Source organism: Antechinus flavipes, chromosome 6 (assembly GCF_016432865.1).
Source record: "Antechinus flavipes isolate AdamAnt ecotype Samford, QLD, Australia chromosome 6, AdamAnt_v2, whole genome shotgun sequence".
NCBI lineage: Eukaryota > Metazoa > Chordata > Mammalia > Dasyuromorphia > Dasyuridae > Antechinus > Antechinus flavipes.
This window is the reverse complement of record NC_067403.1, coordinates 75,629,627-75,701,715: the sequence shown is the minus strand read 5'-3', so window position 1 is coordinate 75,701,715 and position 72,089 is coordinate 75,629,627.

Below are 72,089 nucleotides of genomic sequence, written 5' to 3'. Positions count from 1 at the left end.
ACTTTGTTGATAACATAAAAATGATGATGATTTATGTGGATTTATTTTGTATCCCACAACTTTGCTAAAGTTGTGAATTATTTCTAGTAGTTTTAAAGTTAATTCTGTGGGATCTTTCAGGATTCCATGATATCATCTGCAAAAAGTGATAATTTGGTTTCCTACTCTAATTCCTTTAATATCTTTTTTCTTATTTTATTGCTAAAGCTAACATTTCCAATACAATATTGAATATGAATGGTGATAGTAGGCAACTTTGTTTCTCCTTTGATAAATTCTTATAGTTTAACTCCATTGCATAAGATGCTTGTTGATGGTTTTAAATAAATGCTATTGATATTTTTAAGGAAAACTCCATTTATTCCAATACTCTTCAGTGTTTTCAATAGGAATGAGTGTAGGACTTTGTCAAATTTCTTTTCTGCATCTATTAAGATAGATATGTGATTTTTGTTAGTTTGATTATTGATACAGCCAATTATGCTAATAGTTTTCTTAATATCGAACCAGCTCAGCATTCCTGCATATAAGGTATAAATCCTACTTGGTCATGGTGTGTTATATTAGGGAAAACTTGATGTAATCTCTGCTAATATTTTATTTAAGATTTTTGCGTAAATATTCATGAGGGAACTTGGTCTATAATTTTCTGTTTTGGTTTTGACCCTACCTGATTTAGGTATCAGCACCATATCTGTGTCATATTAGGAATTTGGTGGGACTCCTTCTTTACCTATTTTTCCAAATTGTTTGCATAGTATTAGAATTAATTGTTCTTTAAATGTTTGGTAGAATTCATGTGTAAATGCATCTAAGTTGGAGATTTTTTCTTAGGAAATTGATTAATAGCTTGTTCAATTTCTTTTTTCCAAAATGGGATTACTTAACTAATTTGTTTTCTCCTCTGTTAATTTGGGTAATCTATATTTTTGTAAATATTCATCCATTTCACTTAGATTATCAGATTTATTGGCATAATTACTCTTGGTAAAATTACTCTTAATTATTGCTCTAATTCCCTCTTCATTGTTGTAGTTTTTCCTTTTTTATTTTTGATGATAACAATTTGATTTTCTTCTTTCCTTAATCAAATTAACTAAAGGTTTATCTATTTTATTCGTTTTTTAATAATTTCCTTTGCTTTTTAATTCAATAGTTCAATAGTTTTAATTCAATAATTTAAATGCTCAATTCATTAATCTTCTCTTTTCTATTTTATACAAGTAAGCATCTATGTCCTCTTAGAACGCTTTTGTTGTTTTTATTATGTTATCTTGTATAGTAGTCTTGTATCTTTATTGTCTTTCTCTAGGATGAAATTATCAATTGTTTCTATGATTTGTTGTTTCACCCACTCATTCTTTAGGATTAGATTATTTACTCTTCAATTAATTATTGTATATTTTCCCTGGCCCTTTATTACAATGTAATTTTTATTGCATCATGATGTTAAAATGATGCATTTACTCTTTCTGCCTTTCTGCATTTGATTTTAAGGGTTTTATGCCCTAATACATGCTCAGTTTTTGTATAGGTTTCATGTACCGCCAATAAATATATTGTTTTCTGTCTCTATTCAATTTCTCTAATCTATCAAATCTAACTTATCTAAAAATCGATTTACTTTCTTAACTTCTTTCTTATTTATTTGGTGGCTTAATTTATCTAGATCTGAGAGAGCAAGTTTGAGATCCCCCTCTAGTATAGTTTTGCTGTCTAATTCTTCTTGCAGCTCTCTTAACTTCTCCTCTAGGAATGTGGATGCTATGCCACTTGATGTATATATGTTTTGTATTGATATTTCTTCATTATGTATGGTACTCTTTACCATAGAAAATGTAGTTTTTTTTTTCCTTTTTCTTTTAATTAGATCTATTTTGGTTTTTGTGTGCTCTAAAATCAGGATTGCTACCCCTGCTTTTTTTTTTTTTTTTACTTCAGCTGAAGCATACTAGATTCTGCTCCAGCTTTTTACCTTTACTCTGTATGTATCACTCTGCTTTAAATGGTTTCTTGTAAACATTTTGTAGGATTCTAGCTTTTAATCCAGTCTTCAATCTGCTTCCTTTTTATGGGAGAGTTTATCCCATTCACATTCACAGATAAAATTACTAATTCTGTATTTCCTGCCATCTGGTTTTTCTACCAGTTATACTTTGCTCCTCCCTTTCCTTTTGTCTCTCCTCCCCAGTATTTTGTTACTGCCAACCCCTTCCTCAAACAACCCTCCCCTTTTGCAGTCCTTCCCTCTTTCTTTTACCTTTTCCTTTCTACTTTTGTTCTCCCTGTTATTAGCTTCCCCTTTTCCTTTCCCCTTTCCTCTCCTACTTTCCTTTAGGATGAGACAAGTTTTTTGTGAGCTAAATAAGTCTGATATTCTGTTTTCGAACCAAATTCAATGAGGGTCAGGTTCACACAATGCTCAGGCCTCTCTCTACTTTCCCTCAATTATAATAATTTTTTTTTTGTCTCTTCATGATATGTAATTTACCCCCATTTTATCTCTTCTTTCCTCTTCTTCCATTACAATCCCCTTTCTACCTCTAATTTCTTTTTTATATCATCACAACAAAATCAAATTATACCTATACTTTCTAAATATACCCATATCAGAAATACATTTCTCAAGAATTAAACATATTTTCCCCATACGGTAAACATTTTAACTTTTAAAACAAATAGTTATTCTTTTCTTTCCTTTTTATCTTTTTATTCTTCTATTGAATTCTGTTTCTGAAGATACAATATTCACTTCAGCTCTGGTCTTTTCATCAGAAACACATGAAATTTATCTTCTTCATTGAATGCTCCTTTTTTCTCCTGAAAGATAATGCTTAATTTTGCTGGAGAGTTGATTCATGACTGCAATTCAAGTTCCTTTGCCCTTAGAAGTATGAGATTACAGACCCTTCAGTCCTTTAAAGTAAAAGCTGCGACTTCCGGCCAAGATGGCGGAGAGGAGGCACACTGCTGTGTAACCTCCACATTTTTCTCTCACTATCCATTTCATTTCATGCCTCTGAATTAATGCTCGACTGAAAAAAAACCAAACAATTAGTTACCAAGAGAAACCCGTCAAGAAAGGTCTGATTTTGCGCGAGGGCGGGGACGGTTATTAGATCGGAAGCAAGCTGCGAGCAACAGCGGCAGTGAGAGCACGGAAGGCGGCTCAGAGCCGAGCAGAGCGGAGAGGGGGTGGGGCGTGATCGCAGCAGTCTCTGCGGGGAGAGCTTTGCTACAGGATTAGATACTTTGCTCTGGCAGCAAGTCAGCAGCCCAGCAGAGAAGCTAAAAACACCGAAGGTGAAGAATATAACCCCAAACAGCTGGAGTCTCTCGGGACCTGGCCACCCCTCCCCCACAGTGTCTCAGCACGCTTGGATCTCAGCGCAGGCGCAGCAAAGTAGGACCCGTGCCTCACCGCTACCCTGTCCCTCCCCCAAAGAAAGTAGCCTCCATTCAAGGGTTTTTTCCTTCTGTTTCTTGGCTAGTTTGTCTTTGATTATTAGACAGAATGAGCAAGAAACTGAAAAAGACTTTAACACTTGACAGCTTCTATACAGATAAAGAGCAGACTCCAAATCCTGAGGAGACTAAAAACAAACAGTCTCCAGGTGAATCCCCAAAGGAGGAGATCATATGTTCCTCAGCACAGATGAATCTCATGGAGGAAATTAAAAAGGCTCTCACAAGGGAGCTAGAAGAAAAATGGGAAAAGGAGAGGAGGCTTTGCAAAAGGAGAGGAGACTTGGCAAAAGCAGAGTGAGGCTTTGCAAAAGGAGAGGGAGACTTGGCAAAAGGAGAGGGAGGCTTGGAAAAAGAGCCTGGAGAAGTCAGTTAAAGAGAGAGTGGATAAAGAAATCAAATCCTTGAAATATAGGATTGGTGAACTGGAAAACAAAATTGGCGAAATGGAAAAAAAATTCCACAGAACAAAAGAACTCAATGGGACAATTAGAAAAAGATCTTAAAAAAGTGAGTGAAGAAAATACTTCACTGAAAATCAGGGTCAAACAATTGGAATTGAATGACTCGAGGAGACAAGAAAAATCAGTCAAGCAAATCCAAAAAAATCAAACAATGGAAAAGAATGTGAAATACCTTCTGGGGAAGACAACAGACCTGGAAAACAGATCCAGGAGAGACAACCTGAGAAACATCGGACTCCCAGAAAAGTATGATGAAAAAAAGAGCCTGGACACTATTTTCCAGGAAATTATCAAAGAGAACTGCCCAGAAGTCATAGAAACAGAGGGTAAAATAGACATTGAAAGAATTCATCGATCCTCTACTGAAAGGGATCCTAAAATCAAAAAACCAAGAAATATAGTGGCCAAATGCCAGAACCCTCAGACGAAGGAAAAAATACTGCAAGCAGCTAGAAAAACCCAATTCAAGTATCGAGGAGCCACAATAAGGATCACCCAGGATCTGGCAGCATCCACATTAAAGGATCGAAGGGCCTGGAATATGATATTCCGAAAGGCTAAGGAACTTGGGATGCAACCAAAAATAACTTACCCAGCGAGATTGAGCATCTTTTTCCAGGGAAGAAAATGGACATTCAACAAAGTAAGTGAATTTCACCTATTTTTGATGAAAAAGCCAGAACTTAACAAAAAATTTGATCTACAAGTACAGAACTCAAGAGAAATCTAAAAAGGTAAAGATTAATCTTGAGAACTATATTTCGGCTATAAAGAAATATAAAGAATACAGATATACCTTGTTCTAGAAACTAAATGTGGAAAGGACATTGTACCAGAAAAAGGGGAAAGTGGGGGTACTACATTTCATGAAGAGGCAAAGAAAACCTATTATATCTGAGAGAAAGAATGGAGAGGGATGAATATAGTGAGTATTTTACTGCTTTCAGAATTGGCTTTAAGAGAAAAATTTTAGACATATTCAATCTATGGTGAAACTTCTCCCACCTCATTGAAAAGTGAGAAGGGAAAAGTGAAAAGGGAAGGAATAAGCTAAGTGGAAGGGAATACGGTAACTGGGAGGGAAAGGGGTAAGATAGGGGGAGGAACTCTAAGGGGGGGGAGGGATACTAAAAAAGGGAGGGCTGTGAGAAGCAAGTGGTGCTCACAAGCTTAATACTGGGAAGGGGGGTAAAGGGGTAAGAAGGGAGAAAAGCATAAACTGGGGTTAACAAGATGGCAAGTAATACAGAAATGGTCATTTTAACCATAAATATGAACGGGGTAAACTCCTCCATAAAGAGGAAGCGGTTAGCAGAATGGATTAAAAGCCAGAATCCTACAATATGTTGTTTACAGGAAACATACCTGAAGCGGGGAGATACATGCAGGTTAAAGGTAAAAGGTTGGAGCAAAATCTACTATGCTTCAGGTGAAGTCAAAAAAGCAGGGGTAGCCATCCTGATCTCAGATCAAGCTAAAGCAAAAATTGATCTAATCAAAAGAGATAAGGAAGGGCACTATATCTTGCTAAAGGGTAGAATGAATAATGAAGTAGTATCTATATTAAACATATATGCACCAAGTGGTGTAGCATCTAAATTCTTAAAAGAGAAATTAAGAGAGCTGCAAGAAGAAATAGACAGTAAAACTATAACAGTGGGAGATCTCAACCTTGCACTCTCAGAATTAGATAAATCAAACCACAAAATAAATAAGAAAGAAGTCAAAGAGATAAATAGAATACTAGAAAAATTAGATATGATAGATCTCTGGAGAAAATGTAATGGGGACAGAAAGGAATACACTTTCTTTTCAGCAGTTCATGGAACCTATACAAAAATTGACCATATATTAGGACATAAAAACCTCAAACTCAAATGCAGTAAGGCAGAAATAGTGAATGCATCCTTTTCAGACCACGATGCATTGAAAATTACATTCAATAAAAATCCACAGGAAAGTAGACCAAAAAATAATTGGAAACTAAATAATCTCATACTAAAGAATGATTGGGTGAAACAGCAAATTATAGACATAATTAATAACTTCATCCAAGAAAACGATAATAATGAGACATCATACCAAAATGTATGGGATGCAGCCAAAGCGGTAATAAGGGGAAATCTCATATCTCTAGAGGCCTATTTGTATAAAATAGAGAAAGAGAAGGTCAATGAATTGGGCTTGCAACTAAAAATGCTAGAAAAGGAACAAATTAAAAATCCCCAGTCAAACACTAAACTTGAAATTCTAAAAATAAAAGGTGAGATCAATAAAATTGAAAGTAAAAAAACTATTGAATTAATTAATAAAACTAAGAGTTGGTTCTATGAAAAAACCAACAAAATAGACAAACCCTTAGTAAATCTGATTTAAAAAAGGAAAGAGAAAAATCAAATTGTTAGTCTTAAAAATGAAAAGGGAGAACTCACCACTAACGAAGAGGAAATTAGAGCAATAATTAGGAGTTACTTTGCCCAACTTTATGCCAATAAATTCGACAACTTAAATGAAATAGAAGAATACCTCCAAAAATATAGCTTGCCTAAACTAACAGAGGAAGAAATAAATATCCTAAACACTCCCATCTCAGAAAAAGAAATAGAACAAACTATCAATCAACTCCCTAAGAAAAAATCCCCAGGACCAGATGGATTTACATCTGAATTCTATCAAACATTTAAAGATCAATTAACTCCAATGCTAAATAAACTATTTGAAAAAGTAGGGATTGAAGGAGTCCTACCAAACTCCTTTTATGACACAGACATGGTACTGATACCTAAACCAGGTAGGCTGAAAACAGAGAAAGAAAATTATAGACCAATCTCCCTAATGAATATTGATGCTAAAATCTTAAATAAAATATTAGCAAAAAGATTACAGAAAATCGTCACCAGGATAATACACTATGACCAAGTAGGATTTATACCAGGAATGCAGGGCTGGTTCAATATTAGGAAAACTATTAACATAATTGACTATATCAATAACCAACCAAACAAAAACCATATGATCATCTCAATAGATGCAGAAAAAGCATTTGATAAAATCCAACAGCCATTCCTAATAAAAACACTTGAGAGCATAGGAATAAAAGGACTTTTCCTTAAAATAGTCAGGAGCATATATTTTAAACCTTCAGTAAGCATCATATGCAATGGGGAAAAACTGGAACCTTTCCCAGTAAGATCTGGAGTGAAGAAGGTTGCCCACTATTACCATTATTATTCAATATTGAATTAGAAACACTAGCCTCTGCAATAAGAGTTGAGAAAGAGATTAAAGGAATTAGAGTAGGCAATGAGGAAACCAAACTATCACTCTTTGCAGATGATATGATGGTATACCTAGAGAACCCCAGAGATTCTACTAAAAAGCTATTGGAAATAATTCATAATTTTAGCAAAGTAGCAGGATACAAAATAAATCCCCATAAATCCTCAGCATTTTTATACACCACCAACAAAATCCAAGAGCAAGAGATACAAAGAAATTCCATTCAAAATAACTGTTGATAGCATAAAATATTTGAGAATCTATATACCAAAGGAAAGTCAGGAATTATTTGAGCAAAATTACAAAAAAGTTTCCACACAAATAAAGTCAGACTTAAATAATTGGAAAAATATTAAGTGCTCTTGGATAGGCCGAGCAAATATAATAAAGATGACAATACTCCCTAAACTAATCTATTTATTTAGTGCTATACCAATCAGACTTCCAAGAAAATATTTTAATGATTTAGAAAAAATAACAACAAAATTCATATGGAACAATAAAAAGTTGAGAATCTCAAGGGAATTAATGAAAAAAAATCAAATGAAGGTGGCCTAGCTGTACCTAATCTAAAATTATATTATAAAGCAGCAGTCACCAAAACCATTTGGTATTGGCTAAGAAATAGATTAGTGGATCAGTAGAAAAGGTTAGGTTCACAAGACAGAATAGTCAACTATAGCAATCTAGTGTTTGACAAACCCAAAGATTCTAACTTTTGGGATAAGATTTAATTATTTGATAAAAACTGCTGGGATAATTGGAAATTAGTGTGGCAGAAATTAGGCAAGGACCCACACTTAACACCATATACCAAGATCAAAATGGGTCCATGATCTAGGCATAAAGAACGAGATTATAAATAAATTAGAGGAACATAGGATAGTTTATCTCTCAGACTTGTGGAGGAGAAAGAAATTTGTGACCAAAGATGAACTAGAGACCATTACTGATCACAAAATAGAAAATTTTGATTATATCAAATTAAAAAGCCTTTGTACAAACAGAACGAATGCAAACAAGATTAGTAAGGGAAGCAACAAACTGGGAAAACATCTTTACAATTAAAGATTCTGATAAAAGCCTCATTTCCAAAATATATAGAGAACTGACTCAAATTTATAAAAAATCAAGCCATTCTCCAATTGATAAATGGTCAAAGGATATGAACAGACAATTTTCAGATGATGAAATTGAAACTATTACCACTCACATGAAAGAGTGTTCCAAATCACTATTGATCAGAGAAATGCAAATTAAGACAACTCTGAGATATCACTACACACCTGTCAGATTGGCTAAGATGACAGGAAAAAATAATGATGAATGTTGGAGGGGATGCGGGAAAACGGGGACACTGATGCATTGTTGGTGGAGTTGTGAATGAATCCAACCATTCTGGAGAGCAATCTGGAATTATGCCCAAAAAGTTATCAAACTGTGCATACCCTTTGATCCAGCAGTGTTTCTATTGGGCTTATACCCCAAAGAGATACTAAAAAAAGGAAAGGGACCTGTATGTGCCAGAATGTTTGTAACAGCCCTGTTTGTAGTGGCTAGAAACTGGAAAATGAATGGATGCCCATCAATTGGAGAATGGCTGGGTAAATTGTGGTATATGAATATATGAATATGGAATATTATTGTTCTGTAAGAAATGACCAACAGGATGAACACAGAGAGGCTTGGAGAGACCTACATGGACTGATGCTAAGTGAGATGAGCAGAACCAGGAGATCATTATACACTTTGACAACGATATTGTATGAGGATGTATTCTGATGGAAGTGGATTTCTATGACAAAGAGACTTAACTGAGTTTCAATGGATAAATGATGGACAGAAACAGCTACACCCAAAGAAGGAACACTGGGAAACTAATGTGAACTATTTGCATTTTTTATTTTCTTCCCGAGTTATTTTCACCTTCTGAATCCAATTCTCCCTGTGCAACAGGAGAACTGTTTGGTTCTGCAAATATGTATTATATCTAGGATATACTGCAACATATTTAACATATATAGGACTGCTTGCCATCTTGGGGGGGTGGAGGGAGGGAGGGGAAAAAATGAAACATAAGTGAGTGCAAGGGATAATGTTGTAAAAAATTACCCTGGCATGGATTCTGTCAATACAAAGTTATTATTAAATAAAATAAAATTAATTTAAAAAAATAAAAAAATAAAGTAAAAGCTGCTACGTCCTCAGTAATTCTAATTGTGTCTCCTCAATGTTTGAATTATTTCTTTCTGTCTACTTGCAATATTTTCTCCTTGTCTGATATTTCTGAAATTTGGCTACAATGTTCTTTGGAGTTTTCATTTTGGGGTCTCATAGAAGGTGATTGGTGAATTCTTTAAATAGCTATTTTAACCTCTGGTTCTAAGAAATCAGCAATTTTCCTTCATGATTTCCTGAAAGCTGTTGTCAAGGCTCTTTTTTTTTTCATTATGGTTTTCAGGAAATCCAGTAATTCTTATATTGTCTCTCCTAGATCTGTTTTCCAAGTCAGTTGTTTTTCCATTGAAGTAGTTTCTTTTTTTGTTTGTTTTGTTGGACTGATTATTGATGTCTCATTGGGTCATTCATTTCCATTTGTTCAATTTGTGAATTATTTTCTTATTGCTTTTTAAAAATACAGTGGTACCTTGGTATTTGCCTGCTTTGAAACTCATTGAATTAGCTTTTTTTAATCTCCTTTTGCATTTTGCCAATTGAACTTTTAAATGAGTTGTTTTGTTCATTGATTTTTTTTTCATTTCACAAATTCTGTTTTTCAGGGAGTTGGTTTCTTTTTCCATTTCATCAAATCTATTTTGAAAATATTTACATGCTTTTTCCATTTCATCAAATCTGTTTTGTAAGGAATTATATGCTTTTCCCATTTCTCTCTATATAGTTTAAAAGAGTTTTCTTTAGATAATTACCGTGTTTCCTTTTCCAAATTCTCCTGCAAAGTTCTCATTTCCTTCCCCTATTTTTCTTCTAACTCTCTTTTAAGATCCTTTTTGAATTTCAAGATGGCAACCGACTCATATCATTCTTTGGCGTTTCTTCTGGAGATGAGTTGTCTTTAGTGTCCTCAGGGTTTGAGATCTCTTCTTCTCTGTCTCCATAAAAACTATCTATGGTCAGAATTGTTTTGGGATTTTTGCTCAATTTTAAAAGTTGAGGTCTTCTCTTAAGGGAAAAGGGAGATTTTCCCAAGCTTTCTCTACAGGTAGCAGTGACTTTATGCTGACCTAGGCCACTGCTGCTGACTTCCTTTCTGTGATCATTGGGCATGGTCAAGTTCTGCTTGTTTTCTGGGGTTCTTGAGCTCACTATTTGCCTTGTGTAGTTATGTTGGATGTTTCATAGTTCATCTGTTGATCCACTGGCTTGTGAACCAGGACAGAGTACCAATGCTCTGTGTTTTGACTAAGAGTCTCCCTAGTAAATTCTTTGGCTTGCAGTACCACACTACCCTGGGTCCCTGCACCACACCTGAACCCTTATACCCAATTGAAAAATATATTTTCTGAAGTTCTTCCAAAATACCTTCTGCTGGAAATTTGTTACACTCCAAATATCTGTGTGTTCTGTCACTTCAAAACCAGTTCAGAGGCTTAATCTGGTATTGATCTGAGGGAAGCCAGGGAGAGCTCAGACAAAAACTTGTCTACTCCCCACTATCTTGGCTCTGCCTCACCCCCCATGACTTTAAATCCCTTCTGGAGTAGAGACTGATTTTTTTCCAATGCATGAGACATAGAATCTTTTTTCCCTTTTTTATTTTGATAATACTTTTTTTTTATTTTCAAAATACATGCAAAGATAATTTTCAACATTCACCTTTGAAAAACTTTGTATTCCAAATTTTTCTTCCTCCTTTCCCCCTTCCCTCTTCCCCTAGACAGCAAGTATCCCAATATAGGTTAAATATGTGCATTCTTCTAAACATATTTCCACATTTATCATACTGTACAAGAAAAATTGGCTCAAAAAGAGAAAAAATGAGAAAGAAAAAAAGCTAACAAACAGCAACAACAACAAATGTGAAAACATTATGTTGTGATCCACATTCAGTCCCCATAGTTCTCTCTCTGAATGCCGATGACTCCATCACAAATCTCTTAGAATTAGCCTCAATCACCTCATTATTGAAAAGAACCACATCTATCAGAATTGATGATCACATAATCTTGTTAGTATACAATGTTCTCTTGGTTCTACTCACTTCACTTAGCATCAGTTCATGTAAGTCTCTCCAGGTCTTTCTGAAATCATCCTGCTGATCATTTCTTATGGAACAATAATATTCTATAACATTCATTTACCATAACTTATTCAGTCATTCCCCAACTGATGGGCTCAATTTCCAGTTTCTACTTCCTTGCCACTACAAAAAGGGCTGCTGCAAACATTTTTGCATATGTAGGTCCTTTTTCCTTTTTTATCATTCACTTCAGTTTCTGATTCTGAAGTGAGACTGCTGCATTAAAGGATATGCACAGTTTAATAGTCCGTTGAGCATAGTTTCAAATTGCTCTCCAGAGTTGTTGGATATCAACTCTTAACAAATACTTACAGAATTCAAGGAAATTTAATTGAATATTTCAAATATACTTGATTTCATCAGTCTAGTTATTTTCCTCTCCTCCTTAGCCCTTCAAGCCTTAGAAGCAGCTAGTCCCAAAAAGCTTTTGAGTAGGAATTGTCAGAAGCTGCTTAGTTTTGGAGGTCTCCCTCAGGTTATCATGGCAGCAGGATTCTAGAGGTTTCTGGATACAAAACAATTCAGATTTCTTCTATCCCTCACATCAGGTTTTGCCCATTATTTATTTGGTCTTCTCTTCTACTTATTGCTTTTAAAAAATACAATGGTACCTTGGTATTTGCCTGCTTTGAAACTCATTGAATTAGATTTTCTATTTTTGGGGGGGGAAATTCTTCAGCACTTGCACATTCAACATTTGCTGCAGTTAACTGCTATTTGATTGGGCAATAGGTATGTGAGGTTGGCCAGGGGATCTGCCCAAGATCCACTGCCAATGCTATTTCCTTCAGCCATGGGCAATTCCTCACCAGACAAAGTTGCTGCCCAGGACTGTTAGATTGGAACTCAATATATTGAGATTGTGCATGCTGATGGGCAGATTGAGAAGTTCCTATAGAGTGATGTGGCTGCAATCCAGTCTCCTGGATCCCAAAATAGTAATATTGGAAGGAGCATAGAGTGGAAGAAGTGCTCAGCAAGGAGAGAAGCAGCAGGAGCAGAGGTGATGACTTAAGCAACAGTGGTGGAAATCCAAGTGGAAGCAGCAATGGTGATGAAGGACCCAAAATTCCTGCTAGTCCTGAGCCTAGCTCAGTGGCCAGAGTCCTAGGCATGGAGGGCACAGGACCATAGTTTCTGCCTCTACATCCAGGCACCACTCCCCACTCCAAAGAAGTAAGTTGAGTCAAGAATGGAAGAATCTGGATTGCTTGACTTGTTTCTCCACAGCAGCTGGAAACCCTACTTGCTCCTTGGGTGTTGATTGGGGAGTGATGATTAGGCTGTGGATTGGAGATGTATTCTTAATGGGGAAAATGGCATTGTTTTCACAACTTGAATTACCTTCTGGAACCAATTAACAATAGTACAAAGGTACCATTGCAAAAAAGAAAAGTCCTTTTACTTTTTAAATCCACAGCCCCAAATCTTTTTCAAAGATGAAAAGCGTTTTTCTAGGATTAATTAATTTAATGCAACAGGAAAGTCAGCTGGAAAACTTAACCTTTTGCATGTCATGGATCCCTTTGCAGTCTGGTGAAGCCCATGGACCACTCTTCAGAACCAAGTTTTTGAAATAGTAGAAGAAAATACCAAGTTTCAGTTACAGGTAATGCTTTCTTTCTTATGAAAGTTCATGTGGTTTCTGAAATGTATGCATGGACATCTTGGGAGTCCCTGGACCCTGGATGAAGAATCCTTGGCAAAGAGGAAAGCACATTGGATTTGAGATCAGACCAAGAATCCCAGGTTCAAACCCATCATCTCTGCTCTTCAGTATCTGTGTGACCTCAAATAAACTCTTTATCTTTTCTGTTTTTTTTTCCCTTCAGAAAAACGAGTGGAGTCAACTAAAGAATCTCCCAGGGCTTTTGCAGTTCTACATCTTATGAGTATGTCAGAGTAACAAAAGGATCAAGGAAGATAGCAACAGTACAAATGGCTTATAGAAAAGCAATTCTATCCTAAATAACTAAGATTCTCTTGCAGTAATATTTGTGTCTGAGTGTCTTGGCTCAGTAATTTCAAACCCATAGACATTCAACACAGGTATATTGCATTGCAATGAATAGAAAGAACTAAATTTTCTTTTTCCAAATATTAATTTTCCTTCAAACGTTTAATCTGAGCAGAAATTCCTTTATTTTACTGGTAATTTCCAAATTGAGGTAATTTCTTTTCTTTACTTCCAATACCTTTGGATGTTAGACTGTCTCTCATTTCAACATATGATTCGTTGAGTGTTTTGTTTATTCTCTCTAATCACCATTATCAATAACAAATAGGTTTTGAGTGAGTTCATTGGTTTCTACTTTCTTTGGCAGCAAATTTACTAAAACATTATAAACAATATTTTTTTTTACTAAATATACAAATGGAAGTATTTTCCTCATTGATATGGAAGTTTCCAATAATAATGCAGGTTGTAATCCATCCATGCCTTCCCATCCTGTATCTATGTCTGCTTATAAATTTACTACAAATGGTTCGCTCACCATCCTCAAGGTCTTCTTCATTTTCCCCTCACATTTCCATGGTCCCAAAGAGCACTTTTGCTTAGCTACTTGTAATCAGTTCCTTCCTTGCATCATCATCCTTGAACTATCTCTTTTATTCCTATCATATAATTCCTTCATAACATTGTTTATTTCTATTCTTTTGGAGTTTCTCATTTGATGACATGTTTCAGCCTGCTCACACACACTTGTGTTTCTCCATTTTCTTCTATATCATACTGATTTTTATTTCTGTAGAGGCAGCTATATCCCATGTTTCACTGTCATAGAGCAAAACTATTAGAATGATAACACATACACACACTTGCTTATGTATGTATATGTTTGTGTATATATGCACATACACATGTATATGGAAAATTTGAAGTCATTAAAATAACTTTTAATTTTCCCAATGGCTATCTAGTCTGTTCTACTCTTCCTGTTCAGTTCTTCACTCAATTTGTCCATCTTTTATATGTATTGTCTAATATACATATATGTGTATATGCACACATATAACATATACACATATATAGATCCCATATATGTATATGAACACATTTACATGTGTATAGCATTTATAGCTGTGGGCCACTTATAAACACATACATTTATGTATTTAGACACATGTGTAATATATTGTGCTATTATATGTTGATAGAAAAAAAAATTGATTCAACAGGAAATATGCTAACAAATATGCTCCAGTCATTGGAATTTATTTGCCGCACATGGAAATAATTTTATGACAGATCTCTCTTTCTCCTTCTCTCTCTCTCTCTCTTTCTCTCTCTCTCTCTTTCTCTCTCTCTCTTTCTCCCCTCTCCCTTTTGCTTTTCCTCTCCCTCCTTATAACTTATAGAGCTTGACCAGCCATTTTAAGGAGGAGGTCCAAATAAATGACATCTTCATTCTTTTCCAGGCTATACTCCCGATTCACTTTAATAGGACTTTCTTTACTAGATCTCCACTCCTAGTGTCTTCAGTCCATCCCATCTTCCACTTTTTAGGCCTCTTTTTTTCCTATATATTTTCTTCCCCCATTAGAATGTAAGTCATTAAGGACATGGACTGTCTTTTGGTTTCTGCTTGTATTTTTCTTCCCAGCTCTTAACATAAAGCTTAACACATAGATCATTTAATATATACATACTTATATAACCATCAGTAAAAGAACTTCTAACACAGTGTTTTGTTCACTATCAAATGTTTTCCTAATTTAAAAAAATTTTCAACTTCCAAATTCTCTTTCTCTCTATGACCCCTCCAACTTCCTTGAGAAGGTAAGGAATTTGAGGTTGATTATACATGTGACGCCATCATGCAAAACATAATTCCATAGTAGTCATGTTGCAAAAGAAAACATAGACAAAAAAAAAAAAAAAAAAAATTTTTAATACATTTTAATTTACATTCAGAATTCACCAGTTCTCTCTATAACATTGGATAATATTTTTCAGCATTAATCCTTTGAATGTGGGTGATCAATTATCAGAGAAGCTAATCAATGATCATGTGATCAAAGATGATAGTTGATCATCATTATAATATTGCTGTTACATGGACATTTTTCCTGGTTCTACTTACTTTAATTGCATCAGTTCATATAAGTCTTCTCAGGTTTTTCCAGAAACAATCCTGTTCATCATTCTCATAACACAATAGTATTCTAACATATTTGATTTTGTAAATCATATTTTAGCTCTTCCAGGAATTCTTGTAGGACTTGTCAGATTCACATTTTTCTTGGAGGCTTTGCTTGTGGCTGTTCTGACTTCATTGTTTTTCTTGATGACTTTGTCTTTTTTTCTGAGTTTATGTTCTGGATCTTCCCTGTCACTATCATAGATTTTTATGGTCAAGTTCTAATGTTTTTGTTGTTATTTGATCATTCCCTCTTGCATTTTTTTAAAGTTTGAACTTGTTTTATATCTTGTGATAACATAAGGGTCCCCTTACCATCTCTGTTTTGAGAGATGCTACTCAACTACTGATGATTTTGTCACAACCACTTAGTTCTAACCCAGTATTTTATCTATGTGGGCTTTAGGTTAGCTCTCATATCACAGATATCTTTTTCTGACCTCCTAAGTTGTCTTGAACTAGAAAAATTTCTCCCTCTGACCTTCTGTTGGCTCTGTCAATCCAGAATTTGCATAAAAAATATATTAAAGTTGCTTTGAAGGAAATGTTTACATAGCTCAGCTGAGTGCTTTCTCTATTCTGCCTTAATTCTGCCTCAGAAGTCTTCAATTGGATTTCTTATTAAATTTTCTTCAAACTACTTTTATCCTTGGCTACTTCTCTCTGATTTATGAGATGATGTTTCTCATAATTCCCACCCTCTTAAGATTTAAAATTCAGTTAAGATTCTTAACTAGTGCTGTATTCAGCAGCCATTTCTTCATTGGACAGGAAAGTCAAATATTTGCTGATTAAGACACTCATTTGATCTCTTTCTTTTGTCATTTGATATATGTAGATTAGATGTCTTTATAAAATTATTATGGTCCATATTCATTTTTCTTTATTGTCCATTTTCCATTTTTACTTCTTTATATCATTGTCATCATCATCATCAACACTGGAATTATAGGTTGGAGCTATATCTAATGACTAGAACAAGGGAATCCACTAACAGAACAAAGAGAGATGTCAAGTCTCTGTACTTGATGAATTTTTCTCATTGGTTAATTTATAATCAGGAAAGTAATTAACCAGGAACAAATGATCTATTAATCAGGTATAGAAAAGTAGAGCCTTTGGTTACCTCTCCATTTAGAACTCAGAAAGCACAAAGTTCTATTTCCATTAAAAATTCCTCTTCCATGATCATGAAATATTCTGGAAACTTTCATCCCCTACAGAGACTCCAGCTACAAACCTTTTTAAAGAAACCTGAAGGAACAGAATTAGAAAAAGAAAAATATGAATGAGAAATTCCGATTTAAGCATGAGGTTTATTCTCTGTCTCATGCTATGTCAATTTGAGGACTTAGATTCTAATCTATTATTAGATATCTTTAAGTGCATGCTACTTAAAAGCACTGCAGCGTTGGGAGATAATAGCTTTTCAGCCAACCCAACTAGCTAATGCTCTGTAGTCACTGGCAACCCTGAATCCATGATCCATTTCAGTAAATAGTTTGCATTTTATCACCAATGTGTCTTTTTTTAAAAAATCCAGAAAATGACTCAGATTCTAACATACCATCGAAAATAAGCTTTACATCCTGAGTTTTAAATGTGTATTATTATCTGAATAAAATACTGGTATTCACTATGAAAAATTATTTCTACAGATAAGCCCACTGGCTTTCCAAATTGAGCAAAAACATTTTTTCATTTTCATATCAATATTTAAAATGCAGCACATGGAAATATAGTTTTTTTTTTTTTCTTTTCAGTTTTTGGTAGAGAGTACAGTGTTATCTGTTATCTTTGCTTCAGTTACTCTTTGGTGTCTTTGTGCACAGTATTTGGTTAGGAGGAAAGAAAGTATGGGACCAGATGTTTTTTTCATGATAACTCAAGCTTAACTAAGAAGTGGAATAGGAAGGGCCAAGCAGGATATGTCTAATCCTTTTTAATTTTTTTAAAAATAATTGAAAGCAGCTATCATGTCCCTTTTCACATTGTGAAAATGACTAAATCATAGAAATAAATAATTATAGCCTTTATAATTATGCACAATGCATAAAGCACTGGCCCCACAGTCAGGAGGACCCAGGTTCAAATCTGGCCTCAGACACTTGAAATTTATTAGCTATATGACCTTTGGGCAAGTCACTTAACCCTAGTTATCTCACAAAAAAAGGAAGAAAGGAAGAATGGATAGATTATGTAAAAAAAAAAAATAATTTCAACAGTGATAATCACCAAAATTGTGAGAACGCTTAAATGACATGACCAGGAAAATTTATAATGCAAAAAACATTATATAAAATAGAAAAAAAGAGAGAATCAGTGCAGAGAAGCTTATGCAATTACAAGTGCTAGAAAATAAGCAAATTTGAAATCTTAAAATAAGTACAAAAATAAAAATCTGAAAACATAAACAGAGAAACAGAGGTAAAACAGAGAAAAAAAATAGAACTAATAAGTAAAACTATACTCTTAAAGAGATTGCTATTATTTATAAAGCTATTAGCCTGATCAAATTATTAAACAAAAAACCCAACAAGTTGAATTAGTGACAGAAGAAATAAAGATAATAACAACAACTATCAAACATAATTCTAAAGCAGAAAACAGTTAAAGTTTGGTAACAATATAAATATGCACATATTTATATACCATACATGTATTTATATATTCATATACATATAGACTTACATATTAAAACAAATCAATAAAAAGAACTTAAATCTCAAAATAAAACATAAAAAGAAATTCATAAATGAATTGTCAAAGAAGTGGGAGCATAAAATTCCAAACATTTCAAATAAATATAGCAAGAAAATTCAATAAATATTTCAAAAGCAATTGATGTCTAGAGTATAAAATGTTTTTCTCAAAAAATAAAGATAGTAAGTACACAACCAGACTCCTTTTGTGAAAAAAATAATAACTCAACAAATGAGAGATAGCTCATAGAAAAAGAACTATAGACTAATGTCATCAACAAATAGCCCAAAATTTTAAAATTTTACAGACACTATAATAGTGTGTTAAGAAAATAATAAATTTTAGTCAAATACATATCAAAAAGGAAAGAATAGTTCAATATTAGGAGAGCAATTAAAATTTTAAATCATGTACAATAAAAACATAGCATGATTATTTTAATAACTGGTAAATAAAGTCTTTGACTCCCTTCTTCCCAGGAAAAAGTCTTTCCCATTTTATGTTTCTAACAAGTATATATGTGAATAGGACTTTTCTTCAGTGTGATCAGCATTTTATGTAATATAAAGAACTGACTTTATGTGCAATGAGGAAATACTAAAAGTTTTCCCAATACAAACAAGAATAAAGCATGGATTTTTCCATCTCTACTATTTTGATATAGTTATAAAACTACTATCAATACTAATTAGGCAAGAAAACAAAATTAAACATATCAACAATGACAATGAACAGAAAAAGTTATTCCTCTTCATGTGTGAAATGTTAGTTAATTCCAGAGAACTAGCTAAGATATTTCAGTAAATTGCATCAGTATAGACCTAGAATAATAATTTTCAAATCCACAAAGTTCATCATCACAATTTTTCCAAATTATTAAGAAAAATCAGGATTTAAAAATAAATATATTATTTAAAATAAGCATAAAATACATCAAATATCTTTAAGTCAGTCTACCAAGACAAAGTCAGAAACTATTTAATTTCAAAATACTTTTCACAGCAACAAAGGAAATTATCAGAAATAGCCAGTTTGGATAATTAGTAACATCATCAAATAGTCGGACACAAAATAAGTTTACAAATTTCATTCAAAATAACTACAAAATGTGCAAAATAGCTAAAGATAATTTATCTAGGCATGCAAAAGATTTATGTAAATATGATTACAAACCATTCCTTTTAAAAAATTTAAGAGACACACAATTGTTCACATACTAAGGACTCATGGTCAATCTATTCCAAAAGAATTAAAAGATTTAATGCTATGCCAATAAAAATTACAAATGGAATACCTTATAAAACTAAATAAAAACAATAATCAAATTTACTTAGAAAAACAAGTCTAAGATCTGAAATAGTTATTTTAAAATATATTAATAAAGGGAGAATAGAATCATCAGCTCTCAAACTATATTACACTTGATATTACTTTTTTTTTTTAAGTAGATGAGAGAAATAGACTAAAAGAGCAAAACCCTTGTCAAAAACAAAACCAAAACTAATAACCCTGTTTGAAAGTTCACAAAAATTAATGGGAAAAGAAATTCTTTTGTGACAAAAACTATCAGGAAAACTGGAAAGCATTTTGAAGAAATTGGGTTTAGGTCATATACTCCAATAAACTCATGTGGATATTTGATCTGAATATAAAACCTAAAAGATACATTAAAATTAGTTTATGTGAGGAAGTATCCTTCATCACTATGATCAGAGGTATAATATTAAGCAACAAAAGATGAGAAAAGCCATAAAAGACAAAATAGAAAATTTCAATTATATAAAATATAAAACTTTTTTACACATAAAATCAGCAAATTTGAACTAATAAAAAAATGTGAAATTAAAAGATATTCCCCTTAAGATCATTTATAAGTCTGATATCCAGGAAAATATAATAAGATATATGATATTTTAAATATAACACCATATATAGCACTACATTCATAAATATGCAATCATATGAGATTGAGAGCCATTCCCCAATAGTAAGGTCAAAAGAGATGAACAAATAGCTTTAAGAAGACTAATAAGCTATAAATAACTATTTGAAAACAAATTTCAAATTACTAATAAATAAGATAAATACAAATTAAAAAAAAAAACTGACATTCATTTTTTACCTTGCAATTTGACAAGGATGACAAAAAATTGGAACAGTTAATATTGATGGGATTGTGGTATGCACATTAGTACATGTCCAGTGGAGCTATGGAGTCATTCATGTAAAAGGTATCAATTTGGATTACTCAAAAAAAAAAAATGTGACTAAATTGGCTGTACTCTTTAACTCAGCAATTTCACTACTGGGTAGATACATTGCTTAAAGATAGAAATGAAGATTTTATAAAATATTTTCGGCAGTACTCCTTGTGACAGCAAAGAACTAGGAACAAATTGAACAAACTGTTGATTGGAAAGTCATTGAAAAAATAATTATGGTATATATTCATCTAATTAAATATTTTATGCAGTAAGAAATCATTATGAGCAATAAAGATAAAGATGAGATTTATATGAATTGATACACAGTGAAATATGGAGAGCAAAAGAACAGACTCTGCTCCATGATTACAATGATGCACTTAAAAAAGATTACTAAAGGCAACCAAATTTTCAACAATTGAAAAACCAGTGACAAAACTGGAGTAAAGATAATGAAAACTATCTCCTACCTCACTGATGAGTCAGTAAACTACCAACTCAGGATGCTATCTATATTCTCAGATGAAGTCACCGTGCAAGAGATTTTTGCTTAATTGTTATTCTTTTTATACAAAGAGAGATTCGATTTGAAGGGATGGCTTCCTCACCCCACCCAGCTCACCATTAATGACAGATAAAGACAAAAGCATCCATTTTATTTTAAGTTCTGGTATATATGAGCAATAAGATGGCAGATTAGACTTTTTTCCCAAAGTATATGACCTCTCAAACCTCTCCAAAATACTCTAAAATATATGTTGTATAATTTATACAACAAAGATAAAGCAAATTCAACTATTTCCATGCTCTAGGACACCGAGAATCCAAAAGAATGTTTAAAAAAAAAAAAAAAAAACAGAAGCTGCTATTCACTGACCCTCAGTTCACTAAACTCTCCCCCTCTCTCCCACTATACTACTATACTCTCACACCCAAGGACACAACATAGACTTGATTTACATTTTTTTTAAAAAGTGAAAAATTAAAACAAAATAAAATAAAATCTAAATTGTTGATAAATTCCCTGACTATTCACATAAGTCTTTTTAAATAACATTCTTCTTTCATACTGATCCAAATTGTTTTTCTTTGTGCATTCAGAATTTCATTTTTGAAAGCTTCCTATGCTGAGATGATTAGTCCTATTGAATTTTTTTCTTATCTTCAAGATTATTGCTTTTATGTTTTTTTTGAAATTTATTCTCAAAACTTTCTTATTCATTCTGCGCTAAATTCCACTATCAATTTTTCATGTTTTTCTACAAATCCTTTTTTATCAATCTTTTGAAATCAGTTTCCCAAAAATCCAAGTTTCATGCCAGACAATATCCAGCTTTCCTCTTCTCTATAACAAATTCTAAGATGAAGTAATTACATATGTTTCTCCCCAGGTTCTTATCATTTATTTTCCAGTGACAAGTTCCTCCTTGTCTGAGAGAATTACGTCTTGAGTAAGTTTCCTCTATAAATTCATCTATATCATGAAAAAGGAAATTAACTAGGCAAGCTAAGAAATTATTAGGGGCTCTTTTAGGAGCAGAGTTCAAACCTTTATTTTTGAACAGTTGAAATCCTACTCCAGAACTCACTCCTCTTGCTTACAAATCATGCTGCTTTGTCAGGCTTATACTATGTTTCCTTTTTTCTGTACAGAAAGTCTTTAGTTTCTTGTGAATGCAATTGAGCTTAGATCTTTTAAATAATTGTTGGAGTATCTGGTTTGCATTCCTGTGGATACTTGAAAAGATAAGTCACAACATTACCTTTAGCAGTTATTTATCTTTGTTATTTCAAAGGCATACAAAGATACTTTTGTCAAAAACAAAACCAAAACCAAAACAAACAAACAAACAAACAAAAAACCAAATGGGATTACAAAGAGTACAGCAACATTGAAACAATGGAACATTGACAACAATTCTTTAAGGGGCAGCTAGGTGGTGCCATAGTGCATAGAGTACTAGGCAGAGTCAGGCTGGCTCATCTTCCTGAGTTCAAATCTAGTCTCAGAAACTTACTACTTGTATGTCTATGAGCATATCCCTGTTTCCTTCAGTTTTGTCGTTTACAAAATGAGCTGCAGAAGGAAATGATAAACATCCTTTTATCTTTGCAGAGGAAACAAATGCAGTCATGAAGAGTTGCACAGACTGAAAATGACTAAACAACAACAGCACAATTATAAATGAGTGTCTGGTTTGGTCGTTGAATGAAAGAATGTATTTTGATCTTTGATAACCCTAGAATCAAGAGGGGAAAAAATCATTTGAAGTGGAGATAAATAGTGCTGCAAAGAAGCTACAAGGTTTCTCAAATGCTGTAGAGTTGGGACAGCATAACATATTGTGTACGCATGCATGCAATAATGAGAGAGGCTCGTGCAGAAAAAGGAAGCAGCAGGGACTGACACTGTCATTCTAGCTATAGTTGGTTGATTTCAATTTATAATTTCAATTCAAATTAGCAAGCATTATTAAATTCCCTAAGCAATAGCCAGACTCCTGAGCTAGGCACTAGACATTTGTTATTGTTCACTTGTTTTGAGTCATACCCCCTGATCCCATTTGAGGTTTTTTTTGAGTGGTTTTTTTTTTCATTTCCTTCTCTAGATCATTTGACAGATGAGGAAACTGAGGCAAGCAGGATTAAGTGATTTGTCTAGGAATGAACAGCTAGAAAGTGTCTGAAGTAGGATTGGAACTGAGGTTTTCCTGACTCTAGAATGACTGCACTTATTTTGCCATCTAGTTGCCCATAATCAGCGGATATACATGGATAAAAAGGAAATAGTCCTTGCTTTCAAGTAGCTTACATTTCACTGGTTTTTCTATTTTTTATACTGTACATAAAACCATCTAATTCCCACAAGCATGAAAAGCCCTACACAAAATGTAGACACAGAATACATAAGGGATGACTATATAGAAGCAAGTCTGCTGCTTCTTGAAATTCATTCCTTTGAAGTTATCCTTCTTCACTGCCTCCTCACCTGCTGTCATTAAGTCCCTTTTTCTTATGACTTGCTTAAGTACATGCAAACTATACCATATTACCTGTTCTTTTGCATTCTGTTCACAGCAAACATTGCTTTATAGATTATTTCCAGGTAGTTCAATGGAAGAGATGTTCCTTCTTTTCCTATAGCAAATGGCAAAGACAAGACTCCATTCACGTGCACCATCCATCCAGGTTGGCAGTTGAGACAGACAGTGTGGTCTAGCAGATAGAACAGCAGATGGTGAGTCAAAAGACCTGGTTTCTATTCCCAACTCCCTCACTGTTAGGTCTTTGGCAGGGAATTTCCCTTCTCTGTTCCTAAGTTGCTTCATATGTCAGAGGACTTACAAACCCAGTGCCCAATGTATCTCCCAGGAAGGAAATGAACTACTGCCCAGAAAGTAGGCAGGGCTCCCTAGAAATAGGTCTAAATGAGAGAATATCCTCTTCAGGCATTATCTGGAGCTACCATTCACTTACTTTTTTTCCTTCACTCCCCACCAAGTTCCAAATGTTCCTTCACCACAGCAGGTGGTGACTGGTTGGCTCTATGCTTGTTGACTAGCTCTGTGGTGATGACAGTTGGTTCAGCTTTACAAATCATTTTCAAGCCTTGTTAAGTCCATAGATCTTCTGTTTGGTTCATTAATTTTGTATTGCCCCACCCACACTTAACAACACATATTTTCTTTCTTAGCTACCTCCATCTTCTATAAGTCCCTATACTCCCTATATTCCAAGAGGATAACTTGGATAAAGGAAATACATTGAATTCAAATAATGTCAAAAATATTTCTCATTTTTCTAGTAGGAAGTATCTAGTACTATCCTAAATTTTAGTGAGAATGTAAGGGAAGGCCATCACATGGTCTTTGCCCTCAAGATGATTACAATGAATTCAAAGTCTAGATATGAAATGAAACTAACAATAGCAAACATTAAAAATCTAATTTGTACCAGGCTAGCCAATTGAATAAAAGGGAGACAGGAAGGTATGGATTGCATCAAATTGGTCAAGCACCATGCTTTGCAATTAACTGGAATTAAAAAAAAAAAAAAAAAAAAAGGAAAATAGCCCCTTTCCTCAAGCAGTTTATTGTCTACTCAAGGTGCTTACATTCTATGTATGAAATAATCATCTATACAAACCAATATATTCAGTCAGCATCTTTCTCCTGAGCTTCAGTCTTCCCTACTGAACTGGTTATCTTATAGGCATCTCACACTCAACATGTATGAAACAGAACTCATTATCTCTCTCAAAATTCACTTTCATCCTTTTATCTAATTCCCTCAGTTTGTCAAGGCCACCACAGTTCTTCCATTTACAATAAATTGTCAGATCTCATTCATTCTACCTCTACCACATCTTTTATATCCATCCTCTTCTCTTTACCCAAACCACAACTACTTTAATCTAAGTTCTCATTACCAAATGTCTGAGCTACTACACAGCTTCTTGAATTTCCTATCTTCTCTCTTCACTTTATCTTTTGTGTAGTTATCAAATTAATATCACCAACATATATTCTGACCATGTCATTCCTCTCATCTAAAAGTTTCAGCAGCTCCCTATAACCTCTTGTGTTTGGTATTTAAAGTCCTTTGTAATTTGACTTCAATTTGATTATACATTGTTTCTCTCTTATACTCTTTCTTTCGGGCAATGTGACCTGTTCTTCCTCATACATGACATTCTATCTTCCATCTCCATAAATTTGTACAAGCTGTCCTTCATACTTAGAATATCTTAATTCTTAATTCTGACTAAGGATCTCTATATTCTTTTAAGATTCAGCTCAAGTGCCACCTCCTACATGAAATCTATCCCAGTTCTATTTTATGAGTTCTTAACATTTTTGTATGTCTTGAACTCTTTTGGCTATCTACATGGTCCTGCTTTTGCTTCTAGCCCAAGAGCAAGAATGAGAAAAGTAGACAATAGAGCAGGTTTTGAAGGATAAGAATCACTGGATTCCTGGAAATGGCAATATTAATGATGGGGAGCATGAAGTTTAGAGTGTGGGGAGGAAGTACAAAATAGTCAAGAAAGCTAATATTCTGTATAGAGTAAGAAAGATTAAATAATGGAAGATCCCAGTTGGCACAGAGATTAAAAACAACATATTCAGAAAGAAGTGTTCAGTTAGAAAACTAAGAAATGGAATAGATTGTCTGACATGAGTGATCAGTGTTGCAACAGTACTGTATAGCTGATGAACTATGAAGATTGAAGTTTACAGAATGGAAGATAGCAAGAAATTGTGAGTTCAAGGAATTGCTATGGTTACTAACCTGGATACTAAAATCATGGAATCATAGATTTTTAGAACTCGATGGGTATCTGGAAAATAATCTAATAAATAAACTTCATACATTTAAACAGAAAACTCAGTGGATGAGATCAAGAGAGGTTGTGATGGACCTAAAATAATATCTGTTTGATGATAAACACAGACCTAGAGGCCAAATCTACCATAGAACAGGAGTTCCTTGACAGCAGGACTTGTCTCAATTTTGTATTTATAATCCCAGTGTTCTAGTATAAGACTCAGCATATATGGTGGCAATAAATGATTACTAATTTCTATGGCACTGTGGAACTTTTCTTTCTGAGGACAACAGAGAGGATCAGATGTACCTCCAGTTTCCAGTTCCTAGTAATAATTTATATGAAAAGGGAAAAGAGAAAAAATTTATTTAATTTTCTTTTGGCATGTTTCTCAGTCCCAATAAATCTACTGCCTGGTTTTCCTTGAGCAGATCCTGATTTTTTTTTTTTTTTTTTTTAGGTTCTTGGCACATTAATCCATGTTCTCCCACCACCACCACCACATTTCATTGTCTTTTATGTCATTTTTATCCTATGTCCTGAAACAAAACAAAACAAAACAAAACAAAAAAGCAAGAGAACTTAATGTTGTTACTTTCCTTTTCTCATTCCCTTTTTCTCATTGTAAAGGGAAGTATATATTCTAAGAGAGAGGGCCAGTGCAGTAGTCTGATGATGTTGGGGAGAAGATGAAAAAAGAGAAGGGAGGAACATTAATGAATGTAGTGTCTCTTCCTCAGCACAGTCTCAAAGTCCCAGACTGGAAACACCATGGGTTGCTATCCATCGAATGCACATCCATCCGTGCAAGCACATTTCAGCAGGCAATTGACTTGAAGAGTGAACACAGCAGGAAGTGGTGAGGGATCAATATGATCCAAGTTCCCCAAGAGATAGAATTTCACCTGTAGGAAATGCTAAGGCCCCGGGGCTCCACAGGACACTCACACTGGCACATCTTTCAGCAATAAGGATGTTCACTTCATGGAATATTCCAGGTATAATATAATGATTATCCCTATGATTTTATTCTTGGTAAAACTGATACTTGAACAGTTCTTTAAATTGTGCTTCAGCATTCCCAAAGCACCTTCATCCTCCTAAGCCCATTCCAGTTTTTATCACTGCTCATAAATGATTTCAAAATAATGACTTAAAGGCTTTAAAAAAATCTTTCCTGATGCTACTAAAATACCCTGTTGACCTATTAAGTTTCTTCCCCATTCTTTTGTTTTAGGGATTCATCCTCACATCTTGGTTGTTTCCTTATGTAAGAGTATATTTGTCTGTTCAATTCTACAAACATTTTAAAGGGATTAAACTTGAAAAAAGACAAAATTGAAATAAGATAGAGCTCTGCCCTTATGATCCTCAAACAAGAAGATATAGTGGAAAGAGGACTGGATATAAGATTTAAGACCTATATTTAAATAACATCTCTAATTGCAGAGTGAGCTTATGGGCAAATCAGTTAACCTCGTTGAGTTTAAATTTCCTCATGTATAAAATAGAGAAGAATTCTCAGCTGCCTAGACTAAGGACAATTAGATCCTCATCTAGTTCAACTTCATTTTAGAGATGAAGAAACTGAGGCCTAAGGTGACTGTCATTTGCCCAAGGTTTCATGAGTAGCCAGAAGCAAAATCTAAACCTAAGTCCATTCCCTCAATACAAATGTACAGCTCTTTCCATTGGGTCATGATGATCATTGTATCTGTCCTATCCATCACTCAATGTTATAGTGAAGATAAAATGAGAGAATCTATGTGGAGTGCTTTGCAAACCTTAAAACACCATCTAGATGTCAATCAACTCTACCTTATGTCAATCACTTTTACTAAGAATTCAAATGCACAATTTACAAGGAGTTTACCTTCTAATATTATTATAATATGGCAAATATTATTACTCACTCCAATTATGTGTATTTTAGCAGGTTAGATTCTAGATAGATATTTCTTCTATTAATATATGTAAGACTTGGGACTGCCAGGAGTTCTGCTCCTCTAAGACTACCTCCACCTGGGCTCCCACAAGTGCTGCTCTCAGCACCATTGTTGCTCCTGCTCCTGCTGCAGACACTGGCCACTCCACGCCCCTTCCAATAATACTATTTGGGAAATTGGAAGACTAAATGGCATAGCTACATCATGCTGTAGAAACTGTCTCAAGATCTGTCCACTGATGCACAAAAGCTCAGCATCCTGAGCTCCAACCTGGAGTCTGGAACTGCACCCTTCACTGAGAGAAGAGCTCCCCATAGCCAGGAGCAATAACAGAAGCAGCAGGGGTTGGGCAGTCTGCCTGGCCAGCCTCACATGACTTTTTGGTCTGCATTCTGGTGAGAAAAACAGCTGTGGGAGCCCAAGTGGAGACAGTCTTAGAGGCACACCCCCAGGGGGACAGGAGGTCCTTTGTTCTGCCCCAAATATTCTTTGTGTTTCACTAGTCTATTTCTTCCATGAGATACAGATTTGTTGTTTGTGGGGTAAATTTGGAGGGCTTGAAATTTACTGACCTACTCTACCATCTTTCCAAACTCCTTTCACCCATACATGTTTTCTATATTATTTTAACATAATTGACTCACTCCTGCATACTCTTTCTATATAGAATCCTTCTAATTGCCCAAATAATCATAAAATGCTTAGAAGTTAAAGGTATTACCTTCCCACATAGGAAGATAAACAGTTTGACCTTATTGGGTTCTGGTTTCTCTTTCATGTTTCCCTTTTGATCTTTTCTTGAGTCTTGTACAATGATACCTCAACATTCGTCTACTTTGAAACTCAAAGCATTTGATATTTAATGCATTTCAATAAGGAAAAAAGACTTTAGCATTTGAAACTCTTCGGGCACTTGTAGCACATGGCTGTCTCCAATTTTCTCCATCTAAAATAGGAGGGAACCAATGCACAGGGGCCAAGGACAGAAGCCTATGTTAAGGGATCATATGTTACCTCAGAGAGGGAGGAGGGCCCAAGGCTGCTACAACTCAAGAAAGGCAGAAGAAAGACCCCAGGCTAAGAATTAGCCCATGTAATTATACACACTTCCAGGCTAGTTCCCCAGAAACAGCCAGTGGGGTACCATGGAGATAGCTGGGTATGGCTAGAGCCTCCACAGAAACCACAAAAACTCTCACCTATTGAACAGCATGAGATATTGGGGGTCTGAGTCTGGGAAAACTGAAGGAACTTCTTCTGATGAGGAATGCCAGGTCCAGCTGTGCTTTATGGATACAGCCTTGGGCAAAACAGAACCAGAACACCAGTAGTGCAGAAGCAGTGGAGCAGGAATGCTGTGGGTTGAGGGACCTGCTGGAGGGGAGAGCTTTTGGTTTGGGTTCCAGGTTAGACAAGAGAGCTGATGTGAGGCTAGAGGCACCCCCATTCCTATCCCACGATTAAATATGCTTACACTAATACTTTTTATTTTTAAAAAATGAACCAGCAAATAAGAAAGAACCCAACCATAGAAACTTACTGGGGGAATAGTAAAGACTAGGGTTCATTTTCAGAGGGGGACAGTGAAGTAAAAAGAAAAGATTCTTCTACCCCAAAGGGTAGCATGAAATGGCTCCTTGCCTAGAAAGAATATGCAGAAGAACTCAAAAAAGACTTTAAAAATAAAATGAAAGAGATTGAGGAAAATACAAAATAAGTAAATGAATAAAAATAAAAAAATAATAATAACAAAAAGATTATGAAAAAGTTAACCAATTAAAAAAAGAAATAAAGAATATTAAAGACAAAAAATATTCTTTGAAAATCAGAATTGAACAAGGGGAAGGCAGTGAAACTATAAAAGGCCAATAAGTAACAAAACAAAATACAAGGAATAAAAACAAAATAGAACAGAATGTAAAATATCTTATAAAAAAATAACAGATATGAAGAACACCTCAAGAAGAGAAAATATAAAAATAATTGTAAGCTGTGATAAAAAAAAAAAAAAAGAACCTTGATACAATAATGCCAGAAATAATCCAAGAAAATTGTCCTGGAATGATAAAACATGAGGGGAAAGTAGAAATAAACAAATGTCATTTGTGTAAAACATATAGGAGTATTATCACCAAATTTTGAAATCCCACATCAAAGAGAAAATTTTGCAAGAAACAAGAAAAACAATTTAAATATTCTGGAGCTACAATTTGAATTATATAGGACTTAGCAGCAGCAACAATAAAAGACCACAGGTCCTGGAGTAATCAAATAACTAGTCCTGTGGCCAAAAATATCATATCCAGCAAAATTATTCATAATATTAAAGGGGAAAAATAGGCATTCAACAAGTTAAGGAGCTGAATCAAAGCAGAAATACACACACACACACACACACACACACACACACACACACACACCTATGTTTAACTATAGCTTGCTTGGAAAGGGGGAATGAAAGGGGAAAAACAGAATAAGATTTTTTTTAAAAAAGTACACAGCAGAGAACAAGAACATAGCCTACAAGGAACAAGGAAGCAAAGAAAACAGGGACACTCATAAATATATTTTTTCTATTTTTATATATGCTTTCTTAAATGGAAATGTATTATTATATATTTTGAATCCTTCCTGATGTTCTGCTGGATACATGCCAATGTTCTATTTTTTCTTTTTTTTTTCTTTTTTTTTTCCTGTCTATATTTTTTCTATTCTTTTTTTCTTGTTTTTTATTTATTTCAATAAATAAATTAAAAAATACATGTATAGGTAAGATAGAGGGAAGTCTGTAGAGAAGGGGATAGAGAACAGAAAAACAGGGGAAATTATCTCTCATAAAAGAAATGTACAATAATGAGTTTTTAGAATTGTGAGAGTAAAGGTGAGAGGGGATGGGCAAATAAAGAAATAGTAAAACTATACTAGCTGGAGAAATCAATTTCCCCCCTCAGAGGGGGTTTATGGTTGATAAATCTAACAATAAAATAAATAAGAAGGAAGTCAAGAAGATGAATAGAATCTTAGAAAAGATAGCTATCATAGCCCTCAGGAGAAAATAGGATGGAAATAGAAAGGAATACAGCTTTTCTCAGACATATATGGAACCTTCACAGAAACTGATCATGTGTTAGAGCATAAAAACATCACAAACAAATGTAGAAATGCAGAAAAATCAAATTTACCTTTTCCAGACCATAATGCAATAAAATTACATTCAATAAAAGGCCACCAAAGCATAAATTAAAAATTAATTGGAAACTAAATAATATGATCATAAAAAATGAGTAGGTCAAAGAACAAATCATAGAAATGATAATTTCATATATATACATATATATATGTATATATATGAAATTATATTCAGTCTATTTTTTCTTTAGTTCCTTGTAAATTATTCTTTGGTTTTCTGCTGTGCATCTTATTTACTTTACTCTTTTTTCCCCTTTCATTTCATCGCTTACTTAAATAAATAAATAATTGCTTAATTTGGCTTAAAAATAGAAAAAAATCCAAATTACTCTTGTCAAAAATGAAAAAGGTAACTGTACTACCAGTGAAGATGAAATTAAAGCAATTATTGAAAGTTGTTTTGCCCAATTATATACCAATAAAACTGATAATCTAAGTGATATGCATGAATATTTACAAAACATAAATTGCCCATATTACTAGAAGAGGGAATAGGATATTTAAATAATCCTGTGTTAGAAAAAGAACATGAACAAGACATCAATGAGCTCCATAAAAACAAATCCAGAACCAGGTGGATTTACAAGTCAATTCTACCCAACATTTAAGGAACAATTAACCCCAATATAACTATTTGGGATAACAGACATAAAAGGAATGCTATCAAATTCATTTTAATACAAAATATGGTTTTGATATTTAAGCCAGGAAAAGAAAACTATAGGCCAATTTCCTTAATGAATACAGATGCAAAAACTGTTATAAAAAATATTATTAAGGAAAGTGCAGCAATATATCATGAAGATCAAACACTATGACCAGGTAAAATTTATACCAGGAATGTAAGACTGGTGGAATATTAGGAAAATTATAAGCATAACTTATCATAACAATAAGAAAACAACAAAAATCATATGATTATACAATAAATGCCAAAAAAAAAAAAAAAAAAAAAAAGCTTTTGGTAAAATACCCATTCCTGTTGAAAAAAAAACAAAACAAACTAAAAAGCTTAAGAATAAATGAAACATTTCTTAAAATTTTTTAAAAGCAAGAATAAACATTATCTATAATGGGAATATTCTTGAAGTTTTCACACTAAGATGAAGGGTAGAACAAAGATATCCTTTCATCATTATTATTCAATATTGTACAAGAAATGATAGCTCTAACAATTAGACAAGAAAAAAAAATTGAAGACTAAAAATAGACAAGAATGAAAGAAAACTATTATTTTTTATAGATGATATGATGGTTTACTTAGAGAATCAACTAAAAACTATCTGAAATAATAAACAGCTTTAGCAAAATTGTATTATAATAAAAATCTGTGATGAAAAGAAACTATTGCACAAATTCCAAGCATGGTAATTTATTAGTGAAGCTAGGATGCTTTAGAGTAAACCAAAAAGTATTTTATACAATAGGTAAAGCTGTAAGGTGGGGTTATATTCAGCCTGATTTACAGAAGGGCATTGCTAATATCCATTACAATGGGCAAAACATATTCCCCTGGGAAGTCTGGCATTAAGCATTCTTATGACTTGTGACTGACCAGGAAGAACATCTTATGAGTTCAGAGATGCATCTCCCTCCCTTTTCCAGTCCAGGACAAGCTGTAGTCCAGAAATATAAGGAAGTTTCTCAGACCTTCTAATGTTATGTAGTCAAACTATTCTTTAATTCAATCTGAATTCAGTGATTTGCTACAATTCTCAAATATGAACAAATAATACAGAATAAAGTAGAGTAACAATTTTCAATTTCACAATTATAGTATATATAAAACAAGCCCACATAATTCATTAGTATTTTTTATTACCAACAAAGTCCATCAACAAGAGATAAAAAGAGAAATCCTATTTAAAATAACTATAGGCATAAAATAGTAAAATAGTTTTTAAAAAAACTTCACAAAAATAAAAACAAATATAAATAATTGGATAAATATCCATTGCTTAGAGGAAGGCTAAGCCAATGTAACAAAAATGCCAATCCTATCTAAATAATTAATTTATTTAGTACCTTCCAACCAAGGTACCAATATTGTTTTGCGAAGTTAAGAAAAATAATAATAAAATCCATCTGCAGAAATAGATGGTCAAGAATATCAAGAGAATTGAGGAAGATAGTTCAACAATTCTAGATTTCAAATGATTATCACAAAGCAACAATTATCAAAGTAATTTGGTACTGGCTAAAAAAATGGAGTGGTGGATCAATAGAATAGAACAAGTATGCAATAAAGAATGGTAAATGATCATAGTAATCTGGTATTTAATAAACCCAAAGATCTACACTTTGGGAGCAAGCATTAACCATTTGATAAAAATTCCTGGGAAAATTAGAAAGTGGTCTGTCAGAAACTAAGCATAGATTGAGATCTTGCATTATATGCAAAATAAGGTCCAAATGATTACATGATTTAGACATAAAGGGTGATATTATAAGTAAATTAGGAAAGGTTGGGGAATTTTTACCTGTCAGATCTATGGATAAGGGAAGAATTTATGACCAGACAAGAGAGAGAGAATCATGCAAAGTAAAATAGATAATTTGGATTTTATAAAATTAAAACAAACAAAACCAAGGTAACCAAAATTTAAAAGGAAAGTTAAAAAAAAAAAACAAAACAACTAAGATATGGGCTGGGGTGTATTTACAAGTTCTTCTAATAAACCCTTTATTTGGGGGAAAAATTGGAACAAAAGGTTTGGCAATTGTCAATGCTGTAAAATTACCCATACATATAACTTGTAAATAAAAAGCTATTTAAAAAACACTTTATTTCTCAAATATATATATGGAACTGAAGCAAATATATAAAATAAAAACCATTCTTCAAAGGGTATGAACAGGAAAATTTCAGAAAGTATCAAAGCTATCATTAGGCATAAAAATGCTCTAAATCACTATTAATCATAGAAATGCAAAATAAAGCTGAGGTACCACTTCACACATATCAGATTTGCTAACATTATAGAGAAGGAAAATGATTAAGGAGGGAAGAGATATCAAAACATTGGGATACTAATGCACTGTTGGTTAAGCTGTGAACTGGTCCAACCATTCTGGAGAACAAGTTGGAATTAAACCGATAAGACAATTGAAATGTACATACCATGGATACAGAAGTACCACTACTAGGTCTGTATCCAAAGAGATCAAAGAAAAGGGGAAAGGACCTGTTTGTACAAAAATATTTATAGCAGATCTTTTTGTAGTGGCAAAGAATTAAAAGTAGAGAGGATGTTCATCAATTGGAGAATAGCTCAACAAGTTGGATTATATGCTTGTGATGGAATACAATGATGACATAAAAATAAAGATCAGGATAATTTCAGAAAAATCTGGAAAGACATAAATGAACTGAGGCAAAGTAAAATAAGCAGAAGCAGGAAAACACTGCTCGCGATAACAGCAACACTCTAATAATAATCAACTGTGAAAAATTTGGCTACTATGACCAAGGCAATGATCCAAGACAGTCCCAAAGGAACCATTGTGAAAAAATGACCTCTTGAGAAATAACTGATGAACTAAGTGCAGATTTTTTTTAATCACTTTTTTATTTTCTTGCTTTTTTGCTTCTCCCCTCCCCCAACATATCTAATATAAGAATATATTTTGCTTCACTTCACATATATAATTGACATCATCTTGCTTTCCTTCTCATTGGGTGGAGATGGGGGAGGGGGAGTAGAGGAGGAAATTTGGAACTCATAACTTAAAAATTAATGTTCAAATCAAAATATAAAAATGAAAAGATTAAAAATAATGTTTTACTCCCTTTCTCATCTCATTTGATCTTCAAAGCAATCTTGGGAATATAGGTGCTATCATATTCACCCTTGCATTAAGAATAAATAAATTTTCTGACTTCAGGTTCTCATTTTCAATTGATTTCATTTTGGAAAAACAGCTATAAAGTGAACAAAATTAGTTTTGTCAGGGTTGCCATGTTGCTTACATGAACTTATTTATGAAATACCTCTGCACATCTCACCAAGGGAATGAGGTTTACAAGAGGAGCTATTATTGATCCTGAATCCATGGTTTCAGAAACCAGGTATACATATTTGATTTGAAGCTTCAATGATCTTCATCAAATTGACAGAATTTAAAGTAAAGAATCCAAGCTCCTTGAAGGGCTAAATCCTGGCTAATCTCTACTCCATCACACCGATGGTTCTCAAATGGTTACTTTATGCCTCACAGATGACAGGTGATTAATGGCCATTGCTAAGGAATCATGATAGAGAGCCTAAGGGATGTCAAGATCAATTTTGACTCCCAAAAAAGAGAATGAAAGGACAAATGAATATAGTGGTAGGGAAGAATGAAATTATTCCCTTTCTAGAAATATGCCAATCTTCTTTAAATATAGTATATTATCCATGCAGCTCACTACAGTTCTTTATTATAATTTTAAATCTTCAAAAATTAAAATACTTTTGGGGAATTATGTAATCAAACAATATTTCAATGACTTTCTTATGCTTTATATAATAGGAATTGAATTTTAACTTATAGATGGTATAATAGAAAAATCACTGGCTTTCGAATCAAAGGACCTGAATTTAAATCCCATCTCTTATGCTTACTATTTATGAAGATGGAGCTCAGCACATGTTGTAGAATATCAATAATCAAGGAAAGAAATCTTGCACAATTCTTTTTCATTAGGCCATTTCCAGAATTCTTGAAGATTCTTCAAGATTATAAAAAATCATTTTGTTAACATTACCTGGAACTGAGCAATGAATGTTTGGCTTCATCACATACACTTTTCCCTAACAAAATGAGTAATGTGAAAGACTTTTAGAGAGGACTTGATTTACAGCAGTAGTATCAACAAATGCCTTCTAACTCTATATTGCTTTTTTGAATAAGAAGAAAATCTTCTTATGGATCTACATAAAACATAGGATAAATAACCCTTTTGAAAGAATCTGATGATATCTGAGCAAGCCTTGGAGGAATCTAGATCAAAATGTCCTTCGTGCTGATAAAAGTCAAGGGTCTGAATTGAAAAGAAATTGTATTGTGAAATCCTGGAGGTACAAAAATAAAAACAGGCAAAATGCCTAGAAGCTTCCAATTCAATCCAATAGGGAAAATAAGATTTGTACACAATAGCCATCACCCTAGATTTAGGACTAGAAGAGAACTTACTTAGAGATCATCTGTTCAAATCCTTTCATTTTGTAGATAAGGAAACTGAGGTCTCTGGAGGTAAAGCAGCTTTTCTAAAGCCCCATGAAATGTAGACTGTAATAGTAGTAAGGAAAAGAAAAAGATAAAATGCTCTAGGCAAAATACTAAAAAACAAGGATTTAAGAGGTAGAAACTTGACACTTTTTTCCTAAGAGGAAAATTTGAATTGCTATAGCATCCAATCAAATATGTCTTTAAACTAATTCTACAGGCACACATACAAACATGTATATACCTATATCTATCTTCTATGCTAGCACTAAAATCGAATAATGAAGTAAGAATTTATTAAATTACAAGTACATTGTTAATAAGGAACTTTAAGTTTTTCTAAAATGTGATATCTATAGTCAATTGGCTCTTTGCTAGAAGAACAGAAGTTGACCTTATCCATACTGATGATATTACTTCACATAATAATTTTTAAAACAGTTTAGCCATCCCTTCAAAGAGATAACATGGTCAGGAGATCTGAATTTGAATGTTGGTTCTTACATTACTATCTATGTGACCCTGGACTACTCATATCATCTCTTTGAGATCCTCTTTCTCCACATCCACAAAATAGGGATAATCTCACTGACATTGCCTACCTCCCTAGAGTTGTTGCAAAGAAAGTACTTGTTAAATTGTAAAATGATTTGTTAATGTTAATATCCTAATGCTTTTTATAGTTTTACAAAGTCCTTTAAAAAAATCTTATCCTCACAATGACATTATGAAGTAATACAAGTGTTATCATCTCTCTTTTGCACATGAAAAAAACATAAGAGAAGTAAAGAATTTATGGCAATGATATCACTTGAAAGTAGATCTTGGACTGAATCTCAGGTCTCCTGACTCCAAATTCAGTCATCATGCAACTATACAAATGATCTTCACTCCTGTTTTATCTATCCTTCCTGGAAAAGAATGTAATCTCCCTTTTAGTAGGGGCTGCTTTTCTTTGTTATTGTTTTTGTATCTCCAGGATTTAGTACAATAACTTGTGCATGATAATTACTTAATCCAACAAATGATTGTTGCTGGATTGGGAAAAGAATTGTTCTTTGTTAAACTCTTCCAGTTCAGAATTTGTGTTAGCATAATTTTTCAAAGCTTCATGGTGACCATGTTTCTATATAATAGCAAGGAAGGAAGGAAGGAAGGAAGGAACGAAGGAAAGGAGGGAGGGAGAAAGGAAGGGAAGCAGGGAGGGAGGGAGGGAAGGAGGGATAGAGGGAAGGAAAGTGGGAAGAAGAGAAGGAATGAGGGAAAAATGGAAGAAGGGAGGGAGGGAGGAAGGTGGGAGGTTGGGAGGGAAAGGGTGAAGGAAGGAAAGAGGGAAGGAGGGAGGAAGGGAGGGAGAGAGGGAGAACATATTTAACTATACTTAGGTATAGAATGGCCCTTAAACCACCAAAAGCTTACCACTAAAGAAAAATAACACATACAGAATGGAAGAAGGAGAAGCAGAAACAAGAAAAGGAGGAGCAAGAGGACAAGAAGAATAAGGAAATAAAAATAGAGAAGGAAAGCCTCTCCTACCCAGAGAATGGTTATCTGCCCAAAATGAATTTATAGAAGAACTAAAAAAAAAAAAAAAAAAACCTTTAAAAATCAAATGAGAGAAATTGAGGAAAATTTGAACAACAAAAGAACAATCCAAGGAAAACAAGATTATGAAAAGAAAGTCAACTAACTAGAAAAGGAGATCCAGAATCTTAAGGAAGGAAAATGACTCATTGAAAACTAAAATTGGATAAGGGATAGCCAGTGAAGTTGTAAATCACCAAAAAATAATAAAACAAATATAAAAAAAAATGAAAAATAAAAGAGAATATGATAAAATTCATAAGAAAAACAACTGATCTGAAAAACAGAAAGCTATGATAAAAAGGAATCTTGATAAAATAATAAAAGAAATAAGGAAAATTGTCTTGAAGTGTTAGAAAAAGAAGGACATGACGACCACCTGAAAGAGATCCTGTGAAGAAAACCTATAGGAACATCATATCCAAATTCTGAAGCCCTAAGTTCAAGGAGAAAATGCCACAAGCAACAAGGAAAAAACAATTGTTTGTGCCCAATACAAAAGGCTCTCCTAGAAGAGACTATTAAAAACCTTAAAAGAGAACTAGAAGAAAAATGGGTAAAGGAAAGAGAAGCTATGCAAGAGAGCAACAACTTACTGAAATGTGAATTGGAAAAGGTAAAAAAAAAAACTCCCAAGAATTTGACTACTCTGGAACCACAATCAGAATCACACAAGATCTAGTAGTAGTTACATTAAAAGCTTGCTGGTCTTGGAACACTGTATATCAAAGAACAGAAGAACTGGGGTTGAAGCTGAAAATATCATACCCCACACAGTTCAGCATAATCCTGAACCAAACAAAAAATTTCATGAATTGCCAGATTTTCAGAATTTGGCTGCAAAAAGATCTGAACCCAATAGAAAATTTGGCATATAAGAATCAAGAGAAATATAAAGTAAACATAAAAGATTAATTTTAAGGGATTCAATAAGGACATTTTTTTTTTTTATGTTTTATACATGAAAATGTGAAGCACATGTCTAAGATTTGTCATTAGTAATTGAGTTGTTTGAAAGAAAGATTGGGGTAGAACTGAATGTGATGTGATTCTAAAAAGCAAAACCATGTAGGAAAAGGTAAACAGAATAATGATAGTATATGAATAAGATGTGAAAGCAAGAATTGACACAGAGGAATTAGATGGGGAGAGAGAGTTGGTAATTCTGGAACCCTACTCTCATCAGGAATGAGTTAAAGAAGGAACTAACACATATATTTAGAAGAGTATAAAAGTCATTTAAATGTGGATGTGTTGATTAAGGGAATGGGGAAAAGTGTGCAGATTAATGGGAATGGGAAAAGAGGGGAAAAAAAGGTAGAGGGAAGGGGCAGCTAGGTTGCACAGTGGATAGAGGCCCAGCCTTGAAGTCAGGAGGACCTGAATTGAAATCTTATCTCAAACACTTAGCCCTTCCTAGCTGTGCAACACTGGGCAAGTCACTTAACCCTAATTGCCTCAGGAAAAAAAGATAGAGGGAGAGGATAATGGAGAGAGATCCTTGGAGGGAAAGTAAGTTAAATAATTGCAAGACAAAGTAGAAGGTAGAAGTAAAGCAGAGAATCCAAGAGGGATATGAAATAAGCAATACACAAACATTATGATAATGATCAGGAATAGAACTATTAGGAAAAAAAAAACAGGGGTAGTGATCATTGATCTTAAAGAAAGATAAAGCTAAAATAGATTAAATCAAAAGAGAAAAATAGGAAGCTACATGATATGTCAGCCATATTAATCAATATTGTTTTAGACTATTTAATGAGATAATATAAAGTTGGCATATTGTTGTAGTGTAGAAAATGACGAGTTGGTGGATTTAGAAAAATATGAAAAAACTTGGACTTTTGAAGTATGATGTTATTCATCTTCAGAGAAACAGAAGATAAATCAGCATAGTATAGCCTTGCATAGATATATATGAATATGTGTATATGTGTATATATATATATATATATTATATATATAAGATTATAGATATGTATGTATGTTTGTTTGTATAAATATATCCATGCTTAATTGTAGCCTTTTGTGAGGATATGAAGGGGAGGAAAGGGGGAAAAAGAATAAAGTAAAAAGTGCACAGCAGAGAATGAAAGAAAACCTACAAGGAAAAAAAAGAAAAGATGGACAGCTCTAAATACAATGTGTTATACTTACTATATAGGATTTCTTTAAATAGAAATTTATTGTTTCATTTTTTGAATCTTCTTTTATGTTCTGTGCATGTGGTAATTTTTTGTATTTTATATTTTTGTTTTAAATAAATAAATTTTAAAAAAGAAAAAATTGGCCTACTTAATGTTTCTTGAATTTAGTATTCTAGGGCCTAATTTTGTACCTTTGCATGGACTCCTGAATCCCTCATACCTGAATTGCTCTTTACCTCTGAAAGCCTCTTCTGTTAGTGTTTTCTCATTCCTCATATTATCTTTTGTATACTTTTTACAAATAATATGCTACCCTGTCCCTTCATATAAACTCCTGAGGGCAGGCATTTATATAATTTTGTTTTTATGTTCCAGAATCTACAGAAGTGCTTTGTTCATGTTAGATTGTATTAGTTAGTTATTTAAATTTACTAGTACTAGAAACTCTAATTGCATTGGAGGAGTGATAAAACTAAAAGTATAATGACCTAAGAACCAAGAAATTTTAGTTCTTGTCCTGGCCTTCTTTTAATGATTAAAACCAACTTTCTCCCCTCCCACCCCCCATCCATGACTCAGCTTTTTTTTCCCCCTATAAAATGATGTCCAAAGTTCCTTCTAGCTTTTATATGCTATATTAGTAGTGAAATAATTATAATTCTTATTTTTCACATGAGGAAAGCAAATCTCTGAGAATTCAAATGCTTTGCCCATGGTCACTCAAATTATTAGTGTCCGAGGTAGGACTGGAACTAATGCAGCTAGATAGCAAGGTAGCACATGATCTGTAGTAAGAAAGAGTTGAGTTCAAATTCTGCCCCAGACACTTACTACTATTTTTATCTCCCATTTATAGGTAAGGAAACACATATAGTTTGTGATTTATGCAAATTACTCCACTGGGAAGTGATACAACTACTAATATGATGCTTAATTTTTCATTTTGTTGACTATTCAGGCTTAACAAAATGATGGATAAATGTTATTAATAAAGATTAAACTTACATTTTCCTCTACAGAAAATTGATTGTTAACTTTTACCAGCAGAATCCTGCATTTATCCTTTTAGAATGTGGAAATCTCTTTACAAATGTGGATTATTACCCATAAGTTTTGAATGGCTGCCAAGTATAGGTATGAATAGATGCAGCTGAGATTGGTCATAGAAAACTTGTTATTAAGAATCATTCTAGATTTGAAAGAAATGATAGATATAGCTTAGGGAAGGAGAGGGGAAATTTATTCCAGGACAAAAGAATGACCTGGAAAAAAGGCAGAAGAGTCTGAATTAACAAGATCTTTCTATGGAATAATATAAAATTAGCTTGGTTGAAACAAAATATTAAAATAGAATCATAGATGAGATTAGACTACTGAATGTTAGAGAAACTGATGTGGAGCCTGGAAGAATAATAATAACAAGCACTTCTATGATGCTTTAAGATTTACAAAGCACTTTCACTGGATTTATAGTTAATATAGAGGGACATGATTCTAAGCTTTGAGGAAGTAAATTAAGTGTCATTATATGAACTTCACTTCTAATATAAGAATGGTGGGAACAGTCATTGTAGTCCAGATGAATTAAGGTGGTTGTCCTGAATTTGTGAATCAGTGACTTAGGAAATTTCAAGTCTTTTTATTTAGTTCCCAGCAAATGGAGAGATAGTTACAGAGCATTATATACTCTAAGACTTCAGGGATCTGAACTATCCCCTAGGTGAGTCTTTCTTTCCCCAACACAGGTCAATTCATTTAGTAGATAGTATTTGAGGTTTGATGTGGCAGAAAAATTCATCATCTTGTATCCAGCTTAACCCTTTCCAAACTTACCTAACTTAGTCCTAGAACAGTCGTGCAATCCATCATTTAAACCTAAATTGGTAGAATATGCCAGAATTTATATGACACTAACAAAGAGTTAATCTCCCCCCAAAAAGGCACTAGAAAAATACTTTAACCATGTAGCAGAGGTCATTGTTCTATCCTTTTTTTTGATCTTCCTCTTACCTCTAATATAGCTTTAAAATGACAGTTGATATACTTAAAATATATTTACATCTTTATCTCATTCAGAGAAGAAGTACCATGCAAATCAGTTACCTGAATGTTTTCTTACAGTTCCATGCTATTTAATTTCCATTTCCCAATGTAAATTCCTGATCTCTCTTTCACTTGAGTTTGACCTGAAAGAATCTTAATTTGAAAAAAAAGGAGCTCGGGTTCTCTAAATATTCTAAACAATCTAAAGGCAAAAAAAAAAAAAATGGTTATTTAAATTTACTAGTACTAGAAACCCTACTTACATTGGAGGCTTGATGAAACTGAAAGTATGATGGCCTGAGAATTAAGAAATCTTGTTCTAGTTCTGGACTTCTTTTAATGATTAAAGCAAGCTTTTCCCCACTCATCCATGACTCAGCTTTTTTTCCTATAAAGGATGTCCACAGTTCCTTCTAGCTTTTATATGCTATGTATATAATTTGTTTCCTTAAATATCACTAACAAGGCAGGCCCAGCATTGTGAAGTAAGGACAAGGAAACCCAGTTATGGGGGCATTGATGCTGTCCACATCTTCAGTGCTGAAACCTGCTTAAGTCAATTAATCTCAATTTTGCTACAACTACAAGCCATGGATAATAGTATTTCTGTGCTAATTGTCTTGCTAAAAGTTAATCACACATTAGAAAATACTGAAAATCAGATCATATAAATGTATTGTGCACCTACTATGGGCAAGAGACTATGGAAAATGCAATAAAATAAATAACAAGATACATACTTTACATTTGGCCCCATAAATTTTAAATAGATAATAATGTGTGAAAGCATATGTTAAATGCTAAATAGTGCTAAAATAGTGCTAAAAATAAGTACTATAGCAATCAGAGAAGGAAAAATCATAACAGGGTAGGGATAAGATAAGGCTTCAAGGAAAAAGAGGAATTGAGCTGAGCTTTAAAGGATGCTTGTTATTCAAATAGGCAGAGAAGATGGGAAGATTTAACGTTGAGAAATGGTATGAGTAAGGCATAGAATTATGAAAACAATCCATCACTGGAGGTTTTAGAGTTTAGTTGGAATTTATATACTATCATATGAAATAAGATCTATAAAACATTTAAAATCCTTAAAATTACATATGTATGTATATATATATGCAAACACAAATATAATATACATATATATATACATATGTGTTTACACTAAGCTATTTATCATATATATGATACAATATTCTTCATATAAGGAAATAGGGAATCAAAAATATATTGGAGATGATTATGGAAACACATGGATATCTGAATTAAGTATTTAGACTATCCTATAGAAAGTGAAAAAAATTAAAAACAAATATCCAATCACTTAAAAAATTCAGAGAAAAATACAAATGGAAGGAACCTGAGGAATTAGAACTTCCTGGTCCTTCCTAAAGCCAGCAGCTTCTTTCCCAGCAGCTAGAAATATACCCTCTGAAACTAAATTCTGGCTACTCTACATATGTATTTTATACATTAATTTATATGCATATATTTAATCATGGATGTATTTATGTAGATAGATACATAGATAGAAAGATAGATATCATCTTCCCCATTAGAAAGTAAATTCCTTGAGGCCAAGATCTGCCTTTTCCTTTTCTTTGTATTTCTGGTGCTTGATGCATTGTAATACTTATTGCCGAAGTGACTATATGACAAGTCAGTGACAGAAACAGAACTGATTGTTGTTTGTCCTTAATTCTCAAATAGGACCATGCCTTCAGGGAGATAAAACCGTGACATGTAAGTGAGTTGAATTTATGTGAGGAAGGATTGTACAAAGTTACTAGACTCATTTTCTCTTCTAGTGCCATCTGGGTCCAGTGGTAAAATATAGATCAGGATGATTAGAGATGGTCCTGGATGCAATGGGAGATCTTGGCCCTTTTAAACTAAGGTTTTTAACAGGTCTGTTTTGTCTGAAGCAACACCCATTAAGTGATTAATGCTAGGTAAAAAATGAAGCAGAGGATGGCCTTTTTTAGCTAGTCAAAAAAACAAAAAGTCCATTCTAGGAGGGGAAGATCCTCAGGGTTTCTGGCAAAAAAAAAAAAAAAATGGAAACAGTGAAACTAAGGTATCCTAATCCCTGTACTATTCTCGTTGCACTGCATGTCTCCTTTGCATTGATTCATTCTGCAAAATAAATAAAATAATGAACTGGAGAAAAGGTCAGCTATTCAGGGTTCAAAAACCTTATGCATATGACTTTGAAAGGTCAATAAAGGAAAGGATTTGTTCATTCTGCTTAGCTCAATTCAAAGCTAATGACTTTGAACAAACATAAAATGTTTTCTCACTTTCGGATGGACAAATGATCAGGTTGCTGCATAAAACCTTAAGGCATTATATAAATGAAAGCTGTTGATATTCTATTGGCTGTCACATATAAATTTTATTAGGAGGCCCAGTTGTGCAAACTCATTCTGGTGGAATAAAGGATCCTTATTTAATCAATTAAAGAGAAAATGTATGCCCCAAAGCATAAAGATTGAGAGTCCTTGCAATTGTTATTGAAGCTACAGCTTTCATGCTTCATAAGTCTTTTCAGGATTAATTACCTAATCATCTCAATTCTCTACTGAGAAGAGAACAGCTCCCTCTTCTCCAAAGCCAAATTCTCTAAACATAGGTTCAAGGGGAAAAAAATCAGAAACTTACCTTAGGAGCTGATCCCCAAAGAATGACTATCATTGTATCATCTCATCTCTGTTTTCTTTAAAGCATATAACAGAGTATATAGTGTACTTTGGTAAATTCAAGATTACTACAATATGGGAACCTCTTTCACTAATGCTAATCATAGACCTTCCATATCTTATCATCATGTCCTTTTAATTCTTATTTCATATTAATCCTTCAACATACTGGAGGCTTTCCCTTTGTTCTTTTAGAAGTTCATCATCACCAATGTATGTCTAATTGTCCATCTATCATGTGCTTTCACTATATGACCAGCCCATCTCTTTTTCAAGTCCTAAATGAGCTCAATTTCTAGTGCATGACTCATAATTGGTAATATATTGCAGTGTCCATATATTCATCATTTATATTTCTATTCCTTTTAGGTTATTTATAATTATAAGTCTTATGACATCATCATTTCTTACCACTATATAAGATCACAAGGATAAATGGGAATTTGCAACAATGAGCCATGTGGGATTATAAAAAATAAATTCTGATACAACCTAATATTCTCCTATCATTCAATTATAATTTTAGGTCCTTGTCTACCTATAGTATCTACCTAAGGTATAAAAATGGTTATGTTGATAAAATACCTAGCTAACTACATGTTGTAGTCAGGGTAATACATGTTTTTATGTGCTTTTTTATTATTATTATGAATTTCTTGTATTTTCTAAGAAAATCACCAAAGATATGTGCTGCTCTATTTTTTCATTAATGCTTCAACTTATTTTGGAATATAGATAACCTCTTTTGAGATAAATAGCAGATTGGTGATGTACAACATTATTGAAGAGACAAAGAAAGTACTTCTCTTTTCCTGCCATAATTGAATGTGGGTACAGCCAATTTAGGTTTATATAAACTTGTTTCCTATTGTATTTATAGTATATCTGGGGTTTTCATAAAATCTCCTTCAGTTTTTTAAAATTTCCTTATATGAACTGATGCTAATTGAAATGAGCAGAACAATGACACTGTTTGAGGATCTATTCTGATGGAAGTGGATCTCTTCGATAAAGAGAACTTTCAGAGTTTTTTAAAATTTCAATAACTTAGATGGTAGGCAAAAGATGATTTCTAAATGGCATTGATGAAATTTGCTATTAAAGATCATCATATAATATACGCTTACTACATATTCTGTAACAAAGATTCCCACTGAAGATTAAAAGAATTTTCTGGCTAGCACAATTAAAGGATCACATTGGTCCAAGAAAAAAACAAATACTAGTTATTATCAAAAGAATGACAGATATAGTTATGTTATCTCTGAATACCCAGATTATTAAAATTTTTAGTTGTAAACATAAATAACTCAACAGACTACATAGACTATATTAATATGTGAATATTTGAAATTTTGTTGACTTTTAATTTTTTTCTTAAAAATTCCCCCAATGATAAAATATATTGTTATATCCCTAGATGTTAAAGAAAAACCTTTTTATCACTTTAAAGTGATCACATGATACTGAAATTTCATCCAAAATGATGTAAGTAATGCACAGATTCCCAATTATGAGTTTCTCTAAGATATAGATAGTAAAGTCTAATATATTGAGAGTCTTCCAGACTCAAAATCAGAAAAACAAAATATGTTCAAATATTGTTTCTGCCCTTTTTCATTAAAAATTATTGATCTTTTGTTTTTATACCAACTTCAGTTCCCAATTATATCCCCTCCTACTTCCCCAGTTGGAGAACTAGCTCTTATAAGAAGGAATAAAAAAGAAAGAAAACAAAAGCACTTCAGCAAAACTAACACTTTTTCAAGTCTGAAAGTACACATAGTACTACATAACCCTAGTTATCCACCCCTGCACAACAAAGAGGAGGATGGATCAATTACATACCTCTTACTTGCAGAGAACCTTGGTCCTCATAATTAATTACATGGCACATATTTAAAATGTTTCTCTTTTTTTTCATATTTTGTAGTCATTGTATATATTAGTTTCTGGGTATTCTTTATTTGCCTTATATCAGTTCATATATCTTCACATGAATTTCTACATTTTTCATAATAATTTATTATAGCACATAGATATTAAAGTTCAATATATTTATGGCATTTTAGACTTTAAAATTTTTTAATATATTTAATTTCAGTTTTAGCCATTTAAATAGGGTAAACCTACTTTCTCAATTTTCTTTAAAATTTTAAAAATTGTTCCATTGGGAATATGATGTTATTTCTTCTCCTTTGTACCATCTATAGTGTATTATCCATTCTCTAATCCTCCTACCAGTCCAATAGACCTCATTGGATCCTGAACTTCAAATAAAAGCCTAAACAGCAGTGATATCACCAACAGTCCCAGAACACTGGGGATTTTCTATCTATCTATCTGTATTTGTGTATGTGTGTGCATATAAGTATATATACATGCATATGTGTGTGTGTGTGTGTGTGTGTGTATAAGGGGTGCCTTATGTATGTGTACATTTATGCATATATCTCATGCATATGCCTATAACTATATATGTATGTGTGTACACATATATACATATAAATTTACATATATGCATGTACACACATGAATGTTCACACAAACACACACACTTTTGATACACTTTTGATAAGTCTTATTCTCTAAATCATCCCCAATTCTTCCTTTCATTGCTTTCTGGCCCTTGCATACTACCACTTCTAATTAAGACACAATAGCTTTTGCTATTATTAAAGAGGGGGTAAATCTATCCCAGATATAGGGACAAGTACTTCCAAAATGGTTCTTTTCAATATGAGGTAGATCTAATAGTCAAGAAGTTCTTCCTTATGTTGAGCAGAAATCTGCCATCCTATGTCACTGTCACCTGTTTTCTTCTGGGACTTCCCTTTTTGGCTAAGTATAAAATGTCTAATATCTATTTTGGCCCTTGTATAGGAATTTGGAAAATTGATTCAGAAAGCAATCAATTAACAAAATTATTTCTGAGTGCCTATTGCATGCCCAGAACTTGAGTCGGTAGTGTAAAATACAAAATTATAAAATATGAGCCTTCTTAAAAAAGATCAAAAATACAATTAGGGAAACTAGATTTATATACATGAGACCCTATATAGAGGTTGTCCCAAAAGTTTTAGTGAAGTTTTAATAGCTTAAAACCTAATTAATAATATCATTATATATTTTGATTTGATCAAAGCCCTAATGATAGCCCACTATGAAACTAGGAAAGTCATAATAAGATGCATATTGTGTAATATAGAAATAAATAGAATGTTTAAATCTCCTTCTCTTTCCCTAAGTTCCCCTCTCTTTCTGTTTAAATCTCCTTCTCTTTCCCTAAGTTCTCCTCTCTCTCTCTCTCTCTCTCTCTCTCACACACACACACACACACACACACAATCTTGGTTTGGACCCATTAATATACAAATTCAATCAAATTCAACAAGCATTTAATAAATGATTATTATGTGCCAGATTCTGTGAGAGGCAGATATACAAAGGAAAAAACAAAACTGGCCTTATTCTCCAGGAGTTTATATTCCAGTAGATTTAAAGATAAAAGATTTTGTTGATATAGGAAATTCTCACTTGAGGAAAACTACCAAGGCAGGCAGACATCTTCTTTGTAGTTTAAAGTCCCAAAGAGTTGCCTAGAGCATAAGAATCAAACTATACATAAGGATTTCTGCTGACTGGATATTGATTTAGTTTTAAAATGTTCTGTTGTTGGTATTTCACTGTACTTTTATTTGTTTTGGTAAATTCATCAAGAGGTAGCAATCACCAGATGCCTATCTCTAACTTCTCTTCATGATCATAGTCTAATGATTTGGAAGTTTTCCAGGGGAACAGAAAAAGACTCTAATATAAGCTTCTAGGTAATTCATTTCACCTTCAAATACAACAAAATAAAATAGATTGAGGTAGCTTGAGATAGTGGAAAGAGTACTGGGTTTGAAGTCAGGAGACCTAGATTTGAATCCCAGACCTAATATTGCTTAACAGCATGATCACAGAAGAATCACCTAAAAATTTTGAGCCCTGTCTTTTCCTAGTCTTTACAATACATAGAAAAATACTTGCTTTAAACTACCTCACAGAGTTATTGTAAGGAAAATCACTGGAAATGCAAAGCCCTAAAAACATGTCATTTTTTTGATATCACTGTTATTTACTTATATATTGCTACCTATTTTTCCTATGTTATTTTCATTACTAAACTTCAAATATATTGCTCTGCACTCAATATTGTTTTCCATGATATTATTTTCCTCTTAGCTCCTTGATTTCAAGCACTGAAAAAGGGTAACGTTCAATACCACAGCAATTAGTGGTAAAGTGATTTGGAATCTTGATCGCCTAGTCATTTCTTCTTTCTATAGTACTTCCTTACTACTCAGTGCACTTGACTGCTAAATCAACAATGTTGCTCAATTTGTGAGAGCTAAGACAGAACTTTTTTTCAAGAAAAAAATAAGACTTTTTCAAATACTTTAAAACAGGGATATGTTGTCTAAGGGAAGGGGTGGGTGGAAGGGAGGGAGAAAAAATTTGGAACACAAAGTTTTGTAAGGATGAATGTTGAAAACTATCTATGCATATATTTTGAAAATAAAAAGCTAAAAAAAACATGGATGAGAAAATGTGTAGTCAGAGGGCAGAAATAGGAACAGTGGGATGAAATTGCAAAGAAGCAAATTTAGATCTGGTATCAGAGAAACATCTTAACAATTAACATTTAATAAATAATCAATGATTTTTATGGGCATACACATCTGTACCTTTCATGTCATTCCATCTGCCCAATTTAAGCAAGTCACTGACAATTAGTTGTCCAAAAATCAAATAGGCTACCTTGATAAGTGCAACCACTTATTATTAGGTTGTTATTATTGATACCCTCCTATTATTGCATATCATCAATAAAAAGCTGGGATCACAGTTTGGGTGGGTTGTAGAGGGGATTATTGGTCAGGTGTGAATTGATCACACAGGCCTCCCAGATCCCTTCCAACTCTAAGATGCTATAATTTTGTGATATTTTTGGAATTGAAAGGTGATATTTTTGTTCAATATCCTCCTTCTTTCTGATGTTCATATGTGATATTTTAAGAACTTTTGATGCAAAGGAATAAGGCTCAGTCACCTACTGCAACCCAGCTCACTGATCCTGTCTTTCCATAGAGTCAAAAATACCTTAGGAGACCCTGGATATCTAATTCACTGGACTAGGGAAAGAAGACAAAAATAAGAAAGAAATGGGGAGAAAACTGGATGAATGAAACAGCCCTTCCACTTTAAACCTTTCCCTATTGATCTTGAAAATATGCTTTTCACAAAGGAAATATTTAATAAATTGTTTTTGTTAGTGAAGAGGAGCAGGATGGTCACATTGTAGAAAATGTCGTATTTCTTCAAGCCATTAAAAAGAGTCCCTGCTTCTTATTTCTAGAGAAAAATATAATTGTAGAGTTTCCTATTGCATTTCAAAGCATTAAGAATCATGCAAATTTTGATTAATCTATGCATTTATTAACTTACAGCCTAATTAACTTATTAAATGAAATTGAATACATTTTATGGCTCTGTCCCTAATTTTCATATTCAGTAAATAATATATGATTTGGCCTTTCTATGCTAGGGTTTTTAAACATTATTCTGCATAAGCTAAAGTTAACTGTAGCTCATGTAAGTCACCAAACTTCATTCACAAGGAATTACAAACTCTAAAGTGATGATAGTTTTTAAAAAATGTCCCTAGTTTCTAGATTTAGTTTTTATTGTGGAAAGTTATCTTCCCTTTAAATTTCTGATTCCTTCTATTTGGAAAATTCCTCTCTCTTCCAAACCCTAATACTTTCCTGGACCCCTAAACATCTGGAGTCTGTTATTCCTCTAACTTTAAATGTTGGTAATTGCCATATTCATTGGTGGCTTCCTTCCTATGACATCAGAGGTGAAGAAGGAGAAGAAGAAAGAAAAGGAAAAGAAGAAGGAAGAAAAGAAGAAGAAGAAGAAGAAGAAGAAGAAGAAGAAGAAGAAGAAGAAGAAGAAGAGAAGAAGAAAAGAAGAAGAAGAAGAAAAAAAAGAAAGAGGAGGAGGAGGAGAGGAGGAGGAGGAGGAGGAGGAGAAGGAGGAGGAGAAGGAGGAGGAGAAGGAGAAGGAGGAGGAGAAGGAGAAGAAGAAGAAGAAGAAGAAGAAGAAGAAGAAGAAGAAGAAGAAGAAGAAGAAGAAGAAGAAGAAGAAGAAAGAAGAAGAAGAAGAAAGAGGAGAAGGAAGAGAAGGAGGAGGAGGAGGAGGAGGAGGAGGAGGAGGAGGAGGAGGAGGAGGAAGACGATGAGGAAGAAGAAGAAGAAGAAGAAGAAAGAAGAAGAAGAAGAAGAAGAAAGAAGAAGAAGAAGAAGAAGAAGAAGAAAGAGGAGAAGGAAGAGAAGGAGGAGGAGGAGGAGGAGGAGGAGGAGGAGGAGGAGGAGGAGGAGGAAGACGATGAGGAAGAAGAAGAAAAGAAGGAAGAAAAGAAGAAGAAAAAAGAAGAGGAAGAAGGAAAGGAAGAAGGAAAAAAAGAAGAAGAAAAAGAAAAAGAAGAAAATGATTTTGAAGACAAAGATGGTGACTCCATTTTTCTTAGACAAAGTCATAGCCATTGCCTCTACTCCTGAATTGTACTGTTATGTGGTATAGAATCTGTATATACCTATAATGAACTAATGAGAATAATAAAAAAGTTCAAGGTAACTGCAATGGCAGTGTCTAGCAAAAATCTATCTTGGGACCATCAGTCCTTTTCCTCCTTCCAGATGACTTTTGACAAGATATACATCCTCTTGGGGCCATATTTTTCCTGTATGTATCTATATACATACATATATATTTGGGTTTAATTCAGGGAAGAGGGGTTCATTACTTTGAATTACCAAAAAAAATTTAGATCTCTATCTATGTCTGTTTGTGTTTACATGATAAGACCCAATCCTTAATGAATACAGGATTTTTGGCTGGAAGGAATCTCTAATCCACTCCACCCATTTTATTATTAGTAATCATTATCAATAATTATGGTTATCAAATCTATCAGAAGTCACATTGACTCAGACCAAAAATCAAGCAGGTAAATTGTCTGATTAGATTGATTTTTTTAAAAAATTAAATTTAAAAAAAAGTTGCTTGTCAGAATGACTGAATGTCCATACATGTGAAATGCCTAACTGCCGCCACCCCCTAACCCCAAACAGCATGAATGAATGCCATCGAGTGTGTTCTTACAAGGTGGTCCTTCCCAAGACTGAATATCTCTTTCTTCATGCAGTCAGAGAACTAAATTGAGACCCTGTTCATTGGGGTGAAAGGGCACAGGCTTCCAGACAGCCCAAAGTCATTCATCTCTATAGACACAGCCCTACCACCCTCAGGAATTTATAACCCAGAACTATTACTTAAACCAGTAGAGTCTATTCTCAGTCTATGCACCCTGAGTCCATGGCACACTGCCCTGGCTGGGTACAAATGAATGGAAGGAACTGCTGATTCAACATGACTTGAAAGTTAAATGGAATTCAACAGGAAGTGGCAAATAAAATGGCTGTCATAGACATAATGTTTTTATGCATCTGGTGGATTTCCAAAGACCATTTTCCAGGCTAAGTCCAATGGAGAGGGGAGAGGGAGGCAGCTTGTTCTCCATATGGGACTTCCTCCAGGGGTTAACAAATGCTTCTGAACTGCAGGTCTTCTGAAGAATCAATCACTTTGCCAACGAGAGACATCAGAGAAATGTCTGCCTGTCTGTGCTTGGCATTAGTGCCACCACATGGATTAATGAATTCTGTGTCCTCTAATGCCCCTCATTATACACCTCTGTTTTATACAAGTAGCCAAATGTCTCAGGATTCATTTTAATGAATGTGAGTCATTCCTTAATTTCCAGTAGACAGGCTAGCTAGGTTGTAAGGGAGCCATGATTGAGGCTAAAAATACTGTATGGCACCTGTAAAAAAAATTGTATAATACATTACCACATAGTCAAGCACCTCCCTCCCCTGAAATGGGAAAGGAATAAAAAACACCAATAAAAATCGAAGCCAAAACAACTCTTTTCTAAATGCTCAAGATCAGTGGCATGAGTGAGAGATAGTAAATAAAGGATCAGACGGAAACACTGGATTCAAATCTTATCTTTGACATGGTTCTCTGAGTTAAGTGAGTCACTGACCCTTTATGAGTCTCCTAAAACTCCCTATTATTTAGATCTACTAAGTTACAGACTAGTTGCAATTTGTGTTGGTAAAGGATGCAGTTCAAACTTCCTACAAGGAAATCATAACTCCTTCAAGAATCTACTTAGATCCTTATATTCTGGAAACCACATATTAGAGCTATTTTTGAACTTCATGATAGTTTATAATTCAAAATGTTCACACTAGTTTCCTTATTTTAAAAAAAGAGTTTCATACCTGAGTTTTTATGGTCATAATTACTCTTCCCATTCCCAGTTCTATACTTTGTCATCCTTAAAAGGAATAAACATAAACTTAAAAGAATTGAGTCCCACATTATGAATTACGGTAATGATGTCCAGGTGTCAAATCAACCAGAGTTCAGGTACTTTATGTAAAATGGGCAATAAAACTGGACCATATGATATTTTAGCTCCAATTTATATCCAATATTTCATTATGGGGCAGAGTATGTGTTTAGCAAGGTGGGTGGGGGAGGTGAGGGAGGGAAGATTTTAAAAAAAGCAAAATTCATTAGTCATTGAAACAATTAAAAACTTGGACAATTAATTGGCTTTTTAACTGGATGCTACGTAAATAGATGCTGAATATAAAGTTAGTAAGAGACAGATAAATCATTGGCATTTTAATGATTGTTCATTGCAAAGTATAAATTAAATGGACTTCTGACATATCAGATTTATTTTTAGATAAAATGTCTTTACTTTGCTAAGACTATAAATTCTATCTCATTACATTGCTCAGCTACTTTGGACAAGTAGTGTCTGAAATTTATAAGCCAAGTGCATTGGAAATTGAAAAAAAATATTCACAGTAAAATGGAGAAGATTATTATTATTTCTAATTTAAAAGCCCTGTGATTAGTTACCACCATTTGCATCCAAACCATATCACATCAAGTTTTGTCTTCAAGTGTGATTTAAATATTCCAATGGATCTGTCATTGTGTCAATATGGAAGCAGACTACAACCCTTCCATGCTTATTTATCTGACATGCCCTATTATGAATCTGCCATACAGACTTCAGCCAACTTAAGGATGTTCAACTATTTCTTCTGACATTGTACAGACTGTAGTGGAGACCAAGGAAACTATCTTTGAGTTATGTTGCATTCCTCCATCTGAATGATAATTTTTTTTCCCCATGATAATATTTGACAGACAAAATCCTTTGTACCATTTCTCCTACGTAATTGTTCATTCACAACATCTTTTATTGTATTAATTATGCCCAACCTGCAACTCTCCATCATTCATACAAACTTCTTCACCTTTAATTTTATAGAGACTATAGCATACCATGACCCATAATCATAATTATCTTGAAAAAATTCCAGAATTAAAAAAAAAAGCCTTTGTTTCAGGGAGAAATATGTTCTTTTAATTAAAATAAGTGCACAGTTTTAATAAATCAATCTAGTCTGGCTTCTTTCTCCAGTTCATTTTTAAACTTATATCAATATTCATTTGCAGTGTCTGTTCAAGATATATGTACTGATAGACCAACTTCATGGATTTCTATTTATCTATACAGCAGAGAATAGTTCATAGATATTCTGCATCCACTTGTTTTTTACAGTGTGAATAGTTAAAGCCAAATTATTTTTTAATAATTCTGGTTTTCATTTAGAAGACTCTTAGATTGCTTACTGATATTAATTTTGTGCTGAACATGCAATTCTTAACTAATGACTAATGATTGGAGTAGTACTCTAGGAATTAAATCATTTTTCTTTTTGACTGAGGCAATTGGAGTTAAGTGCTGGGTTAAGTGACCCTCGAATCTATAACTCTATTCAGGGATATGCTAGTAAATATTTAACATTTGACTCTCAAAAAATAAAAATATACACTCTTATAAATTTAATCTGTATTATTAACAAAACAATAAATTAAGCTCTGATTTATAATGTTGGTCAATTTCCAAATTGTAAATATTTACATGGAAAATTTAATGACTGGATCTCTTGAACCAATACAAATGTGTTCCAGTATACCAATCCTATATTTAATTGAAGTAGCATTTAGTTATCTTATCCCTAGCATCCTTAGTGAGAGTGAGGAAACAGGTCACTATTAAGACAATTCATCAACATGAATTGGAAAGAGTAGAATCGTGGCATAGAGGAAAAATCATTGGAGTTAGCATCAAGTCATTTTCCTTGTGTGCAAAAAGATAAACTAGAATAGAATAGAATTGAATATCCCTGAATATAAGATCATGAGTAAAGAAATTCTGTTTAAAAAAAAAAAAAAAAACTACTTTCTTCAAAGTCAACATACATCTTCTAATCCAGTGACTTTGATAAGAAAGTACAAACAAGACAGGGCAACAAAAACTATGTTGAAAAACAGTTCAAGAAGGAAAAGGGGTTTATCAATTACTGAGAAGCCTCCAGCCGATATATTATAAATACTTTCTTCAAGCAGAAACTTAGAAGATTCCAAATATAGTGAGCACTGAACAACATAATGGGGAAAAGAGGAATTGACTGTGTCTTAGACAAGAAATTACTAGTTAGAAAAATAGCAATCATTTCAGCATCAGTTTTCTTGTGTAGATTCAGATTATTGACTAAGAAGAACAAAGATCAAAGTAAATAATAAATGTAGAAGAAAGTTAAAGATGAAGAGCAGACAGTGATATTACAGCAGTTCCATCCTGACCTGTTTAAACAAGCCTTCAGTTTTCAGAAATGGGAAAGAGACCAAAAAAAAAAAAAAAAAAAAAAAAAAAAAAAGACATCATCTCCAACCATTACATTTGCTTATCCTATGCAAAATAGTCCCTACAAGGAAATATTGGGAAAAGCCCAGGAAACTACCTTATCTGGAAAACATTCATGACTGAAAAGGGAACAAGAATGTAACAAGAATGAGAACAAAGGGCAATATCTTGAGTGTTCCACTGATATCCCCAGATATTAAAAGAACCAGATGAAAGTCCCCTAGTGCTGAGTGGATCATATCACACTAGAAAGGATTTATAAAAAGACATAGAGAAGAAACAAGGATGAAAAGGTGCATTAGTGGTGACTGTTCTCACAGGGAAAAAAAAAATCACATGAGATAGAGCACTAGATAGAACTCTAGCATCTGAGCCTGGAGAATCTGACTTTAAACCTGGTCTCAGACATTCTTATCTGTGTAACCCAGAACAAGTCATTTAACTGTCTGCCTCAGTTTCCTCCACTGGTCAAATGAGCTGGAGAAGGAAATGGCAAACCCCTCTGTCTTTGCCAAGAAAACCCCAAATGGAGTCATGAAGAGTCAGACATTACTAAAATGACTCCACAACAGCAAACAATGTAAGAAGCTTCTCATTTTCAAGGAATGGCCTCTTTTCCCTAAGATCCAGAAACTTCTTTAACTGGAAGGAGATTTAGACATTACTAAAATCAACTCCTTTCTGGGAAAGATCAATCAGTTAGTCAGTCAATAAGATTGTTAAGTCCCTATTATGTAGCTGAGAGGGAATTTAATCTATTCAGAATCAGTTTGTTAATGGCAGAATGAGGCTTTGAGATCATGTCTCCTAACAACTAATTAACATTTGTCTTTATTCGTATTATTAGAGGTCATCAATGAAACTCCTACCCCCCAAAATGGTTCTTTGTTCCCTTTAGTTTATCTTTAATCAGTCTATACCAGCTAACCAAGTGATTGAAGAAAATAAAAGGAGAAAAAGGGAGAAAGGAATTCCAGTAGGAATGAACATAATCTCAAATGTTCAACCTTTTGCAGGGTATTGAGTCTCAAGATTCTAGCATGATTTCCCTCATGAATTGTTGAATTAGAACTGGACCAAATGTACTCACAAAGAAACTGATCTGAAAAATTTACTTGTCTGATTCCCTGTATAGAAAATATCAGAAAAGATTAGGGGGGTGCATGAACAAATTGTGATATATAAATGTAATGGAATATTATTTTTGCTATAAGAGAAGAAAAATAAAAAGAATTCAAGGGCATTTGAGAAAATGAACTGATATAGAGCAAAGTGAAAAGATACAGGACAGCAATATACAGAATGATCCCATCAGTATTAAAAGCAAATATATTGAAAGATATTAGAATGCTAAGTAGCTAGGTTTTAGAATGCAGAGAATGAGTGCTGCATCTGGAGTCAGGAAGACTAGCTATATGACTCTGGGGAAGTCACTTAACCTTTCTGGATCAGTTTTCTCAACTTTAAAATAATCTTGACACCCACTTCACAGGATTAGATCAAATAAAATGACAACATCTGTGAAATGCTTTGCAGACTTGAAAGAACTACATAAATTCTAGTGATTATTTTAACCGTGCAACACAGTGACTAATAATGATTTCAGTGAATTGTTGATACTTTCCTCCATTTGGCAGAGAGGCAGTAGCTATAGCATAAAGCAAATATTATCAGAAATGATAAGCACATTACTGTACTTCTTAGTTTTAAGAGATGGATCTATTGGTGTTGAAAGAGCCACTTGAGAGTGAGAGGAAAAAAATATTTTTAAAAGAGAAAATAATGAATTCCAGTAGAGATGCCATCTGTAATTAGTAAAGTAGAAATAGGGTGTTTTGGTGACTCCTTCTCTCTCTCAGTTGAGAAGAAAGACACTCAACTGTATTTATATATAGTTTGTTTTAAAAAATTAGTTACAAAGCTTTTGTACTCTCCCTCTCCCTCCACCCTTTCTCTCCCTTTCTCTCTAATTGAGGTAAAGGCACCCAGAGCAACCACCTCCAATCAAAGGGCATCATGCAATGCCAGACACCTGGTGTGCACTCGATGCATATCGATTGGTGCTGCTTATCAGAAGAGAAACTCACTTACAACAAACTCCAGGGAAGCAGAAAGAAGCACTGCACTCACAAGCCTGCTTGACAGAGGTTGTCCCACCCCCAGACACCATGTTGTGATAAAACTGGGAAAGCCATGGCAGCAATGAGCTCAAGCACCAAACTGAAATAAAAATTCAATCCTCGTCTCTCTGGAAACACAACTTCCAGCTTCTCCTATTTTCTTAAATGACAGTGATTAAGCAATGCCTTGTGCACATTTTAATTCTAGTTTGTCTTCAGAACTAAAACAAATGATTCCTTCATTTAGAGATAGGGTTGTTTAGCTTGTTTGCAATGGACTTCAGATCAGTTGGACACATCTGGAAAAAATAAGTCACTTGCCCTTTGACTTTGAGCTCTCTTTTAGTCCTTCAGGTCAACATTTTTCAGTTGCATCAATAAGCTATATCCCTCAAAATATAGATCTAGTGTAGCTCTCCAAGCTTCTATTACATTACTGCCTCTCATGAACACAATATTCCAGGTAAATTTGCTATATTTTTGGTAGACAACATTCCTTTTCTCCCTGGCACACTTTTACAAATAGCTAATACCCCACAACTGGAATATTCTCACTCCTAAATTTTCTCTATTTATATACCTTCCTCTCTTTAAGGCTCACTCCTCCCAGATGAGAAATTTTCTGATCTTTATCATCTGTTCCAATTGTTCTGTATTTACTTCATATGAATTTATACTTATTTGAATCCATATTATAGCCTCCTACTAGACAGCAAACTCTTTGGGATCAGAGACTATCTTTTTATATTTCTATCTCCAGCACCTAGAATAACACTTTGCACATAGTAATTTCAATAAATATATGTTGCATCAACAAGTGAGTCAGTGGAATCAATGAAGTCCTCATACTTCTACCCATTTATAACAATTTTAGGTTGAACTTCAATGAGAAAGTTTAAAAAAAAAGACTGTGTCCTACCATTCAGATCAGAAGTTTTTAAGAAATGATGGACTAGATGAACTTTTATCTTTGCAGTAAAAATTTGGTCATAAAAGATTCTTGTTGTTTTGTTTGGTCTTCTTTCTCTAAGAGGATCAGTGATGGCAGGAGGAGGATATTTTGAGTTGAAGTGAATTGAATTTAATAATGAAGTAGAAGCAAGATAACTGTATAAATATGTATACATACCAAATCAGTTCCATTTGTTCAATAATTTATAGAACCAGCTACACCCAGCGAAAGAACTCTGGGAAATGAGTATGAACCACTACATAGCATTTCTAATCCCTCTGTTTTTGTCCACCTGCATTTTTTATTTCCTTCACAGGTTAATTGTACATTATTTCAAAGTCTGATTCTTCTTGTGCAGCAAAATAACTGTATGAATATATATACATATATTGTATTTAACATATACATATATATAACATATAACATAACATGTATTGGTCTACCTGCCATCTGGGGGAGAGAGTGAGGGGAAGGAGAGGAAAAATTGGAACAAAAGGTTTTGCAATTGTCAATGCTGAAAAATTACCCATGCATATATCTTGAAAATAAAAAGCTATAAGAAAAAAAGAATTACAAAAAGGCAAAATAAGTAAATAAATATGTATACATATATTGTATTTAACATATACTTTAACATATTTAACATGTATTGGGCTACCTGCCATCTAGGGGAGGGAGTGGGGCAAATGAGGGGAAAAGTTGGAACAGAATTACCTTTAAAAAGAGACAGGGAAAAATAGACCAAATATTAATTGGAAACGAACTAATCTGATTCTAAAGAGTGCGTAGATGAAATAACAAATCATAAACACAATTGATAATTTCATCCAAGAAAATGACAATAATGAGACAGCATACCAAAATTTATGGGATGCAGTCAAAGCAGTTTCTAAGGGAAGTTTTATATTTCTAGATGCTTATTTGCATAAAATAGTGAAAAAGAAGATCAAAGACTTGGGCATGTAATTGAAAAAGCTGGGGAAAGAACAAATAAAAATGCCCAATTAAATACCCAACTTGAAATTCTGAAAATAGAAGGGGAAGTTAATAAAATTGAAAATAAGAAAGCTATTGAACTAATAAACAAAACTGAGATTTCATTTGATGAAGAAGACAACAAAATAGATAAACCTTTAGATAATCTGATTAGAAAAAGGAAAAAAGAAAATCAAATTGTAAGCATCAAAAATGAAAAGGAAGAACTTTACAACAATGAAGAGGAAATTAGAGCAATAATTAGGAGATATTTTGTCCAACTGTACATCAATAAGTCTGATAATCAAAGTGAAATGGATGAATACTTACAAGAATATGGGTTGCCCAGATTAATAGAGGAGAAAATAAATTACTTAAATAGTCCCATTTTAGAAAAAGAAATTGAACAAACTATTAATCAACTCCCTAAGGAAAAAATCTTCAGAGTCACATGGATTTACATGTGAATTCTACCAAATAGTTAAAGAACAATTAATTTCAATACTATGCAAACTATTTGGTAAAATAGGGAAAGAAGGAGTCCCATCAAATTCCTTTTATATCATAGATATGGTGCTGATACCTAAATCAGGTAGGGTCAAAATAGAGAAAGAAATTTATAGATCAATTTCCCTGATGAATATTGATGCAAAAATTTTAAATGAAATATTAGCAAAGAGATTATAGCAAGTTTTCCCCGGGATAATACATCATGATCAAGTAGGTTTTATACCAGCAATGCATATCTGGTTCAACATTAGGAAAACTATTAGCATAATTGACTATATCAATAACCAAACTAGCAGAATTCATATAATTATGCCAATAGATGAAGAAAAACTATTTGATAAAATCCAACACCCATTCCTATTAAAAATACTAGAGAGCATAGGAATTAATTGAGTTTTCCTTAAAATGATCATTAAATGTCTAAGTATCATTTGTAATGGGGAACAATTAGAACCACTCCCAATAAAATCAGGAGTGAAACAAGATTGCAACTACCACCCTTAATATTCAATATTGTATTAAAAATGTTATCTTTAGCAATAAGGGAAGAAAAAAAAATTAAAGGAATTAGAGGAGACAATGAGGAAACCAAATTATCACTCTTTGCAGATGGTGTGATGGTATACTTAGGGAATCCCAGAGAATAAACTAAAAAACTACTAGAAATAATTCACAACTTTAGCAAAGTTGCAGGATATAAAATAAAACCACAAAAATCGTCAACATTTCTATATGTTGCCAACAAAGTACAGCAGCAAGAAATACAAGAAATTCCATTTAAAATATAGATAATATAAAATATTTGGGCATCTACCTGCCAAGACAAAGTGAGGAACTATATGACAAGAATTACAAAACACTTTCTACACAAATAAAGTGAGTTAATCAACTGGAAAAAATATCAAGTGCTCATGGGTAGGCCAAGCTAATGTACTAAAAATGACAATTCTACCTAAATTAATTATTCAGTGCTCCCAAGAAATCATTTTACAGAACTAGGGAAAAAAATAATAATGTTCATCTGGAAGAACAAAAGATCAATACTTTCAAGGGAATTAATTTTTAAAAATTGCAAATTAATGTCATCTAGCTGTACCAGACCTAAAACTATATTATAAAGCATCAGTCAAAAATTTTGCTACTGGCTAAGACATAGAGTAGTCAATCAATGGAATAGATTTGGTTCACAAGACATAATAATTAATGATTATAGTAACCTAGTGCTTGATAAACCCAAAGACCCTAGCTTCTGGAACAAAAACTGACTATTTCATAAAAAATTGCTAGGAAAATTGGAAATCAGTTTGGCAGAAACACCTAACAATCTGTAGCAAACTAAGGTCGAAATGGATCCATGATTTAGACATAAATGGTGAAAGTATAAGCAAATTAGAAGAATAAAGGCTAGGCTACCTCTTAGATATGTGGAGAAGGAAAGACTCTTTGGCCAAAGAAAAACTAGAGTACATTATGGAATGCAAAATGGATCATTTTGATTATATTAAGCTAAAAAGTTTTTGTATTAACAAGACCCAGTGCAGACAATATTAGTAATGAAGCAGAAAAGTGGGGGGGGGGAGGAAAGGGGGGAGAACTTTTACATCCAAGGATTCTGATAAAGGCCTCATTTCAAAAATATATAGAGAATTGACTCAAATTTATAAAAATACAAGCCATTCTCCAATTGCTAAACGGTCAAAGGATATGAATAGACAATTTTCAGAAGAAGAAATTAAAATCATTTCTAGTCATATAAAAATGCTCTAAATCATTAATGATCAGAGAAATGCAAATCAAGACAACTCTGAGGTACCACTATACATCTCTCAGATTGGCTAAGATGACAGAAAAAGATAATGATGAATACTAGAGGGGATGTGGGAAAACTTGGACACTAATATCTTGTTGGTGGAGTTGTAAACTGATCCAACCATTCTGTAGAACAATTTGGAACTATGCCCAAAGGGCTATCAAATTCTGTATACTCTTTGATTCAGCAGGATTTCTACTGAGTCTGGAGATCCAAAGGTATCATAAGAAAGGGAAAAGGTCCCACATGTGCAAAAATATTTGTGGCAGCCCTTTTTGTAGCCCCAAAGAACTAGAAATTGAATGGATGCCCATCAGTTGGGGAATAGTTGAATAAATTATGGCATATGAATGTTATGGAATATTATTGTTCTTATAAGAAATGATCAGCAGGAGGATTTCAGAGGAGCCTTGTGAGACTTACATGAATTGATGCTAAATGAAGGAAGTAGAATTAAGAGAACATTGTATACAACAACAAAATTATGCAACAATCAATTCTGATGGAGGTGGATCTTTTCAATAATGACATGATTCAGGCCAGTTCCAATAGACTTGTGATGGAGAGAACCATCTGCATCCAGAGAGAGGAATGTGGGAACTGAGTGTGGATTCCAGCATAGTGTTTTCAATCTTGTGATTGTTTGCTTGCTTTTTGTTTTCTTTCTAATTTTTCCCTCCTTGATCTGATTTTTCTTGTACAGCATGATGATTGTGGAAATATGTATAGAAAAATTGCACATGTTTAAGACTTTCAATATTGGATTACTTGCTGTCTAGGGGAGGAGGTGAGACGAAGGGAGTTGAGAAAAAAAATTTGGAAAACAAGATTTTGCAAGGATGAATGCTGAAAATTATCTATGCATATTTTTTGAAAATAAAAAGCTTTTAAAATAATAATCCAGTCTCAGTTCTCTGAGGCAATGCCCTGTTCAGTACTAAAAGGCTAGGTAATAACTGAGGGAAATGTTGACATAGTTTACCTTCACAAAAGAATTGATCTAGGAAGGGAAGAACCTTAGAGTTTCTAGTCAAAACACAACAGTTGCTATTTACATTCACTCTGAGCCATCAAAACCCAAATTCATGTTGGCTCCCCATTAAAATGCACATTTCTTGAGAGCAGTGACTGTGGTCTATCCTTCCCTTTACTTGAGAACAGCTTATTGCTTGACACATAATAAGTAAGCACTTAATACATATTGTTGATTAACTGACTTAGGTATGGAGAAGCATTAAAAATTCTTGAGGCTACTTATATCCCAGGATGTGATGGAATTCCAACTCAAAAGTGGGTTGTCAAAATCACACAGTAATGTGACTTAAAAAATTCTATTTCTCAACAAGTTGAATTTCCTCTGGAATAGGGAACTATGACTTGGTATGATGTCATCATTTATGGACAGGAACCAGTTGTATGAATTTAAATTCTTGGTTCCCAAAATGCATTGTTAACTGCAAAATAATCAGATATGCATAAAAGAAACCAAGAGTATTTGTTATGTTTCCCTGAAATGCACGGTCACTAAAGGAGCTATTTGGGTGAGTGCTAAAATTCAAGAAATCTAGGATAAGTGATATGAAAACACAGTTGGGGAAAGAAACCTGGAGTACTTGCTGTTCAATTTTGCCATGATGCTAATTAGGCAATAATTTACTGGACAGGCCTCACAACAAATCTGATAGCACATTTATAAACTAAATCAATTGGCTAAAATATGTAGAAAACATAGGCTATGACTGTTTATTGTTTGCTGATCTTTTTTTTTTTTAATTTTTTAAATTGACTCAGTACAGGAAAATGCAGTTTCAAAGATTCTCTCTTTCCCCAAAATGTCTCCTATAAAGATGCTAAAATAAAACAAGATATCTTGATTGATTGATTTAAATTGCTCAACTATCCTTTGATTATCAATGTCAAGGAACTTAAAGGGCAGAGTGTTCACTGGTATCCTGTAAGGTATCCTGCAGAGTCCAAATGGAAGAGATTTCCTAAATATGGTAAGGTATCCAAAGGATATTGTGTTGATTTTCATCAAATCTCCAGCATAATACAGGCTACATTCAATGAAAACCTTGACCACTCAAAAAGGTGTGGATCATTCATCTCCATAGGAAAAACCAAATGGATAAATGTTGCTCAAAGAGATATGTGCTTATATAAGTAGTTCATGGAGTTTATCCATCATTACATATCTTAGGAAAGACAGATGGACAATGAACTGAGTCCAGAATTGAATCAGAGGAAAAGAACAGACTGGATTGCATTTGGGAAATTGTGCAGCATGATTCTAAAATGATTTCAGATACAATTTTTTTTTTAAATTGATATTGTTCCAGTTATGCTATGTGGGTATTAGATACAGAATATCACAATTTCTGAAGAATTAGAATTGTTTTTACCCAAATGCAAATAAGAGATACATGATTGTCACCCTAGGTTAAACTAACTCTGCAAAAGGTGTGTACTATATCCAGGAAAGGTGTGTTAAGAAAAGGAATTGTTTTGGTTATGTAGTAAGATGGAAAAATACCCATTAGATAGCCCATATTCATCCCTGGTAATTGCAAGACCTCCAACAAGTTGATGAGGGATTTATGGGAGTATGTGAACAAGAATTTCATAGGCTAGAAAGATGTACTGAATGATTATAATTAGCCCTCCACTCTAGTCCATCCTCCTTTCAATTGTCCAATTGATCCTGTTTAAAAATTGAATCATAATATCTTTAAATTCAATAAGTTTCAGTGGCTGTCTATTACTTCCAAGATCAAATAGAAAACTTTTTTTCTTCCTTCCTTTCTTTCTTTTTTTTTTTTTTTTTGCTTTGTATTCAGCACTTTAGCATTCAAAGTTTATCATAACTTACCTCCCCCCCCACACACCCCACTTTGATTCAGAGACACTAACTTCCTTATTGTTCTTCAAATAAAACTCTCCATCTCTCTGTATTTTGCCAGATAAAGTAACATTCATGAAAATTAAGTCTTGCTTTTATATATTTGTGTACATGACCAATTCATTTCAATAATGACATTAATAGATGAAACTTTTATAGTGTTTTAAGATTTCAAAATTGCCCTTCTGTCCAGGATCTTATTTGACTCCTACCACAAACCTACAAGATTAGAACTACAAGTATAATTATACCCATTTTACATATTCGTTAAGAGAAGCTATGAATTTTTCAATCATACAGCCAGTACATTTCACAGGAAGGATTCCAACTCAATCCTCTTCTGCCTCCCAGACTATCAACAAACATTTATGAAGTTCCTTCAGTGCAGAAAGCACTCTACAAGACCAGGGAAAGAAAGGAGTAAATTTAATAAATTGAATTGTCCACAGGTAACTGCAAAATACATCAATAAATCATAATGTTATTAAAAGGACAACATGATGTAGTGAATGGAATCAGAAGACAGGGAGCTGAATCTCAGATCTGCAACTCCTACCCATGTGACCTCGAATAAATGACTTCCTCCCTCTAGGTTGGTGGAAAGAATGGAGAACTAAAAAAAAAAAAAAAAATTCAATGAAATATACCCACTAAACTATTAAACCTCATAATAGAGGGAAGTGCTATTTTCTTCTCCCTAAGCTATCACTCTATACTCCTACCTCTTTAACTACAATCATAACTCAATCATCCCATGTTAATTTGTGTCAAATTAATAAGCATTCATTAAGTACCAACTACATGTCAGGCATTCTGCAAGGGATACCAAGACAAAATGAAAAAAAAAATTTTTTTCTTCCTTCCTTTCTTTCTTTCTTTTTTTTTTTTTTTGCTTTGTATTCAGCACTTTAGCATTCAAAGTTTATCATAACTTACCTCCCCCCCCACACACCCCACTTTGATTCAGAGACACTAACTTCCTTATTGTTCTTCAAATAAAACTCTCCATCTCTCTGTATTTTGCCAGATAAAGTAATATTCATGAAAATTAAGTCTTGCTTTTATATATTTGTGTACATGACCAATTCATTTCAATAATGACATTAATAGATGAAACTTTTATAGTGTTTTAAGATTTCAAAATTGCCCTTCTGTCCAGGATCTTATTTGACTCCTACCACAAACCTACAAGATTAGAACTACAAGTATAATTATACCCATTTTACATATTCGTTAAGAGAAGCTATGAATTTTTCAATCATACAGCCAGTACATTTCACAGGAAGGATTCCAACTCAATCCTCTTCTGCCTCCCAGACTATCAACAAACATTTATGAAGTTCCTTCAGTGCAGAAAGCACTCTACAAGACCAGGGAAAGAAAGGAGTAAATTTAATAAATTGAATTGTCCACAGGTAACTGCAAAATACATCAATAAATCATAATGTTATTAAAAGGACAACATGATGTAGTGAATGGAATCAGAAGACAGGGAGCTGAATCTCAGATCTGCAACTCCTACCCATGTGACCTCGAATAAATGACTTCCTCCCTCTAGGTTGGTGGAAAGAATGGAGAACTAAAAAAAAAAAAAAAAATTCAATGAAATATACCCACTAAACTATTAAACCTCATAATAGAGGGAAGTGCTATTTTCTTCTCCCTAAGCTATCACTCTATACTCCTACCTCTTTAACTACAATCATAACTCAATCATCCCATGTTAATTTGTGTCAAATTAATAAGCATTCATTAAGTACCAACTACATGTCAGGCATTCTGCAAGGGATACCAAGACAAAATGAAAAAAAAAATTTTTTTCTACACATACCTGGCCAGATCTCTAGTTTTCTCCACCAAAATGTCTCAGTTTCACTCTATTCCTGCCTTCAGCTCTGCTCTCAGTCAGTTTCCTCCATCACTATTTCTGTCAAAGCCAACTTCTGGCTTCATAAGCCCCCATCCTAGTCATCCTTCAAATCCTTACGTAGAATCAGTAGCATATGGTCATGCCTTCACTGATTGCTTCTGACAGACAGAAAAATATTTTGGTTTTGGTTGTGATCAATGATTAGAAATGCAGAATTGGAAATAAGGAAATTGTAAAGAGATTTTATTTCAAAGTCAATTATGTAAAATCAATCCATGAATTCAACCACCTATTAAATGGCAGAGCATCCCGGACAGTAATTTCTCTGAGTTATAAAAAGCGAAGCAATTATTTCATTAGCCATTTGCTCATATAAGTTCCAGAATTAAGGGTTTTTAGTATTAATTTGTCTCTGCCATATTCATTTTGTATAAAGTGAGGATAATAAAAAGGAGTAAGTCCCCCACAGAAAGATAACTAAACATTTAAGTATTAGGAATAGATACAAGCAATCTTATAGAAACTCATCATAATGTGAAAGCTAGAGGAAAAAGAGATAATGAGAGAGAAAGAGAGGCAGAGAGAGACAGAGAGAAGAAAGAGAGATAAGAAGAAGGGAGGGGGAGAGAAGGAAGGAAGGCAGAAAGGGAGGAAGGAAGGGAGGGAGGGAGGATCAATGTTTATTTGGATGTATGGAAAGGCAAGATGGCATTCTAAAGAGTGCCGAGCTTGGAGTCAGTTATATCTGCATTCAAGTGACCCTTCTGATCCTTACGAGGTGGTTGTGTTTAGCAATAGAAAGAAGAGTGAATTTAGAGTTAATGGTCCTGAATGTGAGACAGATAGAGATATGAATAGATATATCCATATTTGTATGTATAGAACACATATTAGTATAGATGTTATACATATCATATGTATATCATATGCATTTTTATCTATATATTTACATCTACAAATACATATACCTGTATACAAACATAAGTATACTCATGTTCCTAGAGGTGTACACACATATACATAAGCATATTGTATACTTACACAAATATACTCTACCTACATATACATGCATATAATATACATGTGTGAACACATATTGTGAAGATATATACACACATATATGTATATAAATGTGTGCTCATGTGTGTATGTGTTAAATCAGCCACTTTGTTGGAGGCTCAAGCTCAGTGACTTTTGGATCAGAGGTGAAATGAAGGAAATATACAAACCATCTTTCTTCCTCCAGTGGCTCCAACTTTTTGTGTGTCTGTTATCCTCCTCTGTTCTGTTATCATTCTTCCTCCCCATCTAAACCTTTCCCAGTAATTCCCTTCATTAAGACTCTGTGGATCTTTTTGTTGTTGTTCTAATTCCAAGATTTCCTGAAACATTAAAAATCAAGCTCTGAATTTAGTGTCATGCCTATGATGTCCTTGGAATGTCCTTGACATCAGAGGGATAGACCTGCTTACTCACAGGTACCCTTTCCCTAAAGCATCATAATCTCTGATTATAATAGGTGAATTATGATCGATGAGAACACCAATATTGTAAAATCTCACTAAGCCAATAGGTGAGTGGGCATTATTTGGGAAAAAAAAATCTTTACCATTAAAACCATACATTGCAACTTAATAATTAACTGCAATCTTACTAATCACAGGGATTTTATTGACAGTCTTTTAAGCAAAAAATTGATTTCTCTCTTTAGGGTAGAAAGTTTGCTTAATTAGAAGCAGCATTTAATAAAGGACACACATTAGCATCTTTTACAGAGGTCCCATTTTTTTTTTTTAACAAAGCAGAATAACCTGCTTTCATTCCGAGAAAAACAAAATGTCACTAAATGGTATGACATCTTTGTCAATTGCCTTCCTTTATCATTTGAACAGCTGATCTTATTGCCTGGAAAAATACTAGGGGATAAGGAAAAGTGTCTCTGTGTATGCACTCAAGCGAAGAGGGCCAAGGAGGAATGTTTGGGTAAGTGTTTCCTTTCCATACCACAGACATGCCCACCCCCTTACACACATGGCTGCATTATTCCCGTCATCGGCAACACAGAGCAAGTCAAGTGGCCAGAGGAGACCCAAGGAGATTTCTCAGAAATGTGTGTATTTGCCCTTTGAACCTAAATGAGATTTTCAAATGTTTTGAAAGGAATAAATGCTTCATTCAAGTACTTGAAAAGAAAGGGGAAACTAGACCCCATGAAAATCTTTTAAAAGGTAGGGCCAGTTTGTATAAGATGCTTTCAAGTTACCTATGGGCTTGAGTTTTAATGAAATGCCAAACACTGAACATTTTTCCTCCTACTGGGGGATCAGGAATTCTGAAACCTTAGATTGCCTATATATTCTACTTGTTCCAGATTCTGAAGAATTTCCTCCTCAAAGTTTGACCAGGGGTATTTCTGCTTCAATCATTATGGTCTTTTATATTTCAAAACTCACCGAGAGTAGATGTTCAGAAGTTGAAATGAACACATTGAAGCCATCTTTGACTTTTAATTCGCTGAATGTCAAACAACTAGTCTAGTAAAGACTAAGTCCAATTCTAGCCCAAACCAAAATGAACCAGTTTCCTGCACAAGTAACCAGAAGCACAAAGAGACATAAGTAATTTCATGAATCTCCTGACTAAAATGAATCCTTAATAACTGTGTGCCCACAAGAACTGGATTAACCACACAATTTCTGATTCTTCCCATCACATTATGTTACATGGCCAGATTTAAAAAGAGAAAAGACAAGTAATACACCCTTCTATCTTTTCCTAATTGTCTTTATTTGATGTGGTATGTAGAGCTATTTGAGGTAGATTAAAACAAGAATCTTATGTGCAATACATCATGTGAATATGAAAGCCCTTATTTAAGGGATTGGTTGACCTTATTGTTATTTATTGTTATTGTCAGGGGTTCAAGCGTCATCTCTGACACTAACTGGATACCTGAAGATCGCTCATATCACGTTTCTTAGCCTTTCTCCCCTTGTCTGTAAAATAGGACAATGGTATCTATAGAATCTAGGTGTTATGTTGTTGGTAAATTCAAATAAGAGAAGTAATTCTAACTTTAAAGTGCTGTGTAAATGTCAGCTCTCCAGAATAGAGCACTAAACACAGCATCAGCAGACCTGCATCTGTTGAAAAGTCTCTGTATGATTTTAGGCAAGTCGTTTCATTTCTCTGAAATTTTCTCATTTGTTCAATGAGCAGATTAGACTCAATAATCCTGAAGGCCCATTCAAGCTCTAATATTTTGAGACCATAAGTCATTTCACTCTAGTAAAATGTTTTCAGAAATAGCAACCTTAATGATATATATATATATATATATATAAAATCTCCTTGATGAAGCATCAGGTAACATTTTCCAGATATATTGATTCCAAGAAGAGCCCATTTACATTTCAGGATTCTAGCTAAACATAGCTAACATTTCTATAACCATAGAAGATATGCATAGTGTCTTAAAAATAGTTAATCCCACAAACAGAATGAAATAGTTGTTATCAGTATCTCCATTTTACAGTTGAGGAAACTGAGACTATCAGATATTAAATGGCTTTCCCAGGATCATTACTGCTTGTAAATATCAGAAACAAGATTCGAACTTGGGTCTCTCTTATTCAAAGTCTAGCACTATGCCATTCTGCCTTCTTGTTGGTTAAAAATCCTATTCAAAAACTTGGTATTCAAAAATAGTCCAATGGGTAAGGTATGAGTTGGTACCACCTCCCTCAAGTTGCAAGCCCTTGGGCCATGAGAATACTCAAAGAGAACTTTAACAGTCTAAATATTACATTGTAAAAATAGGAACTGGTTATAAGAGCCCCACAATTATTATTTATTACCCAACATCAGTCAGAGGATAGGGAATAGAGTTGTGATTTCCTTGATATAGAGAATACCTAAGTAACCTTCCATATAAATGCAAGGTAGAACCTTCTTAGAGTTTTGCAGAGTTGCCTAGTGCACTTAAATTTAACTGACTTGTCCAGAGTCATGTAGACATTATATATCAGAAGCAGGGCTTTCATTCCTATAAAGACTAACTTTTCTCTTCTTACTCCCAATTGAATACTAAGTGCTGTTTGTTCTCTCTTTGGTCAGTATTCTGTCCAAGGTCAAAATAAGAGGTCACAGAATCCTGATTATCATTTTCTGGCTCTGGTCTGTTCTTCATGAACTTTTTTAAGCCAATCTTTCTATATAGATAGTAATTTCTATTCCTTCTTAGCTCTTCTGGAAGTGAGCTTTTGATTGTCTCACTTGTCTTCTTTGAAAGAAATAGATTATCTTTATCTACTGAATCATTCAGGGAGAGTATCTGATTCTCCACAGAATCCATTATCCTTTTCCTTAATATCTCTGCCCATTGTCCTATATTTGACTCCTTTTTCAAGTGCCATAACTATAATCTTGGTGAGTTTTGTTTTGTTTTGTTTTGTTTTCCAGAAACTACAATGGAGTTGAATAGGGAACTCTGGGAAACAATTTGTTCCATAGTTTCCTCCTGTGAAACATCTAGTCAAATTATATCTGCCTCTCAAGGAAATATGTCCAGACAGGCCACCACCCTCAATCCAATCAGGTGGAACTACATTCCAGGAACACACCCTAGGAGTGACACATGACCTGAGGGTCTGGTGCTCTTACTTCTCCCACAATGGATGTTTGCTCCTTCTCAGAACTTAGAGGGGCTCTTGTTGGAAAAAAAATACTTTTTTTTTCAAACTGCTATATTGCTGTTTTGAGACAGGAACAGTAGACAAGAGTCTCACAGCCTGAAGCCATTATTATGGGATAATCCCTCATTCTTTCTAACCCAGTTTGATGAAGACTAACAATTAATTAAACATTAAACACTTACTATCTACTATGAGCCAATCATTATGGTAAGAACTGAAGATATAAAAGCAAAATAGTCCCTGCCCTCAAGAAGCTTCCATTTCACTGGCAAAATACAACATGATCACAGATAAGAAAATATACATTATATGTAAAAGAAAATTTGATTTAATTGGGGGACATTTAACATATAGGAGAAACAGGAAAATAATTGTTATGGAGGTATAAATTAAGATGAACCTAGAAAAAGATTAGACATAGTAATGTATAGACAATGAATAGATTAATGACATAGACAATGTAAAGAGGGAAAGCATAGCAAAGATAAAGGGTAGCCATCAATTTGACTGAATCAGAGTATATGATGAGAGTAAACGTAATCAACCTGAAAGATAGAGGCAAAGACCTTTAAATGTCAAACAGAGTAGTCTGCATTTTATTCTAGAAGTAATAAGGAACTAATGATATTTCTTGAAGGAAGAAAATGAATATGGCCAACTATGATAGAGGAACATCTTCTGGGC